Source organism: Esox lucius, chromosome 11 (genome assembly GCF_011004845.1).
Source record: "Esox lucius isolate fEsoLuc1 chromosome 11, fEsoLuc1.pri, whole genome shotgun sequence".
NCBI lineage: Eukaryota > Metazoa > Chordata > Actinopteri > Esociformes > Esocidae > Esox > Esox lucius.
Window position 1 is genome coordinate 50228935 of NC_047579.1, and position 70974 is coordinate 50299908.

The 70974-nt window shown below is 41.8% G+C and overlaps 5 protein-coding genes across 11 annotated transcripts in view; 1 reads left to right on the forward strand and 4 right to left on the reverse strand.

Moving 5' to 3' along the window:
* Window positions 1-525: 525 nt before the first annotated feature.
* On the reverse strand, window positions 526-2748 carry LOC105013451. Of its 3 annotated transcripts, none has more exons than XM_010874995.4 (2): window positions 1477-2748; window positions 526-1376 (listed from the first exon to the last, which is right to left on the reverse strand). In XM_010874995.4, the coding sequence occupies exons 1-2, from the start codon at window positions 1556-1558 to the stop codon at window positions 808-810; spliced, it is 651 nt and encodes a 216-aa protein (XP_010873297.2). In that variant the 5' UTR covers window positions 1559-2748; the 3' UTR covers window positions 526-807. The 3 variants fall into 3 exon arrangements, with proteins under 3 accessions (XP_010873297.2, XP_019906823.2, XP_019906824.2); XM_020051264.3 differs by having other exon boundaries at window positions 526-1401; XM_020051265.3 differs by having other exon boundaries at window positions 526-1104; window positions 1225-2748.
* Window positions 2749-4492: 1744 nt separating this feature from the next.
* LOC105013443 (ral guanine nucleotide dissociation stimulator-like 1) lies at window positions 4493-25570 on the reverse strand. Of its 3 annotated transcripts, none has more exons than XM_010874979.3 (16): window positions 24534-25570; window positions 22047-22336; window positions 20074-20118; window positions 19625-19988; window positions 19285-19530; window positions 19035-19141; window positions 18607-18676; window positions 17582-17653; window positions 17084-17170; window positions 16906-16938; window positions 13364-13485; window positions 12424-12513; window positions 12072-12198; window positions 7379-7681; window positions 7052-7166; window positions 4493-6059 (listed from the first exon to the last, which is right to left on the reverse strand). In XM_010874979.3, exons 1-16 carry the CDS (start codon window positions 24555-24557, stop codon window positions 5920-5922), a joined length of 2235 nt encoding a protein of 744 aa, XP_010873281.2. In that variant the 5' UTR covers window positions 24558-25570; the 3' UTR covers window positions 4493-5919. The 3 variants fall into 3 exon arrangements, with proteins under 3 accessions (XP_010873281.2, XP_010873282.2, XP_019906822.2); XM_010874980.3 differs by having other exon boundaries at window positions 19035-19138; window positions 24534-25568; XM_020051263.2 differs by lacking the exons at window positions 22047-22336; window positions 24534-25570 and adding an exon at window positions 21869-22005.
* Window positions 25571-28403: 2833 nt separating this feature from the next.
* Window positions 28404-54259, reverse strand: LOC105013444 (choline transporter-like protein 2). 3 transcript variants are annotated; one of them, XM_010874982.5, is made up of 22 exons: window positions 42341-42918; window positions 39067-39115; window positions 38777-38850; window positions 38299-38383; window positions 37627-37711; window positions 36859-36972; window positions 36656-36716; window positions 36346-36469; window positions 36166-36249; window positions 35927-36039; window positions 35651-35782; window positions 35332-35431; window positions 35100-35192; window positions 34893-34977; window positions 34534-34796; window positions 34319-34413; window positions 33158-33261; window positions 32955-33028; window positions 32800-32870; window positions 32245-32333; window positions 32039-32123; window positions 28404-29272 (listed from the first exon to the last, which is right to left on the reverse strand). In XM_010874982.5, the coding sequence occupies exons 1-22, from the start codon at window positions 42375-42377 to the stop codon at window positions 29166-29168; spliced, it is 2124 nt and encodes a 707-aa protein (XP_010873284.1). In that variant the 5' UTR covers window positions 42378-42918; the 3' UTR covers window positions 28404-29165. The 3 variants fall into 3 exon arrangements, with proteins under 3 accessions (XP_010873284.1, XP_010873286.1, XP_028979517.1); XM_010874984.5 differs by lacking the exon at window positions 42341-42918 and adding an exon at window positions 54108-54259 and having other exon boundaries at window positions 29166-29272; XM_029123684.2 differs by lacking the exon at window positions 28404-29272 and adding an exon at window positions 29295-31518 and having other exon boundaries at window positions 42341-42920.
* A 6195-nt stretch (window positions 54260-60454) lies between these two features.
* On the forward strand, window positions 60455-69727 carry gcdhb (glutaryl-CoA dehydrogenase b). The gene is made up of 11 exons (XM_010874985.4): window positions 60455-60586; window positions 61729-61840; window positions 63122-63277; window positions 63557-63619; window positions 64863-65033; window positions 65142-65271; window positions 66201-66417; window positions 68509-68612; window positions 68720-68845; window positions 68971-69131; window positions 69235-69727. Exons 2-11 carry the CDS (start codon window positions 61744-61746, stop codon window positions 69306-69308), a joined length of 1299 nt encoding a protein of 432 aa, XP_010873287.1. The 5' UTR covers window positions 60455-60586; window positions 61729-61743; the 3' UTR covers window positions 69309-69727.
* A 720-nt stretch (window positions 69728-70447) lies between these two features.
* syce2 (synaptonemal complex central element protein 2) overlaps window positions 70448-70974 on the reverse strand; it is a 3790-nt gene continuing 3263 nt past the window's right edge. Inside the window, exons 4-5 of the mRNA XM_020050888.1 lie at window positions 70814-70974; window positions 70448-70734 (exon numbers count right to left, since the gene is read on the reverse strand). The exon at window positions 70814-70974 is cut by the window's right edge and continues 44 nt beyond it. Of these exons, the coding sequence (XP_019906447.1) occupies window positions 70540-70734; window positions 70814-70974 (356 nt within the window). The 3' untranslated portion in view covers window positions 70448-70539. The remainder of the gene's footprint in view (window positions 70735-70813) is intronic.

The following is a 70974-nucleotide window of genomic DNA, read 5'->3' on the forward strand; positions in this document are numbered from 1 at the left end:
TTTCCACTGTCATCAACGCTGGCTGTCAGGAAGCAACTGCCCCCACGCGAATGGTGTGTAGAAATAAGGACATAAGGATTTGAAACGCCAGCATTAGGGTGCATCAAATTTGAATGGGAGATTTGAATTTCAAAATATCAATTTGGCTGGCATTGCATTTGGTTCCAATTAACATAAAAATGACTTTTGCAAAGTTTTGAGGAATTCCATTGAGATTTTGGGGTGCCACCAAACACATGAACTTTGGCGAAATTTCAAACAATTTGCAATTTTTAGTCTAATTGCCAAAACGTTGACCTGGAAATGTTGAGTACAGTGAACTTTTATACAGTAACATGTTCTATAGGGTTACCAAAGAAAAAGTTGTTTGTTTGCCCTTAGGGCAACTTGGGCATTTCTCAGAATTCAACTTTCAAGATTCTCCATTCATTTGTCCTATAGACAAAATGAATGGAGGTCAATGGGACATGTTCACGTGGCCTTACCCTGAATTTTGTGCAGCAGTGATGGATGTCGGACACATATAAAGTTTAATTGACTTTATTGTCAAACACAAGGGGCGATACTGACACACTTAAAAGAACAAAACCTCTCTAGTGGCTAACTCACTGGCAACTAACAGGGCCTAATGGTAAGATCTGACACTAACTAAACTTCAAACTTAATTGCTCAGTCTGTGCCAAAGTCTGCTCCACTGAGCAACATCACCCGGGGGAAAGAGAGAGGAAATGGAACCTGAACTCTGAACCTAGCCAGTGCGTCTCCCCCCAGATATGTCTCCCCACCCGCCACCCAAGAGTAACCGTCCTACTCAGGGATTGGTTTGCATTTGCAGCGGCAAAGGTTTGGCTGTTGGTTGCGGTCATGGTCAACTGCCTGAAGCACATTCTGCGGGTGGGGAACTTCGGCTTGCTCAGGGATGTGCATGGGGAGATCAGCGGATTTGTGCTCCAAGATCGCTCTGGCAAGTGCATGCTTGTCATCATTGGGCACCTTGCTGCTGAAGAGAGCCAGGGGTAGCATCTCACCTGTCAGGTACCAGCGATGCCTCTCCAGCGCCTTGATCGCTGATGCTGCAATGCCCTCATCTACAGCCTTGTACGCCTGCAGGTGGTGGTAGAGTGTCAGGTCATTCCATGCAGCATCTACGGCTTTCTCGCAGGTCAACCACCACTTTGCATAGATGTGTGTAACGAAAAAGGCAAATGCTCGAATCTCCGGCACCTGCTGCCGTGTGGTGATTGTGCCCTGGGGAGGCAACGCGATGTGCTGCTCCATCAAAGCCAGCTTGAGAGTATAGAGCAGCTTGGCCATCCATCGGGCCTTGTGGAGCGCCCCCGGTCGTTGGAAGGTCACTGCAGTCTGCTCTTCACCATCTGCATCCAGAAACACAAGACACAGCTGCACAAACTCATGGTAGTCACCTCGCCAGTGGTCAGTGACTTCATTTGCGCACCTGACAAGTTCAGCACGTACATTGCCCAGGAGCGGTTGCTCGGTGTTGCCAGGAATGTAGCGGGTCCATTGGCTTCTGGATTCTTGTGGTAACAGGTTCCATTTCTCTCTCAGACGTGTGAACAAGGTAACCTCTGGCGAGCGTGATGACTCCACCTTCAGGTCTGTGAAAACCTGGTTCAGGAGGACCTCACCAATGTGGTGCCGGCACCCAGACCAAAGCAGTGGTCGGCCCATAAATACGACATAAATGACTTATGATAAATAAGTATACAAAGACACAACTACAGACATGATAGTAATATGTAACTCAGAAATACCCAACTCAGAAAGATCACCTCAAACTGAAAGATCACCTCAGTTTTCTTGAGCTGTAGTATTGTTTACCTCAGATCTCCCTGGCGACCATTGAGCACTGTTAACCACTTTATCCAACATAAACAGATGTGCGGTGGCACACCTAAATCCTCATGTACTGGAAAAATATTTTGCACGTGTTGTTTCTACATATCAAAGCGTGTCTTTTGTAACGGGTGGACATGCAGAGCGAGTACAGGTCTGGCGTGAGCTGCCCAAAGGTGTTTATTGACACAGCCCTCACAGCTGGTGTTGGGCTTCTGGGTCTTCATCTGTAACCACTGAGAACACACACCTCTCCCCTCACCTCTCTTGAGGTCCCTTTTCAAGCTTCACCTGACGAGCCCTGACGATCTTCAAGTGTGGCGCATGGTGCTGTTGGCCGTTTCGGCAGCCCACAGATCTTCCACGGTGGGCCCTCTGGGCTCGGTGGCACGGTGCTGATGTGCGCCCGATGATCCGGCACCACCCTGGCTATTCTCTAAAACTCCACATTTCTTGGTCTATCGGCACCGTGCGGAGCAGACCCAAACACACCTCTGGGCTGCCTTAACAGACTGAACAGCCTAATCGTGTTGAAAACAACACTCACTGTAATGTTCAGAGCCCCACACATTCAGGTTGTCTATAATCGCCATAGCATAACATCCCTGTGGTTTAATGTAGTAAACATTTAAAATGGCATTATGAGCAGTATTGAACGTGTTTAATTAGCAGTTCAGTTTGCATATATTCAGACCTCTATAGATCCTCGAACCCCAGTGGAAAGCCCATTGAAAAGTATATATGATTCTTGTTCATTAGTCACATGCTGTTTCTTCTCTAGAGGTGCTGACCTAGGCAGTTCATTTACCCCCTACATACTCCCTGTTTACAACGCCCTGTGCCATGCACAGCATTAGGAGAGACCTGAAGCCGTCCCCAGCTTGGGAGTGGGACGCCTTGAGAAATGGACGCCCTCAAAAGCCCTGACAAGTATACCACACCAAGGAGTGAGGACTTTGTTTTTATGTCTCACATTTAAAAAATCTGTATTGTTTCTGCATAGAGTTATGGCAGGGTGTGAATTAGGGGTTGAAGTCATGGTAATGGGTTCGATTAGAATCAGGGTTACATGTATGTATACGGTTAGGAAGTTTGTGGTTTAGCTACGGTAAGATTTATGGTTAGTTAAAACAGTATTTTCATTGTAAATCAGGTGTAAACCCCAATACTGGCCAGACAATTACAGCAAAACATATGAGGGTAAAGTTAGGCTCAGGAAAATGTAAAATATATTCCAGGGTCAGGGTAAGGTCTCAAGGTCCCACATGGAAGGAAAAATAAACAAACACCATGAAAGAAAGGTGCGTGTGAGTGTGTGTGTGTGTGTGTTATTGACATCATGAATATGCATACACCCTGTAAAACACAGAAAATGAGTTCAGCCCTCAGCGCCATTCTACTGCTTCCATGTGGTAAATTGTTGTAAATGCATTTACACTGTAGTCAGTCCTGTCTAGAACATGCAGTAAGAGACATATAGATGTATTGCCATCTACTGGCCCCCTTCAGCAATGGTCTCCCCTGCATGAACAAACTGATACCAGGTATTTGACCAGGTCAGCTGATTGAGACAGAGTGGCCAATGGTTCTCTGAGCTTTTATAATACTATAATACAAGATGGTCTCAACCATGCAGCTGTAGAGGTTTTGGAGGATCTTAGGGCTCATACATTTTTATGAGCCCTTAGGCCCTGATCTCAGGCCCTGATCTTAGGGTCCAGTTGAAGAGGGAGGTGTTCAGTCTCAGGGTCCAGTGGAAGAGGGAGGTGTTCAGTCTCAGGGTCCAGTTGAAGAGGGCGGTGTTCAATCTCAGGGTCCAGTGGAAGAGGGAGGTGTTCAGTCTCAAGGTCCAGTGGAAGAGGGAGGTGTTCAGTCTCAGGGTCCAGTGGAAGAGGGAGGTGTTCAGTCTCAGGGTCCAGTTGAAGAAGGAGGTGTTCAGTCTCAGGGTCCAGTGGAAGAGGGAGGTGTTCAGTCTCAGGGTCCAGTAGAAGAGGGAGGTGTTCAGTCTCAGGGTCCAGTGGAAGAGGGAGGTGTTCAGTCTCAGGGTCCAGTTGAAGAGGGCGGTGTTCAGTCTCAGGGTCCAGTGGAAGAGGGCGGTGTTCAGTCTCAGGGTTCATAGCTATGTGATTTTGGAGGTCACTAGGGTGTTGAACAGTGAGCTGTAGTAGATGAACAGCTTTCTCACACAGGGATTTCTCTTGTCCAGGTGGGAGAGGCCAGTGATAAATGCAATCAAGACCACATCATCTGTGGATCTGTATTCAAATAAGTGGGACTAAGGTGGTCTGCATGAAGCCAGTGGGTATTAAGTACCAGGTCAGGAAAGGGTTAAAGATGTCTGTAAAGACACCTACTAGCTGAGGGTTTTCCTGAACTTCCCAAACCTTCAGAATGAATTTCATACAGCTCTACATAGTTGCACAAACTGGTCATTTAATGTCAGTGGGAGTTTCTCATTGTGGTTAAATGTACAGAGACAATGTGTTGCTCTTGTGAGCCAACGTGTCTCCTGGTAACTTTTTCAAAAGGAGGCCGGACAGGTTAGAGGAGAAACATTTGAAACAGTGACTGAGATAACATGGGGATAAATGCAAAAACAACACCAAATTAATTTAACAAAAATGTGAAAACACAATTGTGTTGACCTGTTCAGAGCTTTATGTGATGTTGCACATAATCAGAAAAGTGAGTTTTTGAGACAATACATTTTATAATTAAAGTGCCGGCCTTTTGTATGTCCTGTTGCTTGAATCAGTCAGGTTTTCATTAAGGTTTTAGTATTACCTTTGTCTTTTGACCAATCAGGTCAAAGCTCTCACAAGACCAATGAATGGATAAAAGAATTGTGCTGTCTGTGTTGACGGAGCCAAAGAGACAGTCCTCTTCTGAGAAGACAAATACCGGCTCATTTGGAGATCTCAATCTGGATTCAGAGATCAAATTACAGAGATACTCTTACTTGCTGTAAGTCGTTAGATAGTAGACAGTCTACATCACCCGATGTACATCACCCGGAGCTCACTTGCACCTGGATGAGGTCAATGCTTTGGCAGGCAAAAGGACTCTGAGGTATTTCTAGCATCTAAGATTTACAGTGGCTTGTTCAGTGCGGGGATTTTCTTTCTCAATTTGGCAAAACCAATTTGGTGCAGTGTTGTAATGTAAAATATGTATTTGCATTATAGTCCACATAACAATTAAAAACACGAATGGATCTGCTGTAGAGTCTTAGAACAATAAAAAAAAAACTACAAATTAAATACATGGAAATAACTTTACATCTGTGATGACTTATTCAATCTGGGATATCAAACACTCAAATAACCTTGTCAGGTTCAGAACATAGACAGATTAGTCCCCTACCCTATATCCTTTGGGAACAACTACAGCCGAAAATGTACAAACACTGAAATGCAAGGGAGAACCTTTAACAACACACAGCATCATCATTATCATCGACCTCTCCATGACCTACACGAGAGACGGTCTGTGTCCCTAAATGGTATGTCAGGGCTCTGGGTACAACAGCTGACCGTAGGTGCCTGTCAGGAATGCAACCCAGCCAGTCAGGACAGCCACTCCTTTCCCCCTCAGGGCACCGATCATTATCACCGGCTGATATGCTGATGACAGCAGAGTGATCCTGGTCAGAACATTCCCATCCACTTCTCAGGGGGGCAGGTCTCTTTGTGGGAACAGCGGCCGTGTGTGACACGTGCCCTTTTGCTGTTCCGTTGACCCTGTTCTCTTTCAAGACTCACGGGTTTGGTGGGGACCGCAGGCAATCTCTCTACGAGTCCCGCGCTGGGTTTTCCACGGGATGTTCCAGGTGTCACTCGGAAGAGACAGGAAACAGTGTGGTCTGGGTGTGTGTGTCTTTCCAGTCTCTTTCTATCGTCCCTCAACCCTTTTCGACTGAAAACAACACAGGGCGTCTGTTCATTGCAGGACATTTAAACATGCTTTTCAAAACGGAGAGTTTACTAAACTGAACAAAAAACAACAACATTTGAGCCAAGTCCTGGTTCTGTTGGAGTCGTCATCCTTGCCATATAGTGCAGTCTACTTTGAATAGCGTCCAAGGCTGGCGGTTGCACACAGCGGTTTCTTTTGACTCTTTGGACGCTGGTGCAGAACAAAATCATAGTTTGCTGATGTAGACATGGCGTAGAAGACATTTGCCTTGTCTGGAATGATTAACTCTGAAAATAGAATAAGTGGGGTTGGCATGACCAAGGAGAACATTACATGAGTAAATTTTTTGTTGACAAGGTGAAATAACTCAAACATAGGATGATTACATTTGTCCAATTTGGCACAGAAAAACTAGGCCATGTGTAACTTGGTCAGAAAGAAGGGCAGTGGCACTGTTACAAGCTGTCTCATTTAAAACATGGCACTGTCACAAGCTGTCTCATTTAAAACATGGCACTGTTACAAGCTGTCTCATTTAAAACATGGCACTGTTACAAGCTGTCTCATTTAAAACATGGCACTGTTACAAGCTGCCTCATTTAAAACATGGCACTGTTACAAGCTGCCTCATTTAAAACATGGCACTGTTACAATCTGCCTCATTTAAAACATGGCACTGTTACAAGCTGTCTCATTTAAAACATGGCACTGTTACAAGCTGTCTCATTTAAAACATTATCTCTGATTTACTGTATGTGTCTTTCATCATGCTAAATAATAGTGCCTCAATGTCCCATAAGGTCTGCCAGGATAAAAAAAAGTACCTTGTAAATGTTTTACCTAGTATACAGGCTCATGGTTAATCTCTTAACTACAAGCTTATTAACTTCAAAACTGCTCTCCAAGAAGTTTTTTGGGGGGGTGAAAACTATGGTGAACTTATATAAGTATTTGGAAAGTGACACTTTTTGGGATTTGTTTTCCACCACTTTGAATGGGAAATTACAGTTTCGAAGAACCAAAAAGCTGTCTTCATCCGATGAACAGTACTTGAAGTCACTTACTAGAGGGAAATAATGAAATCTAACTCTTGCTTAGCATCTGGCAAAGTGATCTGGCCCCAAAGTCCACACTTCAATCGTGAGAAGTCGTACATGAAATCACCTTGTGGGGCGTTTTAAAGCTAAGAAAGCATTTTTGCAGGAAGGGAACAAGCCTACAAATGCCCTTGAGTGGGCATACAGTATGTTCTGTGTAACAGCGTTGATTGTGTGCTTACCTCTTTCCTGGGAGATCACTTGCCTGAGGGTGAAGTCTTGGCAACTCATGTGCTCCAGGTTGTGTTTTTCCAGGGCCCTCTGGATCACCTGGGCAGTTTTGTCCTGACTAGTCAGCTGAGAAGGACATGCAAGAGTCAAAAGAGGTATTAAGTGGTGTTAAAAAAAAGAAAGTGTACAGTTTGTCTTCAAAATCTCCCTTAATCCACCAAAGTTTATCTTAACTTCATATAATAACAGCCCCCATGCAGAGCTTGAGTCCTAGATACATTTCCTTAAATGTTGCAGCAACAGTTTTGGGCCCCAAGATAATCCCAACCCAAGCTCACCAGAATGCTCTTGTACATGTTGCCATTGCCAGCTTCCACACTGACCCTGACTATGCAGGAATCCGCCACCTGCCTGTTGTAGAGGGGGAAGGAGGTCATCGACACTGAGCGCTTGTGATGGGAGACCGAGGTAGGTTTAGGACAGGCAGCCTCAGGAGCTAGTGCAACAGTGTCTGTCTGAGAGCTGGAGGAGATGGAGCCGTCGGGGGGGCAGGCGATGGAGCCGTCTGGGGGGCAGGCGATGGAGCCGTCGGGGGGGCAGGATAATGTGTCAGACACATTTTGACAGGAACTGGACAGAGACTGGGACAAGGGAGAGACACAGGAAATCCATGAGGTCTGTTTGGAATAGTGAATTGTCGTTTTATTCTGCCTGAGATTCTGCATGCCTAGAGACAACGGAAGTATCCAGTCGTGCTTCAGCAGTGACGTATGTACTGGATTCAGCAAACACCACTCATTGGCTACAAGGAACTGGTCAATTTACCCTTCAGTTCTCAAGGACCGAAGGTTCTATGGGCTTCCAATGCGGATCCCTATTATATATGGGAGATTATGCAAAAGCTACGTAATTACATTCATTTGTGAATTGTGTTATTGCGTAACTACCCTAAACATGTCTCAGTGTCAACAGTGAAGAGGAGTAGTACACATTGAGAAGTACACGAGATCATCAGTTTCTTGACAATTTCTCGCAAGCAATAGCCTTCATTTCTCAGACCAAGAATGGTCTGACAGGTTTCTAATGATCACATAGCGTTTTAAAATGATTAACCTGGATTAGCAAACACAACGTGGGCCTGGATCACAGGACTGATGGTTGCTGATGATGGGCCTCTGTACGGCCGTGTAGATATTCCATTACAAATCATCCATTTGCGGCAACAAGTGTCAGTCAATGTTATGCTATTTAAATGGGACAAATATTTATTTAGAAAATTCCAAAATAGACCACAGAATTGAATGCGATCAATCTAGATACATTTATTGAAATCTCTTGACAGCCTTGTTATAAACCCATTGCTATAAACAGCAAGGGCTCATCAGCCTATTGTGGGCAGTCTACTATTAAATACATTTGCCCGCAATGGTGTTGATAAAACATGGGTGAGTGAGGTTTGCCTTCAGATAATGGGCTGCCGACACCAACTGCCTTCAGGGACCAAAGTGGAGCTGATAAGCAAAGGTGTATTGTCTCCATATCACCAGCCTATTTTGGGCCTTTATCTTAGCCATCTTCACGCCTGTATGGACCTGACTGCAGGGTACCGGCATTGGTAAAATGCAACTAAAGGACATCTCCTCGCATTCAGGAATGAGCCATTAAAATGTCCAGAGAACATCAGGAGGTTGTGTTATGGTTCCCCGTATGTCCGGTGGCTGTGTTTGTAGTACATAGTGTTCATTTTGGATATTTTTAACAGCATTAACCAGCGTGACCATTGTCTGACTCACACACAGAGGGAAAGACAGAGAGAAAGAGAGAGAAAGTTGTAGACTGATTTTATGGACAGAAAGATTCTGAGTGCAACGCAGTACGTGAACGTTTTTTTATTGATATTAAGAAAATGCTGTCTCTCCAATTTTGATATGTCAGCATATTTATTTTTATAAATATACATAAATAATATACCAATATATAAATGAAATCACAAACTCAGTGGCCAATTCATTGCACTCTCAGTGGCACAACCACATTCATGAAAATGGATTTGCTCCCACAGACAGTGAATCAACTAATTAAGCAGGCAGACAGGCATTGGAACACTGAGTTACTGTTCGATTAAAATCTAGAATAAGCACAGCGAGTGACCGAAGCAACTTAGAGATTGACATGATCATCAGTGCCAGGAGCATAGGTTCCAGAATAACTAGCTTTCTGGTCTGGTCAAACTCAACAATGTATTGGGTTTACTGACAATGGTGCGAAACAACACCCCGCTGATGAAGAATGACAAGAATCATGCTAGCTAAAATGCAGGACACAGACTGGAAAATAACTGCTTAGTACAACAATGGCGTGCAGAGCGATACAGCACGTCATTGGAGCTAGTAATGAATGGGATTTTGCAGCAGAAGACCACATTGTTCTCCACTCCTACCAGCTAAAAACAAGATGTGGTTCCGCATTCTCGGTACAACTGAGAAGTGGAAAAAACACGGCCTGAATCCTGTTTCGAGTCATGCTGATGACAAAGGCAAGATGTGACATACAGTATGCAGCATGAGTCCATGTGTAGCAGAATTAAGAACACCCATTCACTCCACAGCTAGCTTGAAATGTTGTCAGTGAGGCTATCTAATTGGTACCTCATGTGTAACTTAAATGGTTGGAAGGTTGTCAAGCACTATTATCCAGAACGTACAGTTACAATTAGGGTTAACTAGCTTGCTCAAAGAAAGAATTACAGATGTTTTACCTCGCCGGTAATGAATTTAGAAATCTTTCGGTTTCTGGTCAGATGCTATAACCATTAAGCTATTCACCACCCGATGACCAATCTTCCCAATGTTTAAGTGGACCTGTTCCGTCTTAGCAGTGTTCTGGGATGCATGCACACGAACAAACATTCAGGCAGTCTAAATGAGTAGTCTCCCAATTACTGATTGGAGAGTTGAGCAAATAGATGTAAAGCAGTCAGACAATGAGTGATGGTGTTGGCAGGAGCATACCCAGACATGGAACTCTTCCCTAAAAATCGAGATTTTGCCCAACCACCTAACACCACTCCATAGATTCAGAACACAGCTTACAGCTACCGTTGTACTGGGCCAAACTTAAGGTTCTGCTTCCAGAAAACAACCAGTTTTTTGAGAGCTGGGAGGGATGTAGCTTTGGACTTTGTAACAACTTTGGCCAATGTTATCACAGTCTTAGCTAAAGCTGAAGCTGTCTGCAGAATTCAGTGCACAAATATTTATGTTGGCATATCAGGAATTGCCTCTTATATTACATTTAATTGTTTTGCGCCACACTTAAGCAGAAGACAGATCATTGAATGTTTAAAGAGGTATTGTCTGCATCTCCTTTGGGTTGGAGATTTGCTCAGCTGAGCTGGTAAACTAATTAGCTAACGTTGGCTGAAATTATGACTAGTCTGTGTCCACATTCTGATTCTATAAATACTGGTGTTACCACCATCCTGCATAGCTATTTAAAACTTGCTCAGCAAGAAAATATCAGAATTTCCACAAGATGTGTTTTTTTGTTAAGATTAAATCAGATTTCATCGAGAGTAAAGGGGTGTCATTTTTTGCTAAAAGAGCAGTGGACTGGATTTGAGGTTAAACACATACAGCAGCAATACGTGTGCAACAAGACAGCATTTTCTTTACGTTAAGCTTTCCCATGAGACAGACAGATATTAATGAGGTTGACTATAACATGAACTAATCACATACAGCAAAAACTACAGTAGAATAGAGACAATTTGCTTAAATCTTTTGAACAAAAAACTACAACAAAGGCAGTTGCTAAATAGAATGGATATACAATTCTGAATAAAGTCAATGTGGGAAGTGAATCATTTTCAAGGGGGAAAAATATAGGAGTTTAAAAATATAATTATTACAACCAGTATGTAGAAAATATAGATAAACTGGCTTAAATGAAAACCCAATTTTTGCATTAAATTCTATCCAAGAGGGGCAATCCAATCTGATCATTTGAAAAAACGTCAAAAACTACTAAATCAAAGTATTACATCAGTGATCTTTAAATCAGAAACCCTAGTCAGAGGCTCTTTTAAATGGATAGGAGAGCCCAGTAGCTGTTCAGTGGCTTTTTAAAAGGGGATAGGAGAGCCCAGTAGCTCTTCAGTGGCTTTTTAAAAGGGGATAGGAGAGCTCAGTAGCTCTTCAGTGGCTTTTTAAAAGGGGATAGGAGAGCCCAGTAGCTCTTCAGTGGCTTTTTAAAAGGGGATAGGAGAGCTCAGTAGCTCTTCAGTGGCTTTTTAAAAGGGGATAGGAGAGCCCAGTAGCTCTTCAGTGGCTTTTTAAAAGGGGATAGGAGAGCCCAGTAGCTCTTCAGTGGCTTTTTAAAAGGGGATAGGAGAGCCCAGTAGCTCTTCAGTGGCTTTTTTAAAGGGGATAGGAGAGCCCAGTAGCTCTTTAGTGGCTTTTTAAAAGGGGATAGGAGAGCTCAGTAGCTCTTCAGTGGCTTTTTAAAAGGGGATAGGAGAGCTCAGTAGCTCTTCAGTGGCTTTTTAAAAGGGGATAGGAGAGCTCAGTAGCTCTTCAGTGGCTTTTTAAAAGGGGATAGGAGAGCTCAGTAGCTCTTCAGTGGCTTTTTAAAAGGGGATAGGAGAGCTCAGTAGCTCTTCAGTGGCTTTTTAAAAGGGGATAGGAGAGCTCAGTAGCTCTTCAGTGGCTTTTTAAAAGGGGATAGGAGAGCTCAGTAGCTCTTCAGTGGCTTTTTAAAAGGGGATAGGAGAGCTCAGTAGTTCTTCAGTGGCTTTTTAAAAGGGGATAGGAGAGCCCAGTAGCTATTCAGTGGCTCTTTAAAAGGGGATAGGAGAGCTCAGTAGCTCTTCAGTGGCTTTTTAAAAGGGGATAGGAGAGCCCAGTAGCTGTTCAGAGGCTCTTTAAAAGGGGATAGGAGAGCCCAGTAGCTGTTCAGTGGCTTTTTAAAAGGGGATAGGAGAGCCCAGTAGCTGTTCAGAGGCTCTTTAAAAGGGGATAGGAGAGCCAGTACCTGCATTCCAAGCGTGGTGGGAGGGGACGAGAGCTCTTCCATCTCTGAGCCACTGGACCCTGAAGACGACACACTGATCTGGTCGATGTGGGTATTCCTGCTGGATCCCTCTGCCCCAGTTAGGAGTCTACAAAGAAACAATAACAGACTGAAAAATGCAAATGCACAAATTTGGTCAAACCACATACAACCCCGTTTCCAAAAAGGTTGTGACGCTGTGTAAAATGCTAATAAAAGCAGAATGCAGTGATGTGCAAATCATTCATCCCTATATTAAATTGAAGATAGTAGAAAGACAACATACGAAATGATGAAACTGAGAAAAACATGCCCATTTTGAATTTGAACTCACGAGGTGAGTTTCCTGCTGAGTTTCCGGTGGCTCCAAGGACTGGGGGAGGAGAGGTCTACTGGAGGCTCCAGGTTTCTGGACAGTTCATAGCTGTGGCAGATCGTATAAAAATACAATCATGAGCATTTCCGTGTCATTTAGATGTAGATATTGTACAGTTTCTGGTTGAAATCTGAGGGTTTTTTGGCACAATTTTAACACCAGGAGTGTTAATTACAAGTGAATATGAAGCAGAGCTTCCTAATGGGGCCATGACCAGTACATTGTAATGTCTTTTATTTATTGTTAAAGTGCAGATTTTTTAAGTTGTTTTGGTTTTCAAAAGTTATAATACATGCATTATTAACTAGTTTTCAATGCTCTTAGCAAAGACAACAAAAATAGTAAATTAGAGATTCATTCATTTCCACGTTTCATCTTCAATAGAGTTGGCTCTCAACTCTATTTGCAATTTTTTCACAATCAGAGTTTTTGTTTAATATAATTAAAATGTAAGTATTGTATAGGTTCTCTCGCTCAGAGTTCAGAATAAAGTGCATTGAATGACGTCGATTCACATCTACAAATTGTTCAGGTTTTTATAATGACAGTCAATATAAGTCGATGTGTTTGTCCTAGAACGATGGGACAGTTTCCATTCAGCGTTGCAGTGCTACGCTGCTAATGTGCATGTGACACGCCACTCCTCCGCAGCCTGAATCAGTGAACGAGCATGTGGACATGTAGCCCAAAACACCAGCGTCATTCAATGCGAACAGTATTAACACAGAAAAGCAGTGCTGTCTGATTAAACAACCACAAAGCGTTTGCATAAGGGAAGCCCATCTAAAAGAAATTACCTCAGGAGAGTAAATTATGACACAATTCGGTCCATCAACTCTTACAAAGCACAATCTCCATACAGCGCCTCATTGCACTACTTTAAAAGCACTGGGCTCACCTCTCTTGGTCAGTAAGCAGCTTCTGACCCTGCAACCAGGCATGAATCCTAATGTGATGGGGCAGATTATACTGGGAGCAGGACATTTGAAGCTGCTGGATCTGGGAGAGAATCTCAAACTCCTGCAAAGAGAGAGAAGAGAGACATTGTGAACCCATAACACTGGAACTAGCAGTACCTGACAACAGGATTAACAGTCAGAAAGCTCCAATGAAAGCGGTCTGAGAGGAATATTCATCGTACCCAGCCAATACCGTTGTCTTAAGATATGTTTCAAGACAACTTAAGACAAATATTGTTTTGTTCTATATAACCTTTATTTAACTAAGTGAGAACCAATTCTCATTTTCGAGGATGATCTGACCAAAAGCATTTCAATAATAAAATACAGTGGACAGAATAACATAAAAACTGTGAGAGTCAAATAAACATTAAATGACAATAATTCCAGTGGGACACATGTCGAGACAGGTAGGTGGGATTCAGCGGGTGCAGTGATCAAATAGCAGCTTAAGGAGAAATATGAGTGTCAACAGATCTACAGTAATATTTGGATACTGACACAGGTTTTACCAAAATATATTCAAGTTACAGTTAAATAATGAATACTCTCAGCTTTAATTTGAGGGTAGTCACATCCAAATTGGAGGAAGGGTTTATGGAATTACAGCTCTTTAATATGTAGCCCCCTCTTTTTCAAGGGACCAAAAGTAATTGGACAATTGACCCAAAAGCTGTTTCATGGACAGGTGTGGGCTTTTCCTTCGTAATTTCTTCATCAATTAAGCAGGTTAAAGGTCTGGAGTTGATTCCAGGTGTGACATTCGCATTTGGAAGCTGTTGCTGTGAATCCACAACATGCGGTCAAAGGAGCTCTCAGTGCAGGTGAAACAGGCCATCCTTAGGCTGCAAAAAAAATACATCCATCAGAGAGAACATTAGGAGTGGCCAAATCAACAGTTTGCTACATTCTGAGAAAAAAAGAACGCACTGGTGAGCTCTGCAACACAAAAAGGCCTGGACGTCCACAGAAGACAACAGTGGTAAGATGATCGTAGGATTCTTTCGATGGTAAAGAAAAACCCATTCATAACATCCAGCCAAGTGAAGAACACTCCAGGAGGTAGGCATATCAGTATCCAAGTCTACCATAAAGAGAAGACTTCACAAGAGCAAATACAGAGGGTTCACCACAAGGTGCAAACCATTCATAAGCCTCAAGAATAGAAAGGCCAGATTAGTCTTTGCCAAAAAACATCTAAAAAGCCAGCCCAGTTCTGGAACAGCATTCTTTCGACAGATGAAACTAAGATCAACCTGTACCAGAATGATGGGAAGAAAAAAGTATGGAAAAGGCTTGGAACGGTTCATGATCCGAAGCATACCACATCATATCCAAAACACGGTGGAGGCAGTGTGATGGCATGGGCATGCATGGCTTCCATTGGCACTGGGTCATTAGTGTTTATTGATGATGTGACAGAAGCAGCCGGATTAATTCTGAAGTGTATAGGGATATATTGTCTGCTCAGATTCAGCAAAAACTTTACAGATGGACAATGAAAGCAACCCAGAAGTTCTTTCAGGCAAATAAGTGGAATATTCTGCAGTCAATCACCTGATCTTAACCCGATCAAGCATGCATTTCACTTGCTGAAGACAATACTTAAGGCAGAAAGACCCACGAACGAACAAAAACTACATCATGTACTCAACACTCCTGAAGCAAGAAGCCATGGATGAGGTAAAAACAAAGGGTGAACTACTTTTGGGTACTTGATTGTACTATATCTTTTGTTTTCTTAGAAAGCACATTCCCTAAAGCAGGGGAAGGCATCCTCTTGGAGAACCGGTAATATATGTACCTTTCGTAAAGAAAACATGAGCGAGCAGGCAAAACACATGTCTTTTATTTCTTATCGGATTCACATTTAACTGTAGGTCATAACAGAATGGCACAATCATAAAACAAAACATGGCAACAAAGAAAAATAATTACTGACCCCAGTTCAAATGTCTGCATACCCTTAGTTCTTAATACTGTGTATTGCCTCCTTTAGCATCAATGACAACGTGCAGTCTTTTGTAATAGTTGCCTATGAGGTCCTGAATTCTTGCAGGTGGTATAGCTGCCCATTTGTCTTGGCAAAATGCCTCCAGGTCATGCAAAGTCTTTGGTCGTCTTGCATTAGTCGCACGTTTTAGATCTCCCCAGAGAAGCTTGATGATATTAAGGTCAGGAGACTGTGATGGCCACTCCAGAACCTTCACCTTTTTCTGCTGTAACCACTGGAGGGTCAACTTGGCCTTGTGCTTAGGATCATTGTCATGCTGGAAAGTCCAATTACGTCCCATGCGCAGATTTCATGCAGAAGAATGTAAACTGTCTGCCAGTATTTTCTGATAACATGCCATCTTTCATCTTGCCATCAATTTTCACAAGAGTCCCCGTGCCTTTAGAGCTCACACACCCCCAAAACACCAGTGAGCCACCACTGTGCTTCACAGTGGGGATGGTATTCTGTTCACTATTGGCCTTGTTGACCCCTCTCCATACAAAGCGCTTATGGTTCTTGTAAAGCTCTATTTTGGTCTTGTCACTCCAAATTGCAGTATGCCAGAATCTATGAGCCATGTCAAGGTGTTGTCGGGCTTATTGTAACCAGGCTTTTTGTGGCATTGGCGCAGTAAAGGCTTCTTTCAATTAAGGCAACTCAACCAAGCAGCTCATTTTTGTTCAAGTATTGTCGTATTGTGCTCCTTGAAACAACAACACCGTCTTTTCCCAGAGCAGCCTGTATTTCTCCTGAGGTTACCTGTGGGCTTTTCTTTGTATCCTGAACAATTCTTCTGGTAGTTTTGGCTGAAATCTTTCTTGGTCTACCTGAACTTGGCTTGGTATTAAGAGATCCACGTATTTTCCACTTAATAAGTGATTGAACAGTACTGACTGGCATTTGCAAGGCTTTGGAAATCTTTTTATATCCTTTTCCATCTTTATAAAGTTCCATTACCTTGTTACGCAGGTCTTTTGACAGTTATTTTCTGCTCCCCATGGCTCTGTATCTAGCCTGCTCAGTGCATCCATGTGAGAGCTAACAAACTCATTGTTTATTTATACAAAAACACTAATTGCTATTTAAGAAGCCACAGGTGTGGGAAATTCACTTTAATTACCGTATTAACCTGTGTGTGTCACCTTGTGTGTCTGTAACAAGGCCACACATTCAAAGGTATGTAAACTTTTGATCAGAGCCATTTGGGTGATTTCTGTTATCATTATGATTTTAAAAGGAGTCAAACAACTATATGATAATAAATGGCTTCATATGATCACTATCCTTGCATGATCAGTCATAATTTCAAAATCGGTGCCAAAATGTCACAGTTTCTGCCAGGGTATGCAAACTTATGAGCATGACCGTAACCGACCCAACAGAACAGGTGGTTAGGTTGGTCAGGTTAGACAAAATGCGGGCATTCTTACAGGGACAGGGCCTACTCATTAGTGATGAAAGACACACAGAGCACGAACAACTTACCCTCCTCCTCTTTTCAAAGTTTATAAGGTCACCCTGTCAGAAAGAGTAAATGTAATCAATACACGTAGGTATGACCTATCATCGATATTAAACAGATCGGAATCAGCTTGTGTAAATACTGAATACATTTCCAGTGGATGCATTCAGTTTTAGTCCGTGTCCACCACTGCTCTCTTACCTCCACAGTGTCGGGCAGAGCAGTGTCCAGCATGGTGAGAACGGTCAGGTACGTGCCCAGGTAAGGGACCGTCCCATTGGAGATGCTCTGCGAGAGAGGAGAGTGAGAATGTCGGCAGACGATTGGCGTTTTAATACTTTAGGGTCCGTGTGTATGAAGCAATAAAAAGGGTTTTGGTTTATTATTATTGTTCTTTCATAACCTAGTAGTCTTTAGCTATTTGAAACGTGTCAGAAACTATGACGGCTAAAGATAGGGTTGTCTCTTGCCACAAGACTCTTGTGATCTTTGAATGTTTTTTTCCCCTAGGAGGGAATACCCGTAACCCCTTGTGGGTTCTATAGGTGAGGAAGGGTTAACATGTGACCTCACAAGAAGCAAAAACTGCCATTGTAAAAAATGAATAGGCAATACTAGGATTCCTCCTTCCCTTTTTCCTGCATGGTACCCAGTTATGAAATCCCATTTGTTTTAAATGGACATACACAGAATGCTTACCATCTGTCTGGAAATAGGACATTGCTTGGAAATCTTGGGAGAAATGTTATCTGGGGCAGGTTGGCTTCCATCCTAAAATGGGGTCAGACAGATGCACATATCCATCGGCATGAATTACCTTGCAGTGCCAGCTTTTCTATTTATTTCTACTGCACATGCAGATTTAACAACTATTGTGTAATTCAAATCTGCTTTTATCAAGTTTGTGAGGAGAATACCACATTGTTGTATGTATTTGATTAAAGTATGTGAACAATAGTTTTGAGATCACTGGTCAAAAGCATAAATACTGTGATGCTGTTGACACAGATTAGAGGCTTCCTTTCTGGGAGAGGCTTTAACAGTCTTTAGAATAGAAAGATTGAACAAGGTTTGGACTATAAAAAGTCAACACACCCCTGTTGGAATGCCAGGTTCTTGTGATGTAAAAGAGTGAGACAAAGATAAATCATGTCAGAAATATTTCCACCTATAACATGAACAATTCAATTGAAAAACAAACTGAAATCTTTGAGGGGGAAAAATAAAAAATAAAAAGGTTAATGTAAGGTTTTTATTTTAAATGTTTCCCCCTCGAAGATTTCAGTTGTGACATAATTTATTTTTGTCTCACTCTTTTACATCACAAAAGCCTGGCATTTTAACAGGGGTGTGTAGACTTTTTATATCCACTGTATGTGTGCAATGATACAATGTTCAATGGTATATGTCCTAGAATGACAAAATGTTTATTAAGGCGACAGACTGGTTGTTTTTGTACTATCAGACATGAACTTAAGGTCAGTTAGAAACCAGTCCTAACGGTCTGACACAAAAACCTAGAGCTGATGGAAGAAAATAACACCTCTTTCTTTGCTTTAGGACACTGGCTTACTATTAACACTGTTAGGCCATTTCACCAAACATTAACCTGAAGATGGGTTTAAATAAGTCATAAAAGCATAATGTTGAATGAAAGTAAACATTTGTACAGAGAATAAAGTAAAACATTAATTTAAATAATTACTAATTTACCGACTTCTTACCTCCGCGAGGATCTCTCTGTTTTCATCCGGGAAAGTTTTAGAGAGGTTATCAAAAATGGCCATACTGTCCCTAAAAAAGAACAAGTGACATAAAATAAACTAGCATACTACTACAAACTGAATTATGAAGATATTAATTCAACTTTAAATTAAACTTCTATAAAAAATTGGCAAAGCATTGCAGGTTAACATCCAATGATTCTTGAATTTGACAAAGTCAAAATGGTTTGTTTCATTGTGTTATCATAACACAAAATATACTACATCAAAAGCTTCCGTGACCCGGCTGCTTTGCAAGACCGACATTATTTAGGGTTAAAACATTTCCTGACCCAAGGACACCATTGTTAAAAATGGTTGATAAACACAGTCAGTGTTATTGGTCCATGACTGAAATAAACATTCCAGTGTCACGCTACAGCCCATACCTACACACAGCAGCCCAGGTCTTCCTAAGCCGGTATATAGCATTGGATTGAAGAGCAGACAGGACGGCTCTCAAAGACGAGAAATTCTTCAGCTGCCGACATTCCTGCTTCAAAGAAATGTCAAAAAGTTCAAGCCTGAATAAGGACTTAACGTACAAACAACCTGGATACAGAACAACCTTCAGATTACACTGAGATTTAACACAGTGTCCCTTAATGACTAATTGACCCAGGTTACTAAATGACTCACCTGAGCCACTCTAATCCACTTCTCAATGACACGAGCTCTCTGAGCTGGGCTGGAGGCCCTGCGGACAGAGGTGGGGCTGGAGTTGGTGGAGGTGGGCCAGCAGAGCAGGGAGGTGATGACCCGGTTGGTGACAGAGTTAAACTGGGCGATGGTGGCGCTAACAGTAGGACATAGGTTCTCCTTCTTGTCTCTCTGGGACCACACACAGCCCAAACACTGGAAGGGAACCACCTTCTCAAACAGCTCCTGGGACACAGGGAAAAGAGGTCAAACGAAAGCACTTCGAAACTGATCCACTGAGAACGCGTGTTCAGCGCAAGCTTCCATGATGGGCACTTACAGCGTCCAATCGTGTGAGCTGTTCTGCAATGCCTGTGACTGAGAAGTCCATTATGTCATCTTGATCAGGTGGTTGGTCCCATTCTGGGTCTTCCTTCCCAGAGCATTCCTCTCCCTGATTCTTTTCGGCCTGGGCGCAAGGGCCGCAAGTGTCCATTTCTGGTGACGTAAAGAGGAACGTCCGAACCTTCTCAGTGCTTTCCCTTTGGAACTTCTTAAGCAGAGTTTCCGAGCGCTGGGCCAGTAAACAGAAGGAGTGACGGTGAAGGTGATCCAACAGCAGCCTTAAGGAGGTGTAGTGAGGGGGATCCCGGAAGTCCTCACTGTACTCCTCCAGCCAGGTCTGGATCAGGGGCGAAAGAGGCCTAAGGACATAACACAGTGAGATGAAAACAAGGCCTCCCCTCTTCCAGTTTTAAGGAAATACTTTTTTATCAAGGGCCAGCATACCTCCTGTAACATTCACTGTTGTCCACATCTGAAGGCACATCGTTCCTGTGGGAGTCGGTTGGAAAAATGTCAGACACATCTGAACAATGGCTTGACCACAATCCCATTGGTCCCATTATTCTTTAGGCTTTATCTTTGGCCTGTCCCTAAGCTCTGTTGTTTTCCTGACATCACTCTAACCACAATCTGAAGTGACTCCAAACACTGTAAATAATTGTTTGAGTTGCAAAACCTGTAATGGCTACCTACCTGTTGGGTGCTTAGTGTCATTACATCAAAGATGGTGAAGTAGACATTTTGTCATGGAAACAAGAAATGAAAAATGGTCTGACGAAACGTGACTAAAATACATAGATATTGTTCAAGAACTGTATTTAACGTACCCTCTAATCTGTGTCCAAAATAACATGCGGAATGCAATTTGGCTGATCTTTAAAAGTTACTGTCTTGACATGAATCTTTCAAATGGGTTGTGTTTGCAAAAAGGCAGGTCAAGATAAGATGGTAGGAAGAGCATGAAAAGGTGCTTCACTCATGCAATTCCCCACTTTTGGCCATTGCAATAAAAATTTACATGAAAGAATATGGTTTTAAAAGACTGGAAAATGAGAGCTGCTGCAGAGTAACTATGGAAACTTGTGCCCAATTCAGTTGTTAAACTACAGAGAAATATGCTATTATATTAAACATTCGAGTATAATCAAAGGGTATTATCCTAAATTAATTTAGATTTTGTCTTTTTTATTGTATGCTATTTTCCTTGAAGTATTTTAATATTGATTGAACCTTTATTGTATACTAACCAAGTCACTTAACAAGGTTGTGGTTCGGGTGGACTAGTGGTTAAAGCCTGATCAGTAACCAAAGGTTGGTAGATTCAATCCCAGAGCCAGTAAAATGGAAATGACAGCACCAGAGCATGATGACACAGAATAGCAGCAACACAAGAACAAGGCACAAATGCATCTGTGTGTCCATGAATGAGTCTTTAGCTATGGCCATGGAGATAAAACTATTCATCTAAAATGAAGAGCAAGCCAGGGAACGCTTTATAAATAACCACCAACCAGTGGCTCTCGCGTTGGGTATACAATGACATACAGTATAGTGTTGCTACATTACACAACCTTATGTTTTGACAACTGAATGGTTCAGGGTGGTACAAATGTTTAGTCATCACAATTACATAAGATTAATTACTTAAAACAGATGAACATCTTTGGTTTTGAGATGGTGATTTTGTTACACTGGGTGGGGTTTACAGGACTAAAACATGAAGTAAATATTCAAGCTCAAAACTGAATAAAGAATTCGTACCAACTGGCGACCCACTATAACCAAACCATCAGTCAAATGACCACCATCCATTGTCACAGTTATGCTGATATACTATGCCAGGTCATGGTTCATTTAATTTACGTGTTGTTTCTCCCATTTTCTTTTGTCACAACTTCCCAAAATCAACAACATTAGACATTTTAAAATGTAGATATAGTCCTTCTACAGATTCTAATTTAACAGCCGTATATAGGTAATTCTAGGTTTCTGTGTAGGCTTTGAATGGCATTCATTAAATGTGAACACACCCCAAATATCTGCCCCCCTGTTCTAGCAATTTCACTATTATGTGAATAGAAGGGATGAACTGAAAAAGTGTTCTACACTTAATTGTTTTGGCCACCAACTTATAAATAGTTTAGCTTGGTGACTTCTACAAGATGTTCCCTAATTAGTAATTTACACAATATTTCCAGATTCAATGGGGTTTCTAAGCAGTTTTAATGGGCCGTCCAACCTCATTTTCTCCCACTTGCTCCATTTATTTCAGTGTGATAATTGTGTTTTGTTTCTCTTTCTGTGCTGGTGACCACCATACCAATGCACCTGACCATCTTCTCCACATTATCTTCTGACCAGAGATAACAAAATGTCTTCAGTTTCCATGTGGCATTTGAGTGATGAGTATGGCCCACCTCTGGAAGAGCAGCTCTATGAGAGCACTGGTAGTAGTAAAGGACCGGTAAGTGGAAAGGAAGATCTGTCTGTAGCCAGGCTCCTGGACACAGGGATCCAGAAGGTGGTTCACCAGCCTATTCAGGGTGGCTGCCTTCAGCCTGCGCACTTTGCAGGTCCGGTACTGGACAAAGGAAAAACATGGCTGGGCCTCAGTGGAATCAGTTGGTATCTGTATAGGCTCTCTGTGAAGGGTGATCCCATACAATGCCCCTTCTTCAAACTCCTCGCCCCATTCCTGCACTGGGTTCTGGATAGAAAAGTGAACAAGAGAAGGGTTACAGAGAAACCCCTGCAAGAAGATGCAGAGGCATGTTTCAGTCTTCTATCACTATAATATTGAAGCATGCAGGACTAGTCACTTCATATTTGTGTTTAGAAACAAAGGAGGTCAAAATCTGGGTGACCACCATCCAAAAGCAAACAGGACCTCAACTGCAACACAATGACTACGCAACACACGTGTATAATAACAACCACATTACAACTCAGAATGATAATACCAGTCTAGAGTTAATAGGGCAGTGACAGGACAGATCTTACAGACCATAATTACCAGCTGTGTGACCAGACTGATGTTTATGGTCCATTACAGTAAGCCTATAGAGACATCTAACCTGGAAGGTCTGTGATAAAATGTGTTATTTTGCTCTCGTTAGCAGTTTATTCAGCTGACTGGTGAAATGACAAATGCATGTTTCCTTGTTTTCTCTGTGCGCACATACACACACACACACACATACAATTATCATAGGTGCTTCACACAGTATTCACACCTTAAGCAAAGAGAGACGTATATAAATTGTGAGGTGACTTTAAATGTTGAAATGACAGCCCTCCAATATTCAACAGCTACTGTTAGAGAGAAGACAAAGCAAGCACTCAGCGCCATGTCGCTGGTTTGATGTCAATGCTTTCTTCATGAAATGGCTGGCATATTAAGCAGGAGCTTGACTCTGATGTTTACCAAAGAACATGGGTTCCTGACAAAATAAAAGGACCACAGCTTTTCTATTGAGGACAAGAGCAGTATGGTACAAAGATATGGCACCTGGTATAATAATTCAAAAGCCTTGTTCAGATTAATCATTAATAAATCTGTATGACGCCCCTTTGAAATATGGACCTATTATATCTAACGCTCCTTCCACTCCTCCTTCCATCATGTCCTTATGCAAGACATCCATACAAGCTGTCATCTAAACTTAACCTCTGTTCTAATGAACCCCTCCACTCTCTGTCCACCCACTTTCTGATATTATTTATGCTTTCCCTGTAACTCCCAGAACAAAATGGTATTGTTTTAATTCTGGCAATTATATTATCTATGTAAGATCCTCTGAGCAGATTACAGACATTAGCTTTCAGAAGCAAAAGATACACAAGTGCAGAACAAAATTAAGTACAAACACATAATCAGCTGAGATGGAGCGCAAAAGTCTCCAGATTTTCTGTCAAGACTAGTATCCAATTTTCCAGATTGTCTCTTGGTTTTATTTATCTTTTATTAAACATACCCATATAGGGATGAAATGGAGAGGTTCCTGAATTATACTGTAAATAGGCATTTATTCAACTAAAATGCCAGACAGATGAGATAGTTGCAAACATTTCAGTGGTGGTAAAATTATATACACCTCACAAAAGACCAGGCCAAGAAAAGGTGCTCAATTCAACATAAAGGAAGTAAATGTGGATATAATTTTTATATTAAATCCAAACAGAAACTTGACCAAAAAGAGTTTGGTTTTCAGTAAATTGAAATGGCATTACAGTCAGATGTACCTTTTTCAATCACAGGATTTGGAATTTCAGTTTTTAAGGATTTCAGTAAGAAAATGGCCCTCGTATGCATAGGCAGACAGTCGGACCAAAATTCTAACGCAATAAAAATGTTTTTGGATCACACATGATACAAATTACAACGTAATAGCTACCAAGGTCGCTACAATAAGAATAGCGCTAGCTATTTATTGTTGGAAAACGTATATTGTTGTACATCCACTCAGTTTTCCACTCGAACTTGCCTATCATGTTATAAGTGGACTTTGAGGCCAAGTGAGGCATCATCTGTCAGTCTACAAATCCCACAGGCAAATGAGTAAAATAACAGAACTGATAGATGCACACACTTAGTGTAAATGGAAAGACGTGCAAGAAGCAAAATGTACACTAAAGTCCCACATGTATACTAAGCATTACAAAACGTTTGCAGCGTTTCTTCTTGATTCATTTGTTGTACATATTTAACACCGACAAAACACTATAGTCTGATTTATGACCCATATATATATATGATCAAACAGTGCATTTTGAAAAATTACAATAGGCCACTGTTAACAAAATACCGAAAAAACAATAAAAGAAAAAACTTGACCAATTGATTACAAATGAATAGCAAACCATAAATTTCTACTTCCAAAAGTATTATGTAAGTTGTGTATTACCATTGATATCTCCCATTTGCCCATCTCGTCAATCACGGTCTGTGGTTTATGGTGTAATGAATTCCATCTCGTTGAGATTAGCAATTATGAAGCGGAAAATACACATCCACACGAAGGTGTTTAAGTTGACGAATGGATGGTGATATAAAAAAACTTTTTTAATGAAACATATCTTCTTGAACTGTGTTCATTAAAATATCCTAGTTTATTTTTGTATCTGCTCTTCGTCACATTTTACGTCCGCATACAGACACCATATCATATTCGAGAGCTTCTTAAAACAGTAGACTTAACAGCCATATCAATGAAACACTATCTCCATGGATAACATCACAAGTCCTTCCAAGCGGTGTTATACGGTCTCACCTGAAACTCCACGTTTATATACGGTGGGTGGCGCCTATACAATAACACTGAAGGCAGTCTCAAGTAAAGGGGTGTGGCTGAGTGCGTGGGGTTTGGGGTGCCGAGTTGGTGGTCGGGCGCATGTTTCGTATATTAGATTAGACTTTATTGTCATTGAACTGTACGAGTACAGTACAACGAAATGCAGTTAGCATCTAACCAGAACAAGCGCAAATTCTCATTGTTTTACTCGGGGGAGCCGTGGTTCTGCACGGCTGAGTTGTGACTGGGACAGAAATGGGAGTGATATGACATGCCACACGAGCAGACGGGCTTGCGTCATCTGTCTATGATGCGCATGTGGGAACTAGACGGGTGTTTGGAATCCGACGGGCGCAACGATACCAGCGTCTGTTCAGCTGCTGGCAAATATCCCAGCAAATCTTTCTGGTGACATTCATAACAGGAGCAATCAGTTGCACTGCTAACATGGAGTCTACAACAGAGGGTAATAGTTAAAGACAGAGAGACAGCTTGATCTGATAGGGCTGAGGTGAAGTACAAAATTGACCTTAATCAGCTGAGGCCGGTGCCATGTAGCAGTGGATAATAATGATGGTTGTAATTCTACAGCGGAATTCTCAAAGCTTGTTGGCCAATGAACAGGGGTTCAAGCAGTTTGTGGTGGCGAGCTAAGCCTGACTTGACCTATGTACACAAACCATTTCTCAAACCAAACGTGTAGTTTGACATACAGGGCTATGTGGTAGGTCATCGATACTGGGAGGGGGCGGGGGGCTCTGCCACCCTTATAAAACAAGGACTCCCTCACAGAATGTTCGGTGGTGGTGCCAACATAGTGTAATGTACACTGTTCAAAAAAATAAAGGGAACATGGAACCAACTTACACTTAAGGGATATCAATTTGTCCAGTTAGGAAGCGTAAATTATTTTGAGTCAATGTCACATGTTTTGGTGCAAATAATGGTGGAAAGGCAACATCAAGACAACCCCCAAAAAGGGAATGGTTTTGCAGGTGGTGGCCAAAGATAATTGCTCTCTCCTTATCCTTCCTGACTGATACTTCTCTAGTTTTGCGTTTTGCTAGTGTCCTTGTCTCTACTGGTAGCATGAGGCGGTACCTGTAAGCCCAATCAGTTTGCACAATCAGTCCAGCTCCTCCCGGATGGCACATCCATACATGCCATCAAAAGGTTTGCTGTGTCTCCCAGTAGTCTCAAGAGCACTGAGGAGATACCAGGAGACGGGCCGTTACACGAGGAGAGATGCACTGGGCCGTAGAAAGGCATCAATACAGCAGCAGGACCGAAATCTGCTCCTTTGTGCGAGGAGGAACAGGAGGAGCACTGCCTGAGCCCTACAAAATGACCTCCAGCGGACTACCAAACTGTCAGAAACAGACTCCATGAGGGGGGCATGAGGGCCCAACGTCCTCTAATTCTGCAGTTTTAGCCACAATCTATTGACCCCAATTAAATGGGAGAACGGATGTATAAAACAATATAAAGAAAGGGTAACCCCATATTTTGACACTCCTGAGTCTTTACAATTCTACTGAAGGACACAGGTACATTTGGCAGGAAACTGAGTGTGTCATAAATTACTGCTGAACGAGCTCAAATTCTTTGCATGTAAACAGTGGTATGTTGGAGTCATGTGTATGACAGGTTTGAACATTCCTCATGATTACACAGAAAAGTCACCCTTATCTCCTTCCTGTTGGCCTTCTTTGGAATGTCTGATAAGTGAAATACTACTCCATTAGTTTACGTCACCAGCATCCCACCAGATAGAATGTCTATGCATTTTGCACACTGAAAATACTAGGCACCACACTCAATTCTAGTAGTAGCAGTAGTGTCATCAGGCACTTGACATTTCTGAACCAGCCAGACCATAACCCTATTCAGTGGTTGCCAGACTGTTTCAAGGGCTCCCCTCATAATGACGACACGGCTCTCTAGAGCCGCTGGGACAAGACTGAGAGGTTCTTACGGACCTCTGAAGTTCTTACGTGACTGAGCCGCCCTCCTTCGTTGTTACCCGGTTTGATTAACATTAAGGATATATTCTAGTTATTACATGAAGCCCTGTTATGAACATGTGGTCTAAGCAGTAGCACCACTTACAATACATTACAATTCTGGAGTTGTCTTTATTGAGAGGAGATGCATCTTGGTACTGTTCGTTTATGCACTAAACACTTTTGTGTCAAACCAGAGAAAACGTCTTAGGATAGCCCCTTTAGCCATTTAGGGACTGCCCTTTCAGAGCAGGTTACGACATATTTTTACACAAAATCCCATTCACGAAAGAAATTCAGTAAATGACCTTCATTGTAGATTAAAGTTAGCATATTTTTGGTGGAGAGTTCGACCTAAAACAATGAAATTCCCCGTATCTGGTGTTGTGTCTAGAGGCCCATGGTGTCATACTTCACAATAAGCCATTCTTTACTTTTCGCCCAGCCTGGAGTTAGCATCATTAGCTTGTCCGTTCATGCATTCAAAGTTTTATTTGACTAGCAAAAGCTGGTTTGCATGTGGAAACAAACTTTAAGGGCTGGTTTCGGTGACACGGATTATGCCTAGTCTAGAACAAAATTATCTCCATTGAGCTTGTTTTTTTTTTGTCCTAGACTAGGTTTAATCTGTGTCTGCAAAACCAGCCCTATGTTTATTAATTAGTTACGATAGTGGTGTTTTGTATTATATTTTTTCTTACTGCCAAAGTACCCCGCTGGAATTCCCTGGTACTAAATCTCCCTGACCACAGCATCTGTGGCAAACAAAAATACATGGGAGCCATATATGTGTTAATAGGCAAATTTCTTCCATGAAGTTTAGAATTATGGAGGTGTGGACAGGTTTTTGAATTACACACACAGGAAAATAAATCCTGAACATATGGGGTAAAGACAAGTAATGATGATTAATCTCCTACTCACTACCAGTTATATAAATCTCTCAAGGGGAATTTCACCCAAATATGATTTTAGGTCAAGCTACCCCTTTAGGTTAGTTCAGGAACTGAGCGAACGGAGAAGACTGAGGAGGTTTTGACAATGTGTCCCAGGACACCAGTTGAACTCACCTGATCCAGTACGTAGGCACAGTTGAAGAATCGATTCCACAAAGATGAGCAGGCTAGCTGGAGGAATCACTAATATGTTCCAAAAACACAGGAGGTTTATTTAGGCGGAAAACACCAAGACAGGCCATTCAGGCTAGTATGAAGGACGAGGGATGCATTAAGAATGCGTCCTAGAAGGATGAATAAGTTCTATTAGCAACTCCTGATGTAGCATCAGCCTTGGGACTGGAAGGCACTTGGATTGAGATGCCATGACTCCCATGCGTATTTAGCCAAAGTTTGAGCTACTTGCTCACTGTAGACGTTTCATATTGAATTCAAATAATGGTTCAGTGTAGTTGGCAGTTAGAGAGAACGGAGGGTCCATCGTTGACCGCTGATCAAGTTAAGACTGGTTTGATCACACACCGAACATATAAAATTATTTTTATTTTAGAAGTCCACATGCACTTAAAACAAAACAATGTACACAAACACACTATGCCACTTTCAGGTTCTATGGCTCACAACATAGAGTAATTTAAATCACTCATTCCCTGCCAAATATAACAGAGCTAGCACAGATATTTCTTAAGTGTTGATAAACAGCAGGTTGAAACTGGGCATTGCACAATGATCTGTTGATGGCTTTGGTAATGACAAAAAACAATTTAAAAAAAGTAGTGATCAAGTTATACTTGTATGTTCATATATTTGCATATCTTAAAATAAAACTGTAAAAATTAAAAGTAACCAAATAGATTGTTCTGTCCTTCATGTAACACACCATAAAATAACAGGTTGTTCATAACTCGATTGTTTACATATTATCCTAAAAACAGTTAATAAGAACTTTTTAAAAAAATGAGATGAGGTCATCAAAATGGGAGTACATCTAAATAAATATTAAAACTGATCAAAGTCCAAACCAAATACCTAAATTAATATTGAAAAAAAGAACATGCCAGGCATGTAAGAAACGGGCTGGCATTCAGCATTCAAAATTAATTAGGGATTTAGACAGAAATCTGCAGTGACTTCTTGGACGGATTGTCACATAGGCACTAAATGAGTGACAGCATGTTGCCCCTGGCCAACCCTGTCATTAAGGCATACATATATTTACACAGTTACACACCTGTATACACCACAGCTTAGCCCTGATCCTCTCATCCAAACCACCAGAGAAAGCTCTACTTGTCAGGTTCAGACTTGTTCTTCTTCTTCAGGACTTTGAGGAGGCTCTCAGACATTAGATATGGTCTCTCTGCACTGCCATCATTCCTCTCCAGGTCCTCCACTGTGAAGATGTCATGAGACAAAATATGAACTCATTTATAATAGTAAAAATGTAAACACTGTTAGTGTTAAATTTAAAAGCAGGGACAGATGCAAATTGCAAAACAACAAAATAATTTTAAAAATCTGATGTCTGTAAATATCTGCCTAAGTCTAACCCAAATTGGCAGAAAAGTTACCTTAGTTTGTTTCCCATCAACACCAATATAATGCAGATAGAAAATGAGAGAAAGATGAACATTAAAGAAACAGGTAGATTTAATCAAGAGCAGATTTACTACCGACATACAGCACAAGAAATGGAGAGTCTATGCCCATACAGTCCAGGAGTCTGTCTTCCAGAAGGGCAACTAACAGATCTTGCTGAGACATTTCAAGGCAAGGTGGTGTTTGACTGCACCGCTTTACAGAAGGAAAAACATCACTCAGAAGTTACACTAAGAAATACGCTTCTGTGCGTGAGGAGATCGTTATAGCCATGGCTATTAATATATACACACCATATGACCAAAGGTATGTGGACACCCAAACATCACACCTATATGAGGTTCTTCTGACATCCCGTCCAAGACCATGGGCAGGAATATGGAGTTGGCCTTCCCTTTGCAGTTCTAACAGCCTCAACTCTTCTGGGAAGGCTTTCCAATATTTAGGAGTGTCTCTGGAGTGTCCATTCAGCCAAAAAAAATTAAAAGCATTTGTGGGGTCAGGCACTGATGTTGGATGAGAAGGCCTGGCTTGGCAATCACCACTCCAAATCATCCCAAAGGAGGGCAGGGCTCCGTGCTGGCCACTTGAGTTCCCCCACACCAACCTTGTCAAACCATGTCTTTATGGACCCCACTTTGAGCACAGGGCCACAGTCATGCTGGAACAGGAATGGGTCTTCCCCAAACTGTGGCAACCGTTTGGGGGGGGGGGTGAACCAACAAAGTACGAAGCACCGAACGGTCCAACATTTACACCACTCCAGCCTACGCTTGGCATTAGGCATGTTGATGTGAGGGGTTGCGTACAGCTGCATGGCCATGGAAACCCATTCAGTGAAGCTCACGAAGCACAGTTCTCATGCGGATGTTGCTTCAAGAGGTAGTTTGGCACTAAGTGGTGTTCGATGCAAAAGCTAAGCGATTTTTACGCACTACGTGTCTCAGTACTTGGTGACCCTTCTCTGAGTTTGCGTGGTCTACCACTTCGTGGCTGGGCTGTCCTGGTTCCTAGACGCTTCCACCTCACAATTACAGGACTTCCAGTTGGCTTGTGGCAAAGGTGGCATCCTATGACAGTACCACATTTAATATCACTAAGCTCTTCAATCCTACCCGTTGTACCGCCAGTGTTTGTCTATGGAGATTTCATGGCTATGTGCTGGATCTTATGCACCTGCGAGCAATTGGCAACTCATTAATTGGTAGGGATGTCCACATACTTCTGGGTATATAGTGTCCATATAATTAGAATAATATGGCTTTAGTTCATTGGAAATTCTAAATCAAGTGTGCATTGCTAGTTGTAATACTGACTATGGTTACACTGAAGAGCACCATATGGTGGAGTGGTTCAACTGTAAACTATATCGGTAGACAGTTATATGCACATGACAAAACAGACAGTATAGTAGGCACATTATTGGCTTCAAGTTTCCTATGGCCAGTGGCAGTGGTACAATAGGAACACAGTGAAGACGGCCAACAGAGAAAGCCTCCATAATTCAGTTTTCCTTCGAGGAGAAACTCAACATTCACATTCATAAAAAGCATAATTGAAATCCCTAGCATTGCTTGTAAACGTTCATATCTAGTTGTCTTTTTCCAAGTCAACAAAACCATTATTTACATACGCCAGTCATTAAGAGCACAATATCACAATAAGAAACACTAAATGTTTCTTTAGGAGCAGGTAGGGAAATGGGTCAAGCAGTTGACACAGCTGTCCATATTCAGGCCCCGAACCAATGAACATTATTGGTCCAATGCATTATTATTTCTACAACATTGATCTGCGGGGTAGGGGAGACTGGTCAACGGCCTCTTCGCTTCTACTCTAACCCCTAAACGTCCTCATCTTTCTCCTGCCTCGGAAACTGCTGGCGTTTCATCTGGATCTCTTGGTCTTCTGGCTGATGCTGTAACGACTTGTTTGACTCCGTCTCCCCCACAGCCTTGTTCTCAAACAGAACGTCATGAAGCGAAGCCGACATGTAATATGGCCTAGCCGCGGAGCCGTCGTTTCGTTCCAGGTCCTCGCCTGTTTGTGTTTGTGTGTGGATTAACGGGGTCATGGGACGTTTTTTTTTTTTGTGGAGGGGTGGTTATTAGAAAACAGGAGAATAAAAAAGTCAAGGGTATTAGTCATTAGTAAGGGAAATGGAGGAAAAAAAAAAAAAAAAAGAGGTATTGAGAATGGAGGACAGGGCAGAGGGAGAGGAAGAGAAAGTCAAATTCCCAGCAAAAGCACCCATTTGCATTTTAGAACAAGCATGTAAACACTAGTCAAATATAGCAGGGTTAGGTCAAACAGTTTAACAATAAATAATTAGGAAAAATATCAAGATACCTCCGTGCAATACTCAATTAGTGACAGCCCAAACAAAGCATTAAGAGTTAAAGAAAGGGAAACGAGGGCACCGTTTCTTGAACGTTGGACACCCTGGGACAACTTGACTTCAAGTTGAGACATTTAAAAAAGGGAGTTGGAACCTCAAGTGTTACACATCATGGTACCATGTTTAGGTGGCTGAAAACGCATGGACGTTGGTGTTACTCACAGAAGCAGAGGAAGAGTGTGTCCACACACATGGCGTACACGCTGAAGAAGCCGTGCGCAATCAGGTAAGAACAAACCATCACTGTCTGAGGAGAGACCACACACACATGGAAACCATTAGTCACGGAGGGTTACACTCAGCTCTAGACCATGTAGTAGAGGAGCATACATAACCAATCCCAGCCTGAGAACGGCTAGGCTCCTTACCAGTATGGGGACCCAGTAGTAGTTGAGGGTGGGGGCTGTGTTCTCAAAGGCTTTCACCTTCCCAGAGAAAAAGAAGAACGCAAAGATCCCTGGGAAACAAGGAGGAACACGACCAAAAACAGAACCGGTCATCAACAGTAAGACAAACTTAATACAATCATTGCAAGACCAGGCCTAGTCATTACGTGTTATGGTTCATTATAAACCGGGTGGTCAGATTCTTAATGCAGAGTGTATATTAGAGAACACCCTTCGTATGGCAAAAATCACTTGGTCCACAACTACAGCAAAAAAAGGCCCCTCGGGGATAAATGGTACATGGCAAACATTCCACAGCTAAGACCTGCGTCCACAAACAGCACTTGGCCATGGGATACCGGTCATAGTCAACGATAAATATGCACCCACACCCATTCCAAAAAAAACGCTGCTTGGCAAAAATATGGAGAAAATGTTGGTTTATTTGGTGCAGGTAAATATAGTCCCAGGACTTGCAAATTCCATGGTCATACACCGCATCTATCAATTGTTTCCAGCAGAAAAGGCCTCACTTACCCACAATCCCCACAATGAGAAGTTTGCCCAGGAACAACAGGAAATCCGTCACCTTGTCCAGGACGGCTACCCTGCATGGTCAGACAGCATTAAATCTCAACGGACCGTTAATCAGCTCAACACCCACATCGATATCTCGGACACGGCAATGTCACCTGATCATATTCCTCATGAGAAGGAAGAAGGCATCTCTGGCAGATGTGCAGAAGTTCTTGCCATATATCGCCACCTAGAGGCAGCAGACAAGTTCATAATCACACAAATCAACATGTTAGCCTTAAAAAGTTCAATATGACACGCATTTAAATGACTGACATTCACCACAGCAGTTGTATACAAACTATTAGGGCACACATACCATTATGTAGGCATTTCGGTTAAGGAACTTGATGAATTTCTCAACGCACCAGAAGCAGCACTTCAGACAACACAGCAGGAACTTGGTGATTTTATTCTGGGTTCCTTCAGGAGACAGTAACAAAACAGCTGTGCAAAACCAAAGCCAACACTATACAAAAACATATGAAGCATGCCTTGCAAACACAGTCAGCCCGCTGACCAATTCACTATTACAATTCACTCACTTACATGGTACATAAACATTTCATTAGATTGGCAGACTTGCTCCAGGTGGCTCAGGTTGGTTGGAGTAATGGAGATTCTCAGTGAGACTGAGAACGCAACAGTGACTGGGGCATTGTAGAAATCACCTTTGTGTGATTTATATGGTTTACATCACACATGATGCTTTGAGTTTTGGACAAAAAGCTTGGATTCATCTGAAACCAGTGGGTCAGTCAAGCTTTAATGGCAAACTCAATGTGCTTCCAGACACTTTTTGAGTGACAGGTTGTTTTCTTGCTGCCCTACCGTATCATACTGGCCATTGTTAAGCTGACCGTCGTAAGGAATGGTGCATCATTACTCCCAGCCACTGAACTCTGTACCTCCCCTCCTTCAAAGTGATTGATGGCTTTGGTGACCACGCTCCTTGTTTGAGCACCAAGTTGAGGGACAGCCCCTTCTTGGCAGTGCCTGGGTGGTGTGATTCAGCTTATACTTCCTGATTACGGATCCAAAATGGCTGACTGGGTTATGTATCCAAAAATGTATTTTATAGCCTTTTCCTAATCCAAGCATTTGTACTAGCACATCTCTAACATCTAGCACATCTCTTTGGTCTTAAATTTTCCTTCACTTCCACTGCCTGACCAAACATGCTTCAACAATGGGTTTTTGATCCAGAAAATATGACAGCAACTTGAACTTTTCACAGGTAGAGGTCAAAGGTAATGTATCGGTGCCCACGCTAGGGCAACTTCACATTACCACATTAACAAAAACATTTCTCCCAAGGTCCAACCAAAATGTAACTTCCAATTATTAGGCATCATAATGGATTAGGCAACAATACCATCACAACAGTCCAAAGATGAACGCTATTCCTACAAGTAAAGCAAAGAACTGGATCATACCACATTGAAGTACTTCTTGTTACCGCACAGGATCTATGGCTTACCTTGGAGTTTGTGGTCAATGTACTCCAGAAGAACCCTGATAATCTGGACAATGGAAAGGATGAGAGAGCCAAAAGCCAGGGATCCTGTATGATACCTTAGTAGGGGGGGAAAGAGACGTCACACCCTTGTCATTAAGGTTTACAGTTTATGCAACATACCATCACGTACAGACCCCGAAAACACAAGCTGGCCAGCAGGAGGAATTTACACACACCTGAGTGATCTGCCCAAGGATGCAAATATGGGGAAGGCAGGCATGTCGCCTGGCTTGACAAAGGCCCAGTAGTAAGAGGCAAAGGCCCCGGCCAGCGTCATCTGACCCAGCGCCGTCACAAAGTTAGCACACCAAAAGAACAGGAAGACGTTGTAGAACTGCAGGCCGATCAGGTACTTGTGGTAGGCCGTCTCGCCACCGTAAAAGGCGAACAAACACTGAGAATCTGGACACTGAGATTTCATAATGGAGGTGCTGTAGTTCTGGAGAAGACAGAGGGAAGGATCAACAGTCGAAGGTAAACTAAATGAGATGTTAATGAGAGCTCATAATGATCCAGATGAATGAACAGAACTCACAGCAGGCGCGCAGGTATTCCTGGAGTATTCACAAGCCGTCTCGTTGAAGACCTTATAAATGGGCTGATTGGAGGTGGAAAGGAACCTAGCGGTCAGAAGCTGTCAAGGACTACACAATGACCCAGAGAAATACAAACCCCATGAATATCATCAGCAGATCATGATGGGTTAGTCAAGTCTAATAAACCCCCACCAAAGAAAGGATACACAGCAGTAACAGCCCAGTAGGCTATGACCATGGCCAGGAGGGCAAAGGTGAACAAAGGGTAAAACAGGGCTGACATCACATAGCCAATGGCCCTGTAAACAGAACATCAGCTTAGGACATTTTTGCACACCACCTACTGTATTTAAACCACAATGAACTAGCTTTCATTGATCCGTTTCTCATCCACTCTAATCAACAACTAAAAAAAAAAGGCCAGAGATCTCATCTGACCTGCTGGCCTCCTTGATGAGGGCGATGGCAACGAGCAGCCTATTCCTCAGGAAGATGAGCAGCAGAATAATGATTAACTCCACAATGGACAGAATTATAACTGAGTGAAAGGGGAAGAAAACCAAGTCATATTCGGGCAGAAATCCGAGAGGTCCTCAGAATCAGCGTATGCATGAGTTAACCCTACATTGCATTATACTGCACATATGTCAGGGTTTATGAACGTGACGTGGCCAAAACTCAAACCTGTGATATGCATAGCTTTAACGCCTTGGTCCCGATGTGTTTCTCCTGAGAGGAGGTTATTGGGTTTACTTACTGAAGGCCAGCCAGGTCTGCCTGATATGTAGGTACACAGTGAAGTCTGTCTGGAAGCCCAGGTCTTTTAGAGTGACATTGGAACCAGGCTCTGACTTCAGGCTCACATACTCCATGGAGCAGTGGAAGATACCTGTGGTGAAATAGAGAGCAGACAAGTACAGCTCTTAGAGAGGTGAGGAAAGGGCGCAGGAGATGGCTTTGATGTTTACAGAGAGGTTTAATTTAAAGACGAAGGAATAACTCAAAACAGGCGGTCCGTTTAACTGGTCCTCACCATATCCAATGACCAGAATCACCATGACGATCATGACCCATACCATGATCCCAGCCAGATAGCGCAGGAGGACGATGAAGAGAAGACTGATGAGCAAGGCAATCACCAATCCTCTGAACACAGACCCAAACACAGACTTGCATTACCAAACTGGTCAAAGGCTTTGGAATTTGGCCGATTGGATGGCAAATGAGCAATAGGAACGCACTACAGTGTGAAAAGGCAAGACGGTGACTTACAGCAGGATCCAGTACCAGGAGTGGGTGTAATCCTCAAAGATCTTCATGGCCACTTGACGAGCCTCAATGACCACGGTGGCATTTCTAGAAAGAAAAAATAAAATAAAAAAAAAGATAGCAAAGCAGACTATAGATGTCCTTAAAATTAGCACGGCGCTTATAGTGTGTCTGCGGACTCACTTGACACCCGCCACCAGGTCTTCAGCATTTCTTATATTCCCCTGACCATCGTTGAACGTTGACTCGTTGCCCACGGTGATCTTCCCTCCTTTCAGGCCCAGGGCAGGGAAGCACCTGCGGGTGACTGGGGGGAGGGGGGAGCAGAGGACAAGTCAGGACAGAGTGCATCTAAAACCAAGCCTTTCACATTATATGGAATTTAAGAAACAGACCAATAAGGGCTGGTCAGATGGAGGTTTTGGGTGAACCGGTACCATTGGCAGGACAGAGAGACCTGCGTGAAGTTGTATAAGAGCCGAGAGGTGCTTACAGGGTTTACTCGGTATCAGCATGGCAGGACACAGGCGAGACATCAAAATGTCTGGGGCACTCTAAAACACACACATATTAAGAGATTGTGAAACTGATCTTGTGTACCAAACAAACAAAGATAAATGATTTACAGGATGAAGAGCCCAAGCTGTAGAGGAGTCAGAAGCTCAAACTGCATGGACCACCAAGGACTCTGTTTACCATTTGGTCATTCAGTCCATCCTTGCAGAAGTTCTTATAATATTTGAAGTCCTCTTTATTGGTGTGGGCTTTGAGGAGCGTCATGAACTTATCGGGGCACTTCTCCACACAGATCTGATTTCAAAGAAGAGGTGTAACGAGACAAGATGACAGAAGGGTGTGGCCATGCATCAATTCATTGAATTCATATTAGGGCTGGCACGACAGATTTTCAATACACGATTATCGCAGCCAAAATAATTCACAGTAACGATATTATCGCGGTATCTACAGAAAATGTGAAGAAAAACTGTGTCAGTCAAATTCATCTTCACATTTTATTTATTTTTTCCTTCTCTATTTTGGCAAATTAATTACACTCAAAATACAAGTGTATGGAGGTGGACAGAGTTTGTAACCATAAATGTACAAATAAAAAAATAAAAGCACACAAAGAGAAATGACACTTAATGGATAGTGGAAAGGCAACCAGATGAACAAAACATTTTTTGCCTGGTGAATAGACTGGGAAAAGGCGTTAATTCAAATGCTAGTTTATAGGTCCAGACTTGTAGTTTAAGCACATGCATCGTTTGTCCATGAATAAGCTACGGATAAACCGAGAGGAGTTTTTGGAAAAAGACAACATCAGTTTCGCCTAGTGAATACGATATTATCGTGTGTATTATTAACATGATTTCAATATTTGTTTAAATATCACGGTTATCGTCAATACCGGCATATCGCGACAGCCCTAGTTCATATCAACTAAAAACAGGCGCAGGTCACCTGCGTGGTCGGGCACTGGAACTCCAGCAGCACCATGGGACTGGCACACTTCATGATATTGAAGTAGAACAGCAGAGGCTTCGTCCTAAAATAAAAACAAGCAGAGAACCCAAGAGTAGAGAACCCAAGAAGCAGCGTTAGATAACTGATCTAACAACCTGGGGGGAAATGACGGACACGTGTGAATGCGGTCTGTCTGAGATACGGGTGGGTGACAAATGAAACCAAAAGCCTTCATAATGAGGGGTTCTCAGCGGACAGATTGAATAACATCCAGCATTGATATTCTCAGTAATCTGTGAGAGGCGCTCTTCTGATCGTTCAATGTGCCCATTCAACCACAATTCCCGACCCTGATTACTGATGTCTGTCCCATAGATCTGAATGCAGATGTAACTTCAGTTACGGTTCCTAGTGAAACACCAGCCAGCTGAGCAGGCTTTGTGACTGAAGCTCCTGCCACCCATGCCCCACTAATGAACGCTCAATTCAAAACCACAGCTCATTTCCTCTGACAAATGTGTCACCACAACATCTATATTTGCATGCCACAGATGTACACATGCATGGATTCATCTGCATTTGTTATACCCTCCACTCATTCAGGTTTGTCAGTTAAATCTGTCACCAGTCTGTATCTCAATGTGTAGGAATCATAAGGGCAGAACTTACTCCAGAGGAGTGCCTGTCTGGCCACAGAACTGTCCTCTGCTGTCGGTCGGGTATATCACCTTTCTGGGATCTCCTTGAGACCAGGCTAGGGAAGGGGAAAGGAATCCTCAGCCACTAGAAACATCTCTAACACACTGACACACGCAAACAAAATGTAGGCGACTGGCACTCAGTGGCAGACCTAAGAGCATATCGAAGTCCTCAGTAAGCTTGTCTGTGCACCAGAGGCGTCACTAGGATCACAATACATTCGGGCCTTAGCCCCCCCCAGGACAGAAAGTACAGGGTTTTGTCGATGTACACGCTAGCGGCCTACACGTCTAAATTGTCATAATGAGCGATCTGATTTATAGATGAATAGATCAGGGGATATTTATATACATTTCATTTCTGTGGTCAATTTGAGATCCGGGGTTGTAGCCCCGAACGCCCAGGCCTAACGACGCCACTGGTGTGCACACAGGCTACATTTACTTACCAAGAATTCCCACGGCAACATAGCCCAATATGCATATAATGAAGAGGATGCAACATATAATGTCAGTGCAGCCCCTAGAATAAAGAAAAACATGTTACAGGCCCCAACCTTCTAATTATCATCTTCTGTTACGATCATTAGAAGGTCAGATGACAATCATAATTATGTTTTCCAAGACACCTTAAGAGGAATGCCCTGATTGTAAGTTACTCTGGGTAAGAACGTCTGCTAAACAACTAATATGTAAAACGTAATGCTACATAGGGAGGATAGACTAACAATTCTCTCACCTGTTATAGATGGGGCCTTTAAAAGAGGGGTCATACTTTCTTGGTTCACCTAGATAAAGAATGCATATTTAGAAGAGACAGTAAGAATACAATTCATATGGTAAATGTACCACGGCGTTGCAACAATGCACATTGTGGTGTTACTTTAAAGCTGTCTGAAGATATTTAACAAACCAATATGCACAGATGCTGCTTGACACAGTGCCATGAGAGGGTATACATTCCAACAGAGTGGCTCACCCACACCACTACATTCTGCTCCCTTTACAGTTTGGCAGAAGACTTTTCCCTCAGGGCAGACACGCCTAGCAACAAAAATTCCTCCCTAGTGACTAAGCAGCCCCTCTGCAATATAAAAAGCCACAACACCAAGGCAGCCACCAGAGGTCCATGACTGTCTGGGCACAGCATCTAGAACTGCCAGTATGTGCTGGTTGGTTCTGATAATGACATTATCCACTCCCTGCTTGCAGAGACAGGAAACCTTAACATAGATCTCTGTAGCTTGATAAATAGGAGGGCAATTTGTGCTGAATCACCTCCAGTCAGTTATCTTCTTCTATCCCCCTTGAAGGCCAGGGTTGAGATCCAGTTTAAACAGATCAGGTGTGTCTATATGTAAGGGAAAAGGACATTGTGCACTGTTTCTAAGAATTTATAGTAATATAATTTTGCAGGGTGAAATTATATTCCAGCAAAATGTAAAGAACTATTCTGCACAGGGCAGTTTAAAAGTTCTTCATTGGGAATGAAACATACATGTTCTGTTTATTCTATTTCTAAGCATTTTTCCCCAATCAAAAGTGGCATATTGGAGACAAAACGCCCTGCTAAAATAACTATAATCCCCAGCAGAGTTGCCTTTCATTAATTAATGCTGTCAAAAATGTTTCAATTATTATACTTCTAGTAAGGCATAACGATATATCGTTTCAGCATCGACATTGCGATGTACGCATCCCCAATAGTCACATCGCAGAACGTGCAATTTAGTAAGGTAAACATATCAGTCTACACTATATATTTTTTTCAAATGGAAAACCAGCATTATAATCGGTCTGATATAAAGTAATTTACTCTCATTTATGGGTTATTGCATAACAGTTTATTATTTTAAACATGGAGTTCGTTGCTGCATGTGGTTGACATGCAGGCTCTACTAAAAAAGACTGAAATAGAGAATTTGGTTGCAAAAAGAAATGCATTGTCAATTATATGGAAATATTTTGGCTACAGACAGGATGATGTTGACCAAAAACAGGTAATTTGTCAAGACACGAGATCGAACACGACCAATGTGTTCGATCATTGAAGGCGGCACCACAAATCTTTGTATGACGATTGTATCTCAATGCTGTCTAAAGCTAAAATCTATTTCGGATGCATTTGCCAGTTTTACACCATACGAGAAAGGTTCCAAACGGCAGAGAGAAATCACAGATCCAATAACATTTCATGTCGCCAAAGACATGGCACCAATTAACACGGTTACCAAAGAGGGTTTTAAAAACATGATCTGGTCGCTTGACAAGCGTGCAACTATTTCTCAAGTTGCCATCCTAAAGAACAAGTTGAAACAGATCTGTTACAAGTGGATTATACAGCAACAACAGACTTGTGGTCCAGCCGGACAACGGAGCCCTACATAAGTCTGACCATACAATTTATTAGTGAGGACTTCCACCTGAAAAGTCGCTGTTTGCAAACTGCATTTCCCCCGAGGATCATACAAGTGAGAACATCGCAACAGGGATGAGAGAAGCTTTAGCTGATTGGGGCCTAGATGAGAGTAGTCTAGTCTGTATTACAACAGACAATGCCACGAACATGGTGAAGGCTGCACCTGAGTGGACCAGATTGCAGCGCTTTGGCCACAGACTGCATCTGGCAGTTGGTAATTTATGCCCAATTGCGCCTTCTATTTTACTACTGTTACATTAATACCTAGCAACTTGTTCTGAAATATAAATTTTCAGAAGTTTCATAAATTGTAATTGTAGAGGATGGGGCTGGGGAAGAATGAAGGATACAGACTGTCAGGTTGATAGCCAAAGCGCTTTCTGAATACATCCTGTATTTTTTCATATCGCAATATATATCACAGAAAAACAACATCGCAATGTCAGTTATTTCCAATATCGTGCAACCCTAAACTCTAGCAGTTTGTCGTCTTCACGGAGTAGTATACTACAGTGTTGTGGGGGTTGTACCACATAGCCATCTCAAGATTAATGCGCTAACTACCAAGCTCTGGATAATCATGTTTTCTGAGTGATTAAAACGTCCACTACAGTGAGATCTGAATGACAAAGAATAGCTTATGCTAATCAGTGCTTTAAGAGCAGCTAAAGTCATAAAGAATCTCAACCTCACATAACGTTACAAAAGTGTTTACATCACGTCACTTTAGACTGCTGTAACTGCATTGGTAATAGGTTTAAGAGCAATAAGGCATCTTGGGGGTTTGTGATATACTGCCAACATCACCACTAAGCTCTGTGTCCAGGCACTCATCAGTGAATCGTACATAAGAACAGCGCTTAGTGGTATATTGCAGTTTTCCTTGCATATACCAACAGCTTTCAGACAAATAGCATTCAGCGCTCAAGGCACCAACATTGTTAATGTTCAGCATAACATCATCATTAATAATGCATAGCAGTGGGCAGTGTGCTAATGCAGACTGTGGGCATTATAGTGGCTCTGCCCTCAGATGTCTACTTAGGGACAGAGACATGGAGTCTGTGGATAGTTGAATGTGAATAATCTGCCTTAGGTGCACTTGATAGATATGATGGATGAAACTTGCAAAGGACAGGCCAAAGCAAAGTGCTGGCGCACGTGCCGAAAACAACCAACGGCTAACGTATTGTAAATATGAATGATTAACAAAGGCAGAGGTTTTCTTTCTGATAAAAAACAAAGTGTCAAATGCTCAGTCCATCCCTTTTACAGACAGGACAGTACCCCTTCATTAAAGGGAGAACACATTTGGAAACAAAATGGGTGTGGGTTAGACCTGCATTATCAATGTTTCCATGCTGTTACAAAAGCTCCAGTTTCAGAGTCACTTCTCCAGGGACAAATAATACCAACTTATAAAACTCTTGACAGATTCCTTGTCAGATTCCAGCAATAAAGCACTATCCCACGGCAAGAACAAACATAAGAAAAATCCAAACCAACACCCTGCTTAGGTAAACATATGGTTAAAAAGTAAGACACATAACACCCAACAGAAACAAAAAGACAAATATGAGTAATCACAATTTACCATTCTTTCCATAATAGGGTGGCTCCTCTCTGGGCATCTTTAAATTCCTTTTAGAGATTAAACTTTGAAACAACCCAAAAGCTTCTCTTCTGCAGACCTGTTTTGCGCTTCCTTTTCCTGCCTAGTAGTTGTGGGTTTAATATATGAGAGCGAGACAGGTAGCTTGGGGAGAAACTTGTTTGACCTGTATTCACTCTGAGCACAGCCCAGTTCCTCAGTCCCCTCACAGTTTTTCTTCAACAGCTGCCACAGTCAAATCATGAACCACCTGTTAATTTCTTGCTCTTTCCCTTTTCCCTCCACAGAGCTCTTGTTGTCTGTATGTCTATCGCTTACTCTGCCTTTGTTCTGGCTTCCTCTCTCTCCTTTTCATGCTCTCTCCCACAAAGAGATAAGTTGCTCACCTACAGAATACGGTGGGAGCAAAACTGAGGCAAAATGGGTGGAGACAATTCCTTCACCCACACCCCTTTGTGAAAAACAAGCTATACAAGTGTGATTAAAAGGTTGTGTTAAGGCAGGGCTGCTCAATCCTGTTCCTGGAGAGCTACCACCCTGTAGGTTCTCTCCAACCCTAATTTTGCACACCTGATTCTAATAATGAGCTGGATGAAAGGCTAAGTCAGGTTAGTCACAACAGCTGGAGTGAAAACTTCCCGGATGGTTGATCTACAGGACAAGGATTGAGCAGCCCTGTGTTAAGGTAGCACAATTAAAAGCTATGCTAGCTCCCCTTACTCCAGAGGTCTCAAACCAGTTCCACAGAGGGCCGAGTGTCTGCAGGTTTTCACTCTCACCTTGTACTTAATTGACTAATTAGATCACTAATTGGTTCATTTCTACCCCACTTGGTTGTTTAGATCTGAACTGGGAACCAATTTAAAGGAAAACCCAAAAACCTGCAGACACATGGCCCTCTGTGGAACCGGTATGAGACCTCTGCCTTACTCTCAACTGTGTCCACTTGAGACTGATGAGACTCAGGTGTGAAGATGATTAGACTGAACATATGAGTGTATTAATGAAGATCTGCAAACCTAACCCATTTTTGGTAGGCAAATAAACAAAAAGCAATGGGCCTAATTCACCAATATTCTTAAATGGATTCTTAAGAAAGATCCTAAAAAAGTCAGATTCATGACGTTTTTAAACCGCAGAATTGTTCACACTTATGTTCTTATGATGAATCCCATTTGAATGCATGTGCTAAGTCTTCATTTTGGACCACAAAATCTTTGTCCTCATGTTTTCAGAGTCCTTAAGGTGGCATATCATATGCCTTTTATTCAGGAGTGGCTTCTGTCTGGCCACTCTACACTAGAAGGTCTGATTGATGGAGTGCTGCAGAGATGGTTGTGCTTCTGGTAGGTTCTATCTCTGCAGGACACTAAAACTCTGTTAGAGAGCCCATTTGGTTCTTGGTCACCTGCCTGACCAAAGCTCTTCTTTTAATTTGGCCAGATGGCTAGCTCTAGGAAGAGTCTTGGTTCCAAATTTCTGTTCCCCAGATTTGTGCCTTGACATAATTCTGTATCGGTGCTCTATGGACAACTCCTTTGACATCATTGTGTTTTTTGCTTTGACATTAGAATATTGTGGATTTTTTTTCTTTTCAGAATTTAAATCAAAAAGTGACACCATATATTCTAGATTAATAACACAAAGAGAAACATTTCACGCCTTTTGATTCAATCTTGATTACGGCTTCCAGCTCATGGAAATCAAAAACGTTTGGTGGGACATGTTTTGGGTCGGTGATGGTCTGTGGAGGCATATCCTTGGAAGGTCGCACAGACCTCCATGTGCGAGCCAACAGTACCCTGACTGCTGTTAGGTGCCGAGATGAAAACCTCAGACCCATCGCCAGACCTTATGCTGGTGCAGTGGGCCCTGGGTTCCTCCAGGTGCAGGACAATGCCTGGCGTCATGTGGCCAGACTGTGTAGGCAGTTCCTGGATGATGAAGGCATTGATGCCATTATGCCGTTATGTATCGGAGAATCCGACACCATCAAGTAGCGCCACAGACTTTTTAGGAGCTCACTGATGCCCTGATCCAGGTCTGGGAGGAGATTGCCCAAGACACCCTACGCCGTCTCATCAGGAGCATGCCCAGGTGTTGGCGGGAGTGCATAAAGGCACATAGAGGCCATACACACTACTGAGTCACATTATGAGTTGCCGTGATGAAATTCACACAAGTTGGAACAGTCTGTGATTTCAATTGTTTACTTAGATTTTCGGTGTGAGTTTGAATCAAGTCCTCAATTCGGTTGGTGATTTTGGTTTCCATTGACTGTTGTTACATCATTTTGTCCTCAACAAATTACACAATGTACAGTAAAGATTTTGATCCTTGATATATTTTCTTCACAGAGACCTGATGTGTGATTTAAGTGTTGCCTTAATTTTTTTGAGCAGTCTATATGTCACAAATTTGGCGGTCACAGATTTCCATAAAATAGTTTACGTACAACCTCTGAGACCAGCCTGCATTCACGTGACATGATGAAAACGTCAAATGCCTTCTACATACTCAAAGACATCATATACAGACAAATCCGCGGTTTAATAGAGCTTGTGTCCACATCGATCAACATCTGCACTCAGGCACTGGAGAACTGCGGAAACCTGCACTTTGCAACAAGCACATTAAAACGAGTTACTACGAACCAGGCTAACTTTGACCAACTGTCACACAGCTAACTCTCACAATCTCTCAGTAATCTCACAAATTTCTCTCTTGCAACAAATTGACACAACTCGTTGTCCTTGGTATTGCCACCGCGTGAACAAAACCTGAGACAATCAGGGGTCAGACACTCCTTTGACACATGTTCAGTTTCGTTCAATATCCCCTGACAAAGTGTTTTGACACCTGCCGCCACGTGAACAGAAGCGTTTCAGAATGTTGTTCTGAAGCAGTGAGTGTCGAACAGATCGCAACAGAATCGGGCACGAGTGCATAGTAGCCCATGACTCATAAAAAGTGGATAAGTCCAAGGGAGGTGATTACTTTTGAGAGGCACTGTAAAAGCATCAACAACTGCCTTTTTCAGCAATAGGTCCAGATTCCAGCACAATATGTTGTAGCCATTCACGGTTTTCCTAAATGTGGCCAGATTTCCATTGCAATCCAATAGTAAATGTACATTGTAATCAGATCTAGCCCTTCTAATAGGTTGTATACACACATTTCTTAATTGCTTAAGTCAGAAATTGCTGTTGGAAGGACCATTGGTCAGGCTGTGAAAAGTAAAATGAATGCCAAAGAGCATTCTACAGAAGTTTGAGGTCAAATCATTGCTAAAAGTGCAAAATACCATTGAGGTGTTTGTATAACCCAGTGAGCACTGTTAGATTAATAATCACAAAGTGGAAGCTACCATCACAGCCCACAAGCAATGCCAAGAAATGGCTATCGGTAAACATACTCAGCGCCAAACAAGAAGTAGGCTTGTGAGAAGTTACACAGAGGACAAAAATAACTTTGCATGAACTACAGAGCTGCTGTGGCTGGGTGTGGAGAAATGGCGCACCAGTCATCCATATGATAAGAACTGTGATTTGACTTTGTTTTAATACGTGACCTTTTAGAATACGCAACCTTTTCCAACCAACCTGAACAACCTGCAGCAAATATGTCAAAAAGTACTAGCCAAAATAAGTGACACTGTGTGGAAATCTGGTACATAATTACCCCGAAAAGCCTAAAAGCTGTTACTGCAGCGAAAGGCTTTATTAAATAAAAATGAAGTTGGTTGGTTTGCCTTTGTGAGCCATCTCGGTTTGCTTTGGAGTTTTCAATGTTTGAGGATTGCTAGGAACACAAACAACCAGAGAGAACTGTGATTTGACTCTTGACTCGTTCTTTTTCACCGTCCTGCTTAGTTTTGAAGGGCCGTGCTCAGGTCCTTTCACACAATCAATAATGAACTTTCTGTTCTGAATACTTTTGCAAAGGACCCTACTGTATATTGTAACTATGCTTCAGGCCCATCATTTCATTTACACAGAATACTGCATAGAACCACTTCTTGATATATGCAGTAGTTTGTGGGACTGCCATGATAAATATGTACATTACAACAAGTGTGCGCACATCTTAAGAGAACAAAAACGAGTGTTTTGTTTGGGACTGTGAAACAATAAACACCACTAGATGACTGCACACTCTGGACCAGGATTCAAATTACAGCACTGCCTGAAAGTGCTTGGCATAACAAACCCGGACACCCCCATTGACATAAAAAATATCCATATTGGTTCAGTCCGTAGTTATTTAGTGTATCCCCAAGAGTCAATATGTAATTCCAACCCTGCTCTGGACAAGAGTTGGCCGATATATCATGAACACTGATACGGATATGAAGGGTTTCCAATCGAAAACCAAGGGGTAAGATAATATGTTAATTGTTGTAGATAAGGGCTTTTAAAAAACTGTGGTCCCTCTAACTCTTGGGGCCTGCAAGGAACAAGGGGTTAAAAAGTGTACACTGTAGACACCCGCACACACGCGCACACACGCGCTGCCTCTGAACTGACACGTGAAGAAGTGTTACATTGCATGTTGTTGCTGTTGTAGCAGCTTTGAGAACCCTCCCCTTGTAATGGCAATATGTCTTTTCTTTAAATGTTTAATGAGACTGAAGGACACTTTGGACGGGATCATTCCTCAATGCAGAATGTTTCCAGGGCCTGGAGATCCTTTGCTGTGCGCGTGTAGGCTGCCCTCTATAAATAAAATGACAGGTTTTAAAATATAATTTAAGTTTTTATACTGTGATGGCCATTGCAAATGAAATGTTTTGACTGTGTGGTTAATTGACCAGTTTATTGTGGATTTTGATTACTTTCAGTGAGACCCACCCGAGGATGTGTTTCAGACTCCTGGCAATCAGCCAGGTATGGTGAGTCAAAATATCCTGGTACAGGGTAACAATCAAAATGCTGCTGACCTTAAAATAAGCCACAAAACCAGTGGAAGCCAAATAGCAAAATAACATCAAAAATCCACCACCATATTTTAGTCAGTTAATGGGGTCTTCTCTGTTCATGCATTATTTTATTGACACTACTGGTGTGCATGGCCAAAAAGCTCTATTTTCATGTAATCTGACCTAAGCACTTATGCCAATGTAGCAAACCCCCTGTGTTTTGCCTTTTTGACCATGTATAGACGCCAGAATGATGCACAGACATAGAGACAAATGCTCATTCCAACACTACAAGGGGCAGTTGGTTTATCAGAGAAAATGACAGACAAAAGCAAGAGTATTCATTTAGGATTAAAATCAAACAAATTAATCGAGCAAGATTTAAGTGACATTCAGATACCACCCCCCCCCCCCAACAAAGGATATATGGAATCAGAAACTGTCTCATTGGCTCAGCAGTCTTCAATGATTATGTAACTACTGTAATCAGTAGAAGAATGAATTCTGAACGGTACGGAAACATATAGCCTGCATGTCCAAGCAAATGCCTCCAAAGTCATTGGATGATGTGTCACCCATACAACAAGAAAATTATCCCAAACATACTGACACAGCAACTAGGGAGTTATTTCAGGACAAAATGTGGAAAGTTCTTCACTGCCCCAATAAAACTTGGGATTTCAATCCAACTGAAAATGGCTTTCATTTGCTTTCATTTTGCTCTAGCACAGCTACAAAATAATCAACAAAACACTGCATAGTTCCAAAGATTATTGGGGGTTTCACCTTCCAAACATCCAGGAGTGACAGACCAGGCAGGCAGAGGGAGGGGAGGCAATTGGCCAAAATCCATGCCTACCAATCAGGAAGAGGAAGGGCACAGCACACAAATACATGGGACTTCCTGATGTCCCAGTGAGGGTAGACATATTACTCCACAAACTTTATTGAAGAATGTGGCCTCTGCCTCTTCTCCTCAATCCACATGGCCCTTATAACCCTAACTTACCACTGATGATGTCTTCTGCTTGGTTAAATAGTCACTGCTTACTAAATAGTATGGGTAGAAGATATATGGGTGTTTATTGGAACCCAAAGGAAACTCGAAACAAAAGCGAGTTGGGACTTCACCCAAAGTAAATCTAGCCCATACCTAGGGTGCACAACAAGAACTATACTATTGTAAGGCAACTCTATACTCTCAAGGTGTAGCACACAGCATACACACACAAACGTAACATACACAATAACCCACAAGGACACGGGGAACAGAGGGACCTATATACACACAGCTAATGGTGGAGAAAAGATAGCTAGTTGTGATCACTGTTTGCACAAAGACAGTCCGGGATTGGATAATGAAGGCTAGGGCGGTGCTAGCTAGAAGGCCGGCAACTCCGACCGCCAGCACCGGAACGGAACAGCAGGAGGATCTGCCACGCTGGTGGATGTGACAGTGTCCAAAAGCATCTGCCACGGGTTGGATGTGACAGAGTCCAAAAGGATCTGCCACGGGGGTGGATGTGACAGAGTCCAAAAACCACCCCTTAAATGAATCTTTTTAGAATTGGGGACCCATGGACTTTTAATATTGACTAATTTTTAGAAAACTCACTTTCATCATGTTACATTTCTGTATAATGTCCTGTCTTTTGGCTGGTTGACTATATTTTCCTTATCAGTTGTTGGCCAACATACAGTGGAGAGAACAAGTAATTGATAACCTGCAAAATCGGCAGTGTTTCCTACTTACAAAGCATGTAGAAGTCTGTAATTTGTATCATAGGTACACTTTAGATGTGAGAGATGTAATCTAAAACAAAGATCCAGAAAATCACATTGTATGATTTTTAAATAATTAATTTGCATTTTATTGCATGACATAAGTATTTGATCACCTACCAACCAGTAAGAATTCCGGCTCTCACAGACGTATTCGTTTTTCTTTAAGAAGCCCTCCTGTTCTCCACTCATTATCTGTATTAACTGCACCTGTTTGAACTCGTTACCTGTATAAAAGACACCTGTCCACACACTCAGACTCCAACCTCTCCACAATGGCCAAGACCAGGGAGCTGTGTAAGGACATCAGGGATAAAACTGTAGACCTGCACAAGGCTGGGATGGGCTACAGGACAATAGGCAAGCAGCTTGGTGAGAAGGCAATGGAGCAATTATTAGAAAATGGAAGAAGTTCAAGATGACGGTCAATCTCCCTCGGTCTGGGGCTCCATGCAAGATCTCACCTCGTGGGGCATCAATGATCATGAGGAAGGTGAGGGATCAGCCCAGAACTACACGGCAGGACCTGATCAATGACCTGAAGAGAGCTGGGACCACAGTCTCAAAGAAAACCATTAGTAACACACTATGCCGTCTTGGATTAACATCCTGCAGTGCACGCAATGTCCCCCTGCTCAAGCCAGCGCATGTTCAAGCCCGTCTGAAGTTTGCCAATGACCATCTGGATGATCTAGAGGTGGAATGGGAGAAGGTCATGTGGTCTGATGAGACAAAAATTTAGCTTTTTGGTCTAAACTCCACTCGCCGTGTTTGGAGGAAGAAGGATGAGTACAACCCCAAGAACATCATCCCAACCGTGAAGCATGGAGGTGGAAACATCATTCTTTGGGGATGCTTTTCTGCAAAGGGGACAAGACAAATGCACCATATTGATGGGGAGGATGGATGGGGCCATGTATTGCGAGATCTTGGCCAACAACCTCCTTCCCTCAGTAAGAGCATTGAAGATGGGTTGTGGCTGGGTCTTCCAGCATGACAACGACCCGAAACACACAGCCAGGGCAACTAAGGAATGGCTCTGTAAAAAGCATCTCAAGGTCCTGGAGTGGCCTAGCCAGTCACCAGACCTGAACCCAATAGAAAATCTTTGGAGGGAGCTGAAAGTCTGTATTGCCCAGCGACAGCCCTGAAACCTGAACTGGAGAAGGTCTGTATGGGGGAGTGGGCCAAAAACCCTGCTGCAGTGTGTGCAAACCTGGTCAGGAACTACAGGAATCTGTTATTGCAAACAAAGGATTCTGTACCAAATATTAAGATCTGCTTTTCTGATGTATCAAATACTTATGTCATGCAGTCAAATGAAAATTAATTGCTTCAAAATCATATAATGTGATTTTCTGGATTTTTGTTTTAGATTCCATCACTCACAGTTGAAGAGTACCTATGATTAAAATTACAGACTTCTACATGCTTTATAAGTGGGAAGACCTGCAAAATCGGCAGTGTATCAAATACTTGTTCTACCCACTGTATTAAACTAACTGCTCTTCTTGCCTAGGGGCATATCTGTTCAAAACAGTTGCTGAGTAAAACAATAATGCACAAACGGAAACACGACAACCGTTCTAACAGAAAACAGCTGGAATGGGCCCTAACGGGAAAGGAATGGCACAATGCAAAAGGATTTTTAGCTAGACCTTGTCAGAGCTTAAAATAAAGATCAGAGAGCATCTGGATCAAGTTTCAAACCACAGTCCGAAATATCTCGTGTAATTACACATAATCTAAGACTGCAGAGGAGTGTAGGCTGTATCTCATCCTGTCAGCTCCTGTGATTGAGGCGTTGGTCTGAAATTACTCCAAGATGTGAAATGGGACTGAATCCCAGAATATTTCTAAGGCATTACTACTGTGCCACAAAACCCTAAACTAGAACTGTATCTGTATATGCAATAGTATCACATAGGAAAGTGTAAAATATGTTACCAATGCTGAGAGAGAGAGAGAGAGAGAGAGAGAGAGAGAGAGAGAGAGAGAGAGAGAGAGAGAGAGAGAGAGAGAGAGAGAGAGAGAGAGAGAGAGAGAGAGAGAGAGAGAGAGAGAGAGAGAGAGAGAGAGAGAGAGAGAGAGAGAGAGAGAGATCATACTGTTCGTCATTAGATGCCAAAAATGACAATCTAAAAGTGAGGGCTGTCCCTTTCTGCCCATTGGTAGCCAATAATTACATTTCCACAAAGACTGAAGAACTGCAGAACCTACTTAAGTTGAAAACATACATCAAGCACTGTATTTTGAGGTACAGCCTTTTCCTAGCAGTACCTGTGTGATGTAATGCAGCTACTACTTCCTGTTAATTGTTTCATCTGTGTTTACCAGGACATTCAAACACTTGGATATTATAACAGACCTTTCCAAATTTCTGTATTTCTATTTCTACTTTATCAGTAACATATTTAGAATGCTTTTTGGTCTTTCTTACGGTTTCCCAGTCTGAAAAACTTCAACATTCATGTCTCACACGAGGAGGCCAATGGTAAGTTATTTGTGTCCTTGTCAGGGCAATCTCTTCCATCTGTGTAAACTGGGAACCTCTGCAGCACATGGGGTTGAATACTGTTGCAGGGAACATACACCGATCAGCCATAACATTATGACCACCTGCCTAATATTGTGTATGTCCCCCTTTGACGCCAAAACAACCCTGACCCATTGAGGCATGGACTCCACTAGACCCTTGAAGTTGTGCTGTGGTGTCTGACACCAAGATGTTAGCAGCAGATCCTTTAAGTCCTGTAAGTTGCAAGGTGGGGCCTCCATGGATCGGACCGGTCTGTCCAGCACATCCCACAGATGCTCGATTGGATTGAGACCTGGGGAATTTGAAGACCAAGTCAACACCTTGAACATGTTGTGTTCCTCAAACCATTCTGGAAAATGTTTTGCTTTGTGGCAGGGCACATTATCCTGCTGAAAGAGGGCAATGCCATCAGGGAATACTGTTGCCAAGAAAGGGTTTGCATGGTCTACAACAATGCTTAGGTAGGTGGTACGTGTCAAAGTAACATCCACATGAATGGCAGGACCCAAGATTTCCCAGCATCACACTGCCTCAGCCAGCTTGCCTTCTTCCCATAGTGCATCCTGGTGCTATGTGTAAGCAACGCACACGCACCCTGCCATCCACATGATGTCAAAGAAAATGTGATTCATCAGACCAGGCCACCTTCTTCCATTGCTCCATGTCAGTGTACCATTTGTAATTCAGTAAAATTAGATCGATAGAGGTCTGAAGCCTATTGCAAGGCAGTGTATATATGGTGGATATTTCTTGCTGAAAGACTGTGGGCTTGATTTAAACCCAGCAGTTCATCTGTAATACAGGCCGCAGTTTAAACCACAGGACCAACCCAGGCCACATTAATGTACGGGGTTAATCTGTTGTTTTGTTAGGGCAAATCCAGTCAAACTGAAATAACCACGCTTAGAGGTTTTTGCAACAAGATCTTGATTAAATTAAGATACGGTAAGAATATTACAAATTTGGCGCTAGACATCATTAACACAGCTTTCCCACAGAACGTCTCCAACTGTATTGTTAATATGTCACTGCTGGCTACTCACACAACGCAGTTTGTTGCTCAACTGTGAGGGATGAAAAATGTATGTACATAGTGCACTGATGGACGGAATGAGGTCTTGAGATGAGGAGGCGGAGAAAGTCAGGGATAGACAATTAGTGATCACGGGACAGACAGGCCGACAGGAAAAAGGGTGTGTGTGGAAAAGAGATGGAAAACAATCTTCAAATGGCTGGAGAGAGGAAAATAAATGAAATCCAACAGTGTGCAAGAAGTGCTGTAGAAAATGTCTAACAAGTTGAGAAAACCTCAACATTGTTTTACTTCAACTGGTTTTCAGCATGCTTTGCTGTTCTAGAATTGAATGCTATAAATCCAGCAATGGTAGATAATCCTGCTATGGCTGATATTAAAACTGCCACAATTAAAACACATTCAGGTGGTCCATATTTAAAGTACAAATTACGACTGTGTATTCAGCCTCTCTCATTCTGAAAGGGAATGGTCAATACTAGCTTACTGCTCTTTTTAGGCAGCAAAAGTACACAGCCTATGTATTATCAAAACATAGTTTCAATGAAAACCCTTTCCTTTACATTTGTTGGGATCCATTAACATACCAGGACTTCTACATATTCAAAGAATGTCCCGTTTTTGACAATCGCTGATGCTATACACACAGCTGTTTCTCCAAATTCAGACTGAGACAAATATATTGAAGCATTTTTTATTAACTAATCCAAAATAAAACAGAGAATCATATTGTAAGAGAATTTGTGATAATTGTGTATTTACTGTTATTACAGTTCCTAAAAGCAACAGAAAAATAATCATTCTCACGGTTGGGTACAGAGAGGAGACCTGGGCGTGGGAGCAACATACTAGACTAGTCCAAGACACATCTGTCTGTAGCTGGACTAAAAAAAAGGCACAGACCAATTATGCATGCATATTATGGCTCAAAATAGGAGAGTCCATTTCAATTTGTCTAAACTCTCTAAAAGTTGATTTGGTTAGGCTAGCTTAACTGAGTAAGTTTCAATTGTTACATGCATCCATTACACACAGCAATAAAATGTTGCACCCTGTGCTCCATGCTTTTTTTGTGACACAAAAATGAACCAGACTAGTCTGTTTGCAGCCGATTATATTTAATTAGAACTACGGCAGATGTGTAGTCAGACTGAAGGTTCTACGTCACATAAAATGATGTGGTTGTTTCTTTGTGAAAAAGTACGGATTTTAGCAACAAACGTTTACACGTGACATCGCACCGGGAAAATGCAAGCTATTCTTTGGATGCTACATTGTTTTTAAACAATGCATTTTTTTAAATCTCACGTCAGTGCTTCAGTCTTCCAAAACATAATTCGGTCCTCAACTTCATATAGCCTACCGTGAGTTGTCTTCAATCGCATACTCGTTTTGCTGTCCCAAGACAGTGGTCGGACAGTAGCAAAGCTATAAAGCGATATGGCAACCTATTTAACTAATCAAGATGAAAACTTACCATACTTCGGTTTCTCCTCCTGCAGTTCCATTATTAGGGTCCACTAAAACGTAAAACAACATATATCACAAATCCAGTCAGTCGAAAAGCACAGCCTCCGGGCAGTGTTTCTGAACTAAAGGCCACTCCAAATCTGACTCAAGCTCATAATATTTACTAGGATGTTCCTTGCTTAAAAAAGATGACCAATGAATGCCAACTAAACGTTGAAGGGCATGCAAATGGACGAATCACAGGAAATGGGGTAAAGCATACTGCAGCAACGCTATCATAACGGTATTTAAAGTTGACCATTTGCTGATCTATTTATCTCAGAATGATCGTGGCCTTGAAAGACTACGATTTAGGCCTATAGCCAAGTTATAATGTATTAGATAAATTGAGCAACACAGACATTCCAAATTAAATGAACGTGTAGTACATCCAGTAAACAAAAAATATTTTCAGAAGAACAATGAACGCCCATCTTCTCAATTCAGATGAAATGGGCACTCATTTGCATCATTAGACTAAGGGGTAGGCATTGCATAGGCGTAACCGCTTTCCTGTTGTTAGAACTGAAACCCAGAGACCTTGGTAATGAGAAAGGGGAACTATTTTGTGAATCTGCACCTGTTCATCAACTATTGTCCTCATTGGTGCCAAGGTTCACTGGTCTACCCTTGGAAAAGTGCCAGAAGGTAGGGGGAGGCCCATGCTGGGGTAAACATACTATGAGCATCTTAAATTTGTAACTACGGAGATATCCAATGAGGGCCACAAGTCTAGAGTGGGGATACAATGTCCCGGCCCATTTGGGGAACAACAACTACCAGTTGTACCAGCTGTCCCGGCCCTTTTGGGGAACAACAACTACCAGCTGTCCTGGGCCTTTGAACAGGATTTATTTTTTATCACCCTTCTCTTCATAATTCTCAACATCCAGAGGGACACTGAGCATTTGTGTTGTAAATCGCAGTGGATTTTTTTCATTCCTTTGGAAAATCAGCTAATCAAATATGCTCTGTCTATCTCATACTAATATATGCAACTGGATAAACAAACAAGGTGATGGAGTACCATCACTGTAATAAACAGATTTTTCCTGAACAGCGGCTTGGGGACATGCATAAGATAAAGAGGCTATTAAGACTGTTGTGACAGCATTTACATCCTATGTAAACACACTATCTCTTCACACTGGCTATGAGGCACGCTGTAAGGCCTTTTTCAGTGCTTCGGCCAGCTCCTGAACCAGAAGGTGTATAAACTCACTGAGTATTTTAGCAGGCACAGCAAGGGGCATGGAGACAGAAGACCAACAAAAAGCCTGGAGTCATCTATTGAACAACACAATTCAGAAAGAGAACAAGGAAACGGTTGAAACATACGCAGATCCTTCTCTGTTACACTTGTTTGGTGTATTTGGATGTGGTGTATATCACAATATATGGGTCCTTTGTGTATAATGCACAGGAACACAGACAGTTAGTTGTGTGCAATCTGAGCTCTCTTGATTGGACACTTTGATAAGTGACCCCGATAAGTCTCAACAAGAGGCTGGTGTGAAGGGGTGGGGCTGGCCCTTCCAGCTGATTCTCCAGCGTTCCAGCATATGCCAGTGTTCCCCTGGGGCACGCTCTATTTGGTTCTGAACTTCTGTAGGTGACATGCTCTTGGCCGGCAGGTGCGGGGTGTAGATTTGTGTTGCATTCCTTTTTGAGGTAACTCTAAAATGAAAAATGACCGACAACCAAACAAATCAGTTGTGTTGTTTGACTTGTTTATTTTGCCCACCAGTCCTGCTTGTTTAAAAAAGTATTAAAATAGTATGTAAGTGCTATTTAGATTGTAATAACAACAATACTTAAGTGTGTTAAAACGGATCCACTTATTTCACAATTTAGTATACTTATAATACCTGATTGGAAATATAATTTTAGTACAATGTGATTCACATAAATTCTGAGTATTTTAAATGTATTCAAATGATAATTACACTCAATAATTAGAAGTATACTAAAGAATCAAGTTCAATAGAAAACTCCATTGAGCTTGTTTTTTCAGTACTAGACTATGCTTAATCTGTGTCTGCAAAACCAACTCTTAAAGTATAATTATTATTATTTAAATAATAATAACACAACTATTTTAATTATATTTCCTGTAATAAAGAAATACTTAAGTGGTTCTGAAATGATATAGTTTGAGAGGTTTTGCGGACACAGACATAAGCCTAGGGCTGGACCAAGACCACAAAAAATTGAGATCAATGGATAATCACCTTGGGAATTTATTTTTATTCCATGGGTTTATTTTTAGACTTGGGTTAACCTGTGTCTGTCATGTTTCAGGAATGGAGACAGAGCCAGTGACAGGATATATGGGTGTTTATTGGAACCCAAAGGAAACTCGAAACAAAAGCGAGTTGGGACTTCACCCAAAGTAAATCTAGCCCATACCTAGGGTGCACAACAAGAACTATACTACTGTAAGGCAACTCTATACTCTCAAGGTGTAGCACACAGCATACACACACAAACGTAACATACACAATAACCCACAAGGACACGGGGAACAGAGGGACCTATATACACACAGCTAATGGTGGAGAAAAGATGGCTAGTTGTGATCACTGTTTGCACAAAGACAGTCCGGGATTGGATAATGAAGGCTAGGGCGGTGCTAGCTAGAAGGCCGGCAACTCCGACCGCCAGCACCGGAACGGAACAGCAGGAGGATCTGCCACGCTGGTGGATGTGACAGTGTCCAAAAGGATCTGCCACGGGGGTGGATGTGACAGTGTCCAAAAGGATCTGCCACGGGGGTGGATGTGACAGTGTCCAAAAGGATCTGCCACGGGGGTGGATGTGACAGTGTCCAAAAGGATCTGCCACCCTGGTGGATGTGACAGTGTCCAAAAGGATCTGCCACGGGGGTGGATGTGACAGAGTCCAAAAGGATCTGCCACCCTGGTGGATGTGACAGTGTCCAAAAGGATCTGCCACGGGTTGGATGTGACAGTGTCCAAAAGGATCTGCCACGGGGTGGATGTGACAGAGTCCAAAGGATCTGCCACGGGGGTGGATGTGACAGTGTCCAAAAGGATCTGCCACCCTGGTGGATGTGACAGTGTCCAAAAGGATCTGCCACGGGTTGGATGTGACAGTGTCCAAAAGGATCTGCCACCCTGGTGGATGTGACAGTGTCCAAAAGGATCTGCCACGGGGGTGGATGTGACAGTGTCCAAAAGGATCTGCCACGGGTTGGATGTGACAGTGTCCAAAAGGATCTGCCACGGGGTGGATGTGACAGAGTCCAAAGGATCTGCCACGAGGGTGGATGTGACAGTGTCCAAAAGGATCTGCCACGAGGGTGGATGTGACAGTGTCCAAAAGGATCTGCCACGGGTTGGATGTGACAGTGTCCAAAAACCACCCCTTAAATTATTATTCTTATTGGGAGTTTTAATATTTTGACTCAATTTTAGAAAACTCACTTTCATCATGTCAAATTTCTGTATAATGTCCTGTCATTGCTGTGTTTTGGAAGGTTGACTATATTTTCCTTAGCAGTAGTTGGCCAATATAAGGTTTAATTAAAGTTGTTTGAATGGACTAGTTCAGGCCCTATTAAAAGATTGTCAGCAGGTGGCCCTGTTGCGCTGAGGCACCACATTGCCCAACAGTATCCCTCAACTGTAAACACGGTACTGTAAATGTGTACATTAACAGTCAATCTATCTATATTACATATCTACTGCTCATATCTCATTGTCATACACTCACCAATCATTTGAATTTATTTGAATGTTAACTTTGTGTATATGTTACTTTGTGTAAATCTTACTTATTTATGTAGTGGACGAATAATTTCGAAAGCATCGGCATAATTAGTAATAACAATGTATGATCGACTTTTCCTAAAATCTTTATCACACAAACAACTCTGATGGCCACTCCTTGAATTTACACGCCCATCTAATAACCCAATCAGAAATCACACTACAGGTAGTGATGACCATTCGAGGCTTCATTACCGATCTTCTAGCAGCAGGACATTGTACTAGCAGCGGTAATTCCGATTTTCTTTTTCAAACTAAAAGTCATAATTGAACTATATAAGGCAGTATAGTTAACAATCTAGTCTATAATTTTCTGTTTAATGTCCGTTCCAATGTTGTTCTGGTGTTTTCTATATTACAGACTTGATTGTTAACTATATTGCCTTATACATTTCAATGGCTTTTATTGTGATAAAGAAGTGTGTGCTGCCAGCATAATATCCTGGTGCTAAAATAACTCGAAGCCTCGTTTGGCCATCACTAACTACAGCATGAAAAAAGTATAGTTTTAAATCAATGTAATGATGCAAGAAAGCACCCATTGTGAGTGATGGATATAGAAATAAAAAAGTTCCGTGTTCAAATGTTACTCATTGAAAGGAAATCCGTTTTAACTTCAATTTGCCACCTTCAAAATGGCGATATAACCTAACCACCGCTGACCATTGAATGTGGCGCATGGGCTGAAGTCTGTTCCATAGAGTAGGATAGATGTTGCATCAGTAGTTTTGCTACAGACATCGTCAATGGCAAGGTATCCAGTATTTAAATTTAAGCTAAATACCAAATGGGAGGGCCCTTCCACTCTGAAGGTGTCACTTGTGCATATTGCCATTGAAAATTATTTAAGGAGTAGAGTGCTAATTAGACATCAGCCCCGTGGCCCCATGTAAAATGCAACTGTTACTTTGAAAACAACAGGTGTGATTTGTTCATTTGAATTTCATGCTTGTTTTATTAATAAGTGGAACTTGAGCTTTATCATTCAAGTTATGCATTATCCTGAAGTATATGCATTTATTCTAATTCCTCACCAGTCTCTGGAAGAACCCTCTTAGTTTTTTCAGCGACACATGACAAGGGAGGGCACTCCAGTCAACTGCAGAGGCCGAACTGGCTGGTTTGAGATACACAGAACCGTCATGTGGGTCAGACCTTTAACATTATCCTTTCTGATTATCATTTTGTATGACTCGGTTAACTGTGTAGAACCTCATTGTCTGATCCATCTGTCATCCTTTCTGGTTATAAAGTAAGTTCTACCCATGAACGAGGTCTCAGAGGAACACGAAACATATGTAAATCTGTGACTCGCAATTTCATATAATATGTTACATTAGCTTACATTACAAAGCGCTACCAAAATGTATAATACATAAAAATGGATCATGTTACAAACGCTATGAAAATGTAAGATATGTTACATATATTATGGATCATATATTATGAATTTACACAAATCATATAATATTGTAGAGATTGGCAGGCAGTTATTTAAACCCTCGATATTCGGCCCCTAAGACAGGCGCACTACCCACTGCTCCAAATAGGGATATCCCATTTGGGGGATGAATAATTATGTTAACAAGGTCGCTACAATACCGTACCAATGCATTTTAAGGTTACAGTTGACATTGGGTATCACAGCACTGGGGTTAAGGTTTGGGTTAGGGTTAGTTATCACAGCACTGGGATTAAGGTTTGGGTTAGGGTTAGTTATCACAGCACCGGGATTAAGGTTTGGGTTAGGGTTAGTAATCACAACACTGGGATTAAGGTTATCATTAAGGTTTGGGTTAAGGTGACTTAATGAAAAAGGTTACGTTAAGGTTAGGTATCACAGCACTGGGGTTAAGGTTTGGGTTATGCTTTTAAAAAGAAATTGCCTCTGGTTGGATTTAAACCTGCGACCATTGAAATGAAGGTGAGGGATTTTTCCACCTATAAACCATCCACAACCAAAGATTCTGTCTATTTAACTCTTACTGCAGTCACCAGTGATTCCACCGGCCGGTCTTTACCGTTACTTAACCTGATGTAATATATCTTACCAATTAGGCTGTCAAATATTTCCGTAAAATGGTTTATGTTTGGCCCTAGAACCAGGCTGCACCCACATGAAATAATGAAAACTCCTTCAGCGTCACCAAAGACCTAAGACTCCATAATGGGAAATGATGCCTTCGAATAGGGCATTGGAGATTAAATGGGTCTTTGTATTGAATAGGGAAGCATCCAACAGGGTGGTGTGAACATTGTGGTAGAGCATGTGTTTATACAGTGTGGGCAGTATAAGAGGGAGAGAATGAGTATGAGGGACAGTTTGATGGAGTGTGGAATTCAGGAATTTAGAGTGAAGAACATACTAAGGGGTATAGGTGTTGTTGGTTTTAGGATATTTTTTGTTTATTTGAGGGACACGGGGATGGTTGGTAGGATATGAGTTTGTCTCGTCTCGTCCCACACTCCAGTACAAAAGGGGACGGTAATGCGCCACAAAAGCTGGATGCCATCTGCCGTTAAAAACCATTGAAGAGGAAGAAGAACGGGAAATAATGTAGAGCGTCCTCTAACATTCTCTATGGTCTGTCCTCTACCCCCGTCAATCTTTATCTGGAAAGGGAGCCCAGGTGTCACGGATCTTCAGCAAATACAGGTCAGTCTATCAAAAGTAGACAACGTTTTAGAGAAGTTGATGAAACAGTAAACCTGGCCTCATGGTTACTCTACTCTAGTAACGATTGTCCCATTGTAAGCCTTGCTAAGTATAGGGATTGCTTTCTGTACATGTATTGTTACATTAGTTAGCAAGGGGCTAGCTGAAAACATTGTTTAGTAACCACAACTAACATTGTCATTGTACCCGTACTCAACTAACGTGGCCAACCCACGGTGTCATCCTTTACCTTAAGTTAATAGCCGTATTAGCTGCCTGCAAATTGATATTTCGCTATGAAATAATTAGCTTCAGTACAGAATATTGAGGTGGCTATTGCTATATGATGTAACAACATAACTTGCCTGCCAAATACCACATTTCGCTTTCAACGTCATCATTACGAAAGGGAATTCTCTGGAGGAGTTGTTAGTTCTTAGTTAATTTTTTTCTATTGCACTATCCTAACTGGCTGTAACCAGACGTCTGTTATTTACAGTACTGTACAGTTGTGCAATAGGTTATATAGTGTCACTATTTCCAGCACTGTACAGCACAGTGCAGTGGGTTATAGAAGCTTTCTCAGCTAGAGCCACCTGCTTTCTCTGATCATTAACGTTTGTCTTCGTCTCAACAGGGTGGACGTTACAGGCACCCAGCCCGTAAGGTTATTTGTCTGGCAAGGTTGAACGTCTGCTTTACAAAAAGTAATCTCGTAGTCGCTATTGTTGTTGATCAACACATGCCCTTACGGCCCTGCTATGCAGATATTTATAAGCGTCAATGCTATTGACGTTGCACGTCGTTTCTATCAACTCCAAGGGAAAGGACAAAGTAATAAAACAAATATCCTCGTATGTCACCTCAGGCTAGGTCCACATATCGTCTTACCAAAGCTTCATTGTAATGGGGATAAGGTAACAAAACCTCTCCGGATCTATTTCGATTACGTGTTTTCCCACGTCTGTGACATTTTAGTGAGTTAGTTTACCACAAAGAGCTAAAACTAGGTTGCCGTCAACGAGCCAATTTGACCACAAACATACTCTAAAACGGATGTGGGCGAGAATAATGTCAATAACATGTCTTTCCACAACTAGTTCACTATCTTCTAACCAGCGTGATTTGACTTTCTCTTACAGACATAATTATCCATCATGGCTCTAAGAAGTGCTGTGGGCCGCCTGCTGTCCCAAAGATGTGCAGTCATTTCAGCATCAAGATCACAGGGATCAGCAGCGCCTGCACAAAAGAGTATGGGTATACCATGAATCAATTACAAAGCAAGAGTAAAACTATCGTGGAAATTCTAATGAGAAAAGGTAGAAATAATATTATTTCTTTAAACAATTAAAGATATGCAAACCTGGAGCTAACTAACAACCAGTAGTCATACCCCTTGAAGTTAGCCATAGCTGTACTTATCTGCTGTAGACACAAACATACATACACACACACACAATGGCCTTACTCAATTACTTGATTATACATTTAATTTATTTAACATTGCTATAAGCAGTATAATTTAAATGTAATACGGAATAACTACGTTTTCCGCCAAACGTTGTCACCAACGAATGACACACCACCACAAATCATATCACTCAGATTCCAAACTGATCAAATTCTATAAACATGTGTGTTATATTGCCAACATTTGGTAAGTATTAATGTTGTTGCGTATGTTGAGTCTTAAAGGGATAGTTCAACCTAGATTCATATTTGGATGAAAGTCCGCTTACATTGACAAACAGAAACAAACTCAAAATATGGGTCGAAGCAACTTTGACCAAGGTATGGTTGTTGGTGCCAGATATGTTGAATCCAGCATTTCAGAAACAACTGACGACCTGGGATTTCCACACACTGTAGTCTCGGGTTTACAAAGATTAGTACAAAAATATCCAGTGAGGGGCAGTGATTTGATTAAAAACACTCATTACTGAGAGGTCAGTGTAGAATGGCCAGATTTGTTCAAGCTGACAGAAAGCTGAATAGTGCATTTCATGACTTTTGATCAAATAAAGTGCAAAGTTAGCATTTTCAATCAGTTTTAGTGCCACCATCTTGGCAATCAGTGAAATTTAAATTAAGTCAGTTAAATCTCTATGACGAGATATTGGATGACAATAACTTTGATGCCAGTAGTAATATCATTTTCTAAATATATTGTTCCATAATATCAAATGTATCCATTCTATTTCTAGTATATTCAGCATTGAAGATTACATTTTAAAAACAGTTTCCCCTAAATTAAAAGCTCAGGAATATCATATGGTTGTGGTATTGGCACAGCTATTCTACTGTTTATATATTGCTTGAAAACGAGAATATATACAATACTTTTGCTGAAATATAAATAGCATGACTTTTTCTTCAATAGTATTTGATGGCACATGGGTTTCAACTGTACAGAAGAGTAAATAAGGAAATCTTTAAGTGTAAAATCGTGCATTTTATATTTTTGTTCAGTGCACAAAGCAGCATTACCTCTGTTATACGTTTATTTCATGTAGATAAACCTTACTCCCACAGATGCAGAAAGGGTCAGTGAAAAGAAGTTTAACTGGCGTGATGGCCTGGAGCTGGAGGGGCAGCTGACTGAGGAGGAGATCATGATCCGAGACTCAACCCGTGATTACTGTCATGACAAACTCATGCCCCGCATTCTGATGGCCAACAGAAACGAAGGTGGGCAAACTAGTCAATTCATGGGAACGAGCTAAGGTGAAATCCAAAAGGATCAGGTTTGGAAGGGGAATTCACTTAGCCATGTACCACACCCCCTTACGCCTTATTGCTTACATATACACGACTATCAGCCAATCAACACTCGGGATGCGAAGCAACGAGTTTACAACATTTTTGGGTTTCAACTAAAACACAGAACGAGGGAAATTTTTTATTTAATAGGGCCATGTCAATATTATGAATTTTATGCAACCCGTGTTAACATGCTGGCCTTTTCAGTGTTCCATAGGGACATTGTGTCAGAAATGGGGGAGCTGGGTGTCCTGGGTCCAACCATTAAAGGTGAGTCAAAAACCTTTTCTGGATTACACTGTTTATAACTGACTACATTTGCCTAACCCTAGAAAGGAATGAAATCCCAAACAATGAAATTCTGAATTTGTCCTTCCTCATTCTACTAAATCAAAATGTTCTGTTTCCCAGTGTATTGGGATAACTAGTAAGCTGTGATTTATTAATTTTTTGTAAAAAAAAAAAAAGTAATTATAAATATTAGGCACTAAAGTTGTTTATTTTCTATATCGACATTGAGTTAATGTGAATTGTACACAATGGCACTTATCTCTACAGTGATGGCAGCACTGTGACTTGAGCTTAAACAACTCACAGCAGAATTGTAGAATTAAAGGGCATTTTCGAAATGTTTCAATAACACAATGCAAAGTGTATTCCTCTAATTACCCCCCCATGTAGAGAATGGTATCTGGAAACCCTGTCTACTTAAGACGGCGCTGTGTAGAGTCCTGCATCCTGTATCATGCAGCCTTTCATTTCCACTCCTCTTAGAGAGGTGCTATTGGGCATTACTAGCAACATGCTTTCTCAACCAATGCTACATTCTTATTTGTAAGGCTTTTTGGGAAAATGTCCATTTGATCCATCTTCCCATTTTAGCTCTAAATGAAAATGCATACTAACTCTGATTCCAGAAATGTTTTATACATATGGATCATGAAAAGAAAGTCCTTTCATATTTCCACCTCCTGTTTTTGGAATTTTTACTCTAACTAGGTGAGAACAAATAGTTGAATAGGTTTTTTCTATTTGTCACCTGATTTACACAAGAGATTAAGACATTTTAGGCAATATCTGTGCTGACCGTGAACTTATGGAAACGGTTAGCTCCTCCAAACAATATGACCACCAACACAGCACCTCGCTAGCTGCTTTGGGCTTGCTGTTGGATTAATGCCAGTGTATTGTCTGTCCTACATTTGTATCTTTATTTTTTTTCATCCAAACCCCTGTCCCAACAGGAGACCTTTTTCTTCTTGCCAGTCCATTATTTTAAATATTAATCTGTTCTTAATCGGCGTGTCTGGTTAAAAGATAAACACAAATGAGGACTTTATTTTAGCAGATACTCTTAACCAGAGAAATCACCTTAAGATAGCCAAGTGAGACAACCACATCTCTGTTATAGTATGTACATTCATGTAGCAAACTAGTTGAAATGTTTGTAGTTCGATAAACACATTAAACAGTACACAGTTTCCTCCCCTAACTCACTATCTTTATCGACCAGGCTATGGCTGTGCTGGGACGAGCTATGTCGCCTACGGTTTGATTGCAAGGGAAGTTGAGAGAGTGGATAGTGGCTACCGATCTGTCATGAGTGTTCAGTCCTCCCTGGTCATGCATCCAATCTATGCATATGGTACTGAAGAGCAGAAAGAGAAGTACCTGCCCAGGCTGGGTAAGGAGGGGATACCCAACATCCTTAAGGTCTCACCTTCACATTTTGTTATCTAGTGAACGTTTGAATGAGGCGTTCTCTTCCTATGTGGCTTCTCTACCTCCCAAGCTCGCGGGGAGATCCTGGGCTGTTTTGGGTTGACTGAACCCAACCACGGAAGTGACCCCGGCGGCATGGAGACCCGGGCCAAATTTAACCCTTCCAGCCGAACCTTCACCCTCACCGGCTCCAAGACCTGGTGAGTGTGACTGAGGGATTACTTCTAGTGACCGAGACGGGTTCCCTTTCTGTCATTTTGGGAATGACACCGTGAGGTGTGGCCTCTCATCGCACCGTCCCAATCATGCCTCTTTTGGCCAATGGGGCGGCGTTGCTGATAACTCAGTTGGTGACCCAATACGAATCTACCTACAGTGGTTTGGTGGCTGAACTTTGGCTCCACACCATAATGCCACCACCTCTCTCCTTTTCAGTTGGTATGTTTGTGTTCAAAGGTGGTGTTTCATTTTTCACCAGACATGCCACCTGGCATTGAGGCTAAACAACTCCACCTTTGACTCATCTGTTTTGAGCACATTATTACTGTAGTTTATTTCTTTACCCAGATGGCAAATGTTCCTTCCTGACCTCCCATGCACGCCAAGTTTGTGCAGTCTCTTTCTTATAGTTGACTCTTGCACTTTGGCATTGATTACAGCAAAAGAGGCTTGTAGATTCTTTGAGGTCACCTCAGGTTTCTTGGAGACTTCCATGCTAATTAAAATATTTCTGACTTGCTAAATTTGGTTAGCTTTATCAATGACTGTGGTTGGAATTTAACTGAAATACCCACTTGTCCAAATGTGTTGAAAAAAATAAGCAGCAACTTCTGCGTCCTGGACTTTGTGGTTGTATACACAACCATTGAGGTCATTGACCCTGACACTGTTAAACCAAAACCCTGAATGAGTGTGTTGATTGGTAACCCGGGCCTGTCAATCAGGTTTCAGGGATTTTATGTTGCATTGTTTTCTCTTGGGAAATTCAGGCTCACCAGCCTCATACAAATACTTAGTTTTCCATGAAGTTCTGCAAGTAGTTCTGCAAAACCACCCTAGGAAAAACCAGGCTTACCATGACCTGGTTTTGGCTTAATATACCTTCCATTGTCTTGTTCACCCTCCTCAGGATCACCAACTCCCCTGTGGCAGACATCGCTGTTGTCTGGGCCAAGTGTGATGATGGAAAGGTGCGTGGCTTCATCTTGGAGCGTGGCATGAAGGGATTCTCCACGCCTAAGATCGAGGGAAAGTTCTCCCTCAGGGCGTCTTCCACTGGCATGATCATTATGGATGAGGTGGAGGTCCCGGAGGATAACATGCTGCCCAGAGTGTCCGGTTTAGGGGTAAGCAGAGGCCAGGATAAGTGTTGTGTAAATATTTCTATGTTGATGAGGCCAGAACTAGAAATTCATAGTGGGACCAGGTGACTGGGATTTAATGCTCAGACTAAGTTTCCAGTCCCCCGAGTGAAACAAGTGCATTATAATAAATGACCGTAACCAGTGTGACATGGAATAGTTAAATTATTTTCAGCGTGCAAAAGTGAGTGTGTGTGTTGTTGTAGCCTATTGTATTTACGTACAGAATAGTCTCCCCTAAAACGTTGAACAGAGCTTTTAAATAATAGAATTACCTCCTTACTCATTCACATTATTGTTGTGTTGCAAAAGCTGAAATACTTCTGTGGAAAAAGTTCTGAATGGTTTGTAAATCTAAGACTAATTAATCAGGAACACCTCTAGTAGTTCTGGGTTGGACCCATTTTGCCGTCAGAACTGCCGTTAAAACCACTTCACCACCGAACTGCACCCATGCCGGGCATTAGTATAGCCTATTCGCATTATATCATTTTCCCTCATTAACATCACGCCAAGTTTGAATATTTTGTTAGACACCATTAACTAGTGTTAAACTGAGTAACATTTCTTATTGAGTTCACCTCCACCACAAATTGTATCTATGAACTGTATGACTTTTGCCACTGGCCGTTTTAAAAGATTATTAGCAAGTAATATGTCGCTAGACGCCATTATATTGTGTTAGACTGAGTAATGTTTCTTATTAAGTTCACCTCCACCACAAATAGCATCTATGAACTTTATGGCTTTTGCCACTGGCCGTTTTAACAGCTTTTTAGACATTTGTGAATGACATTGATACAATAACTACTGTTATCGTCACTTATTTTGATACAGACTTAAGTGAAAAGATGAGAGAATCATATGACCAACAAAGTGTTTGTCTATCCTGAACAAATCCTGAGACATCATTCAAAAATCCACCAGAAATATATAGTAACCCCGTTTCATTTTAGGCTTCCCATAACGTATCTACTCAAGGTTGTAGCCAGCAAGGTTTTTGTGTATCCTGAACAAATCCTCTTTTTCAACTGAAAAGACGAGAGAATCATCTTCGTATTCATATTTATATTGTTTGTGACTTAAATATGTACATTTTATATTTATACACTGTATATTGCGTATAGAATGTTGTTAGGGACAGTAGCCTACATATTTTCCAGTGTATTTGTCATCTTTGTCTCGCGAATATAGAAAAAAAAGTGATTCTACTAGACGTCATCTGAAACATGCGGATTGAATGTAGTTCAGGCGTTACTAAATTTCATTGACATTTTTTGACATGCTTGAGTGTAAAAGTACCAGGATCCACTTGTTTTTCCTACATTACTCATCTCCACGATGACCGGTATGGTCCTGTATGCAAGGTTGCCAGATCATTAACAGTAAACCGTGAAATCTAATCTTGTATACAACCCTGCCTGTGAAAAGCACATGAAAAACAGCCCAATTGTTGGGGAAACCTGCCCATCTGGCACCACTGCCAATATGAAAAGTTTTTCCTCCTATGGTCACATTCGCTGTAGTATATTGCTGTTTGGCTATTAAGTGTATGAGCGCAAAATTATTTCTTCCCATGCCGACACACAGGCTGAGAGCGAGATTTTGGAAAGGGGGCCATCTTTTAGTTTTATATGCAGGAAAATCCCTGAATTTAAGTCTCTTAAATTTACACAACATTGGAGGAAATAATTTTATATTTAACAGTATTGCATAATATACCGATCAGCCCTAACATTATGACCACCTGCCTAATATTGTGTGGGTCCACCTTTTGACGACAAAACAGCCCTGACCCGTCGAGGCATGGACTCCACTAGACTTCTGAATTTGTGCTGTGGTATCTGGCACCAAGACGTTTGCAGCAGATCCTTTAAGTCCTGTAATTTGCGAGGTGGGGCCTCCATGGATCTGACCTGTTTGTCCAGCACACAGATGCTTTTATTGGATTGAAATCTTGGGAATTTGGAGGCCAAGTAAACACATTGAACTTGTTGTGAAATACAGGGACATTTATTGTATTATACCCTGGACATAAATGTAAAATAATTAACATGTATTTCTCTCGGGCTCCAGGGTCCCTTTGGTTGTCTGAACAACGCACGGTATGGCATCGCCTGGGGGTCATTAGGTGCTGCAGAGTTCTGCTTCCACACAGCCCGTCAGTACACGCTGGACAGGTGAGGTCCCTCCAAGTTCTCTCTTCTACTGACTTCCTGTGTGAGGCTTCTTTTGTTCTGAGTGAGCATAAGGAATTCTGCTTTGATAGTTACTTCATCCTTCTCAGAATTCAGTTTGGAGTTCCACTGGCCAGAAACCAGTTGATGCAGAAGAAGATGGCTGACATGTTGACAGAGATCACCATTGGCCTTCAGGCCTGTTTACAGCTTGGAAGACTCATCGACGCCAAAAAGTAAATGATGTGGCACAAGCATCTTTACACCATAAAAGTACTACACTGACGGCTACTCATGGTTATAATTGTTTTTCATAGTGAATAGGGCCTGAGTCTGACACTTCTCATGCTTTCTCTACTAGGGCTGCCCCTGAGATGATCTCTATGCTGAAAAGAAACAGCTGTGGGAAGTCCCTGGATATCGCCCGTCAGGCCAGGGACATGCTGGGAGGAAACGGTATCTCTGATGAGTACCACATCATCCGCCATGTTATGAACCTGGAGGCCGTTAACACATACGAAGGTGACGAGAAAAGGGGCCATAACTAGGTCTAAGAAGATATGGGTGTGTTGGTGCTGTGTGTTGCATTGGATTTCAAAGCTGATGTGTTGCATTTGTATTTCAGGTACTCATGACATCCATGCCCTGATTCTGGGCAGAGCCATCACCGGACTGCAGTCTTTCACGGTTAATAACTAACTGCCAGATGTTCATACTCAAACACCAGTAACAGAAGCATCAAGTTAATCTGTTCCTTAAGCAAAGGTTGAAAAGTTCTTCACTTTCACTGCTTTGATCGATTGATCTACAATATCACCAACACTAATGCTGTCAGTCTTTAGTTTCTGGAATATGTACATTAAGGGCTTTTTTGTATATATGTTTTCAAACAGATTAAGCTTAGTACCGGAGTAAAAAATGTATGCTCATTTCAGAATCACAATTGAAGTAGCATTTCCCTTTATGACTAGGCTTTAACTGTGCCCAGGAAGGCAGCCCTAAATCTTTACGTGAAAGATCAGGTTGGGTTTTCAACACAAGTTCCCAACAATTCTGAAATGTAATTATTTTAAAGCTGATTTTTCAAAATAAAAGGCAAAGCTATTTTTCATCCTAAACCCCTAGTACTGGTTTGTTTGAACAATTTCTCCATACACTGCATAACCATATAGATAGATAAAATGCTTCAGAATGTTTTGTCCTCACCACTGTTAAATGTGGCTGATATTAAGTTGGTTTTAGTCCTCATAACCAGATGTAAATGTCCTGCATGGTTTGAAATGTCAAAGAACAAGGTTGTTTATTCAATCCTTTCATAATTAAAGCTTTTTGGATTACTCTCATGGATGTAGCAGTTTCCCTTGCTGGCAACATAATGTTACTGTAATGCTCCCATTTTAATACTAAAATTAATTTAATGGTAATTTCTTCATACAATAGTTGCACTCTAGGTAACAATAGTTGCACTCTAGGTGTTGTCTGAGAAAATGTGAGGTCATTTATAGACAAGGTGAAATCATTTTAGAAAACAATGTGCTTTTGGAACCATTTTGCCTATTAAATCAGAGGGATAATGTGAATTTTCTTCATCTTTACTCAAAGATAGTGACTCAAAGGTTTTGGATTCAAAACAGAGCAAAAGCTGATACTCTGGTCTATTTAAATGTTATAACACTATTTAGTCAAACAGTGGTTGGGATGACAAAGAATATCCACAGAAGTTATGTATTAACAAATGTATTAATAAAAATAAACTTCAAATACCGTCTCGGTTCACTGGCACTGTTTCAGTCTATTTGATATATATATATATATATATATATACACACACACCACAGTAAAAGATAAGATATTGCTTATATGACACAAGTACTCCTAGAAGTGGGGACGCTATGAAGCAGTTCTAACAATGTAACATCTGGCTAAAATGTCACTGCTCAACCGCCTTCTGCAGACTGTTGTTGATGGCTGACAGGGTCTGACTGGCTTCCTGCAGCTCCATACTGAGGCGACTGCTCCTCTCCAGTACCTCAGACAGCTCCAGCAAATTGGCCTCCATGCCACAGCTATGCTCATCATAGCTCCTGAACATCTGCTCTTTTATCTGCTGGCACACCTCACTCACCTGGGTGGGATATTATCAAATACTATATTCATGCTAATCACTTATTAAATTATTTTTTAGAAATGTTGAATAGGGATACCTTATTAATTAACTTGTTATCAAAGCTGGTCATGATTTCCTGGTCCATGGCCCGGCTCTGGTTAATTCTCTCTATCAGATCCTGTGCCTTCTTCCCGATCTCCTCTATACTTGAACTCAGAGCTAAGGAAGTAGTCTCCTCACTGGACATACAGCGTAAGT

Excerpts from the sequence above, each read along its gene's own strand:
- LOC105013443 (XM_010874979.3), bottom strand. The coding sequence starts at position 24,557 with ATGGGCAAATGGGAGATATCAATG. Across the intron at positions 20,119-22,046 it reads ATAGAGCTGCTCTTCCAGAG|GAACGATGTGCCTTCAGATG; the intron begins GTGGGCCATACT and ends CGACTCCCACAG. Across the intron at positions 17,654-18,606 it reads ACAGAGAGATCCTCGCGGAG|GATGGAAGCCAACCTGCCCC; the intron begins GTAAGAAGTCGG and ends ACCCCATTTTAG.
- LOC105013444 (XM_029123684.2), bottom strand. The coding sequence starts at position 42,377 with ATGCCCAGAGAGGAGCCACCCTATTATGGAAAGAATG. Across the intron at positions 36,040-36,165 it reads TCCTGGTACTGGATCCTGCT|AGGATTGGTGATTGCCTTGC; the intron begins GTAAGTCACCGT and ends GTCTGTGTTCAG. Across the intron at positions 34,978-35,099 it reads TACTGGGCTGTTACTGCTGT|GTTCCTTTCCACCTCCAATC; the intron begins GTATCCTTTCTT and ends TCTGACCGCTAG.
- gcdhb (XM_010874985.4), top strand. The coding sequence starts at position 61,744 with ATGGCTCTAAGAAGTGCTGTGGGCCGCCTGCTGTCCCAAAGATGTGCA. Across the intron at positions 61,841-63,121 it reads AGCAGCGCCTGCACAAAAGA|ATGCAGAAAGGGTCAGTGAA; the intron begins GTATGGGTATAC and ends TTACTCCCACAG. Across the intron at positions 63,278-63,556 it reads GATGGCCAACAGAAACGAAG|TGTTCCATAGGGACATTGTG; the intron begins GTGGGCAAACTA and ends TGGCCTTTTCAG.
- LOC105013451 (XM_020051264.3), bottom strand. The coding sequence starts at position 1,692 with ATGGGCCGACCACTGCTTTGGTCTGGGTGCCGGCACCACATTGGTGAG. Across the intron at positions 1,402-1,476 it reads AGCAACCGCTCCTGGGCAAT|CTGTGTCTTGTGTTTCTGGA; the intron begins GTACGTGCTGAA and ends GAGTTTGTGCAG.